This window comes from Lathyrus oleraceus, chromosome 3 (genome assembly GCF_024323335.1).
Source record: "Lathyrus oleraceus cultivar Zhongwan6 chromosome 3, CAAS_Psat_ZW6_1.0, whole genome shotgun sequence".
NCBI classification, from domain to species: domain Eukaryota; kingdom Viridiplantae; phylum Streptophyta; class Magnoliopsida; order Fabales; family Fabaceae; genus Lathyrus; species Lathyrus oleraceus.
In genome coordinates this window covers 371,226,955-371,299,043 of record NC_066581.1, presented here as the reverse complement: position 1 = coordinate 371,299,043, position 72,089 = coordinate 371,226,955, and the positions used below count along the sequence as shown (strand labels likewise).

General features: G+C 35.3%; 3 protein-coding genes, 1 long non-coding RNA gene and 1 other non-coding gene across 11 annotated transcripts; 2 read left to right on the top strand and 3 right to left on the bottom strand.

Moving 5' to 3' along the window:
• Window positions 1–9,289: 9,289 nt before the first annotated feature.
• On the bottom strand, window positions 9,290–18,821 carry LOC127127776 (uncharacterized). 6 transcript variants are annotated; one of them, XR_007805454.1, is made up of 7 exons: window positions 18,669–18,821; window positions 18,514–18,588; window positions 11,594–11,869; window positions 11,054–11,182; window positions 10,168–10,288; window positions 9,878–10,078; window positions 9,290–9,666 (listed from the first exon to the last, which is right to left on the bottom strand). XR_007805454.1 is itself a non-coding variant. In XM_051057052.1 (6 exons), exons 1-5 carry the CDS (start codon window positions 18,806–18,808, stop codon window positions 9,763–9,765), a joined length of 573 nt encoding a protein of 190 aa, XP_050913009.1. In that variant the 5' UTR covers window positions 18,809–18,821; the 3' UTR covers window positions 9,290–9,666; window positions 9,751–9,762. The 6 variants fall into 6 exon arrangements, 2 of the variants coding, with proteins under 2 accessions (XP_050913009.1, XP_050913008.1); XR_007805455.1 differs by having other exon boundaries at window positions 11,594–11,782; XR_007805456.1 differs by lacking the exons at window positions 18,514–18,588; window positions 18,669–18,821 and adding an exon at window positions 11,963–13,186.
• Window positions 13,313–17,769, top strand: LOC127127777 (uncharacterized). The gene is made up of 2 exons (XM_051057053.1): window positions 13,313–13,953; window positions 17,176–17,769. Exons 1-2 carry the CDS (start codon window positions 13,668–13,670, stop codon window positions 17,544–17,546), a joined length of 657 nt encoding a protein of 218 aa, XP_050913010.1. The 5' UTR covers window positions 13,313–13,667; the 3' UTR covers window positions 17,547–17,769.
• A 42,710-nt stretch (window positions 18,822–61,531) lies between the features above and the next one.
• Window positions 61,532–61,604, bottom strand: TRNAK-UUU (transfer RNA lysine (anticodon UUU)). Its single transcript has one exon. It is a non-coding gene; the product is annotated as a tRNA-Lys (tRNA).
• Window positions 61,605–61,656: 52 nt separating this feature from the next.
• Window positions 61,657–68,433, top strand: LOC127127773 (uncharacterized). Of its 2 annotated transcripts, none has more exons than XM_051057050.1 (12): window positions 61,657–62,535; window positions 63,145–63,229; window positions 63,314–63,403; window positions 63,788–63,861; window positions 64,819–64,903; window positions 65,009–65,098; window positions 65,417–65,547; window positions 66,312–66,393; window positions 66,483–66,530; window positions 67,354–67,426; window positions 67,536–67,639; window positions 67,753–67,989. In XM_051057050.1, the coding sequence occupies exons 1-12, from the start codon at window positions 61,739–61,741 to the stop codon at window positions 67,837–67,839; spliced, it is 1,746 nt and encodes a 581-aa protein (XP_050913007.1). In that variant the 5' UTR covers window positions 61,657–61,738; the 3' UTR covers window positions 67,840–67,989. The 2 variants fall into 2 exon arrangements, with proteins under 2 accessions (XP_050913007.1, XP_050913006.1); XM_051057049.1 differs by lacking the exon at window positions 67,753–67,989 and adding an exon at window positions 68,033–68,433 and having other exon boundaries at window positions 61,658–62,535.
• A 424-nt stretch (window positions 68,434–68,857) lies between these two features.
• LOC127127774 (uncharacterized) lies at window positions 68,858–71,003 on the bottom strand. The gene is made up of 2 exons (XR_007805453.1): window positions 70,493–71,003; window positions 68,858–69,193 (listed from the first exon to the last, which is right to left on the bottom strand). It is a non-coding gene; the product is annotated as an uncharacterized LOC127127774 (long non-coding RNA).
• Window positions 71,004–72,089: the final 1,086 nt, after the last annotated feature.

The following is a 72,089-nucleotide window of genomic DNA, read 5'->3' as shown; positions in this document are numbered from 1 at the left end:
TATGCTGAAAATGATCACAATGAATTTGAAAACAGGTTATCACAGAAGAGCGCGGCATAACTTACAGACACAAGACCAGACTCCACATTGGACAATTGGTGAAGGATACGTCGGATAAACTTAAACAAGCTAGTGAAATTGATCATCATGTTGATGTTAATGTGAGTTTGAAGTTCTATTATCTATTTCGATTGCATGCGCAAACAAATCAGTTTATTGGTATTTTATGATCTATTTTTAAAAACCATGAGTTTCTTTAAATGAATCTTATGATCGAGTTTTTTATTTACTGTTACAGTAATAGTCTTATTTACTGTTACAGTTGTGGTTTCTTGATACACAGGTTTTAACCATGATAACTTCATTGCTCAAAATGTTTTCTTCATTTTCTTATTTGTATATTCATTTGATTCCTTGTATTTGTAGCCTGTATTCAGTGCTTCTGTTTTAGTTGAGATGATGGAACCTGATGGGTCTTCAACAATTTCGGTGATGAGTGGAGAAGGAGAATCTTTGTCAGCTCAATTGGCTCATGAGGTTATGGCTATTCAGGTAAACAGTGACTCCCAAACAGAGAATACTTTTCAATAAAAATATAATTCTGGGTATAAACTTCCTATCATGATCACAATTGTCCTATTTTTAACTTATTCCCGACCGATGTGTTCGATCAATTTGGGATGCTAAAAAGAATCTTTCTAGCTTGCTGTTTTTCTAGCATCCACATGTCATATTCTGCTGGTGGTGTCGGAGGGAGTCCATGATGACAAGTTGTGGCATTTGATGTCAACGGTATGTACATTGCTCTAAGTTTGCTTGTGATTCTTGCAAATGCTTCAATGTTGTGTTTAATGCCTGTGTGATGATTTCATGTTATGCTGAAGTATGCAGTCATCTGAAAAACTGTTGTGCCTATTGGTTTCATCTTTTATTATTTAATGCATTTGATGGGTATCTTCTTCTGAGCTCAATTTTGGCTTAAGGAATTGGGCTAATAGATCAAGGCCTTCTCTTACTTTCTTGCCTATATGAAATCAAGTGGTTTAAGATCCATTCATTATTCACAATGATCATTTCGGTGAATAGTTGCAAACTTTATTGGATGTGTTGTGTCTTGGAAGTCATTGCATTTGTCAGTCTTAAACATCATATTTTTCTGTCAACTCGGCAATTTGATCTTGTTATTCTGTCAACTAATTTTTAAGTGCAAAAAACATCAAGTGATTCAAGAGTGATTCAGTAAAACATCAAGTGATTCAGTAAATATATTCGGGCCATTATCAAGAGTGGAAGTGTTTCTTGAATTTGTATCTGAGAGAGAACAAATATAACTGTGGCATGAAATGTGGCGCGGGTCGTTATAATTTATTACTAATGCTGCATAATTTCTTGGCCATTGATCGAGACGGTTCGAGAGAAAAATTGAAAAAAGAAAAACTTATTATGAATAAGCAATTGATTGAATGAAACAGTGTATAATACTGATATTAATTTATAGAGTAGAAGTTAAAACTATAATTAGTGTAACTAACTCTATCATACTGGTAATTGTCATAACAGAATTACCAACTAACTGCCAACTGATACTAACCCATTAACAGAATATCTTGAATACTGCAAAATGCACTTTTTCTCAGTGACATATTGTTGTAACATTTCCTTCTCCTAGGATATATGTTTTTAATAGAATATAGTGAAATAATATAGTATTCTATTGTTTGAATAATTTTAAAACGGATGGAATAGAATGGAAAATGATGACATCAATTTCATTGTGTATTTTCATATATATCTAAATTATGTTCTATTCCTTCATAAAATATTAAAACTATAGAATAGGGCCCATGTGTTATTCCACTACTAATACAAACATACTTTTAGTATACCTACAACTAACATGCATAGCTCCTTTAGTTTCATTTCATAAATTCAATGTCTTTTTTCTTTGTTAGCTTGTTTGGATGTGTTCTTTTTCTGTATCATCATTTGCAGTTGGTGAGGGATCTTGTGACACCATGGGAACTTTTTATTTTATAGCTGTAAGCTGCAAAGTCTAAGTCTATTGACCAAATTCAATATTAAATTTGAGTGAGAAAGCACTAAGAAGTAGACAGTTCAACCGGTTAAACCGTGACTCCGTGATCTGAGTGTCATCACTCAATTGTAGGTGGCAAACAAACATGTCCATTCCGTCAAAGTCCGTTAAAAAATAGGACCGGGCGGGTAAAGTAAAGGAGAAGGATTAAAAACTTCTAAGACAGGAGGTAATATCCTAAGGCTACTTTTTCAAATTTAGCCATTTGCATCTTTTTTGTTGCTTAGCTCTTAAATTGTTCATGCTGCAGACAGGAGGTAATATCCTTAGCTAATGAGATTTCCTTCAATGAGGCTATCATCGAGGAAAGAGAACAAGGTATTCAAGAAGTCCAGCAGCAGATTGGGGAAGTAAATAAGATCTTCAAAGATCTTGCCGTGCTTGTTCATGAGCAAGGAGCAATGATTGGTAACTAGTTCCCCCCAACCCCCACCCTTCATTTACTTTTGTTATTTATGCATCCTCTATCAAGTCGTTTTATATGTCTAGACTGGTTTATAGTAGTTGATGTTGAGAATTTCCATTTTGCAGATGATATTGGATCCAACATTGAGCATTCCCATGAAGCCACTGCCCAAGCAAAATCAGAACTTGTGAAAGCTTCTAAGACACAACGATCAAGTTCATCTTTGGCTATCAAAACTCTCCGGCGGTGTTGCTGTTTTCAAAGTTTGTCATTCATTCTTAAAAACCGGCGGTATTGCTGTTTACAATAGCTGCAAATGCTGGTTTTGATGGTTCTTTAATTTACAGCAAATTGTTGGAACAAGATAATCTTAATTTGGGTTTCGATGCTGCTAAAGGTTAGTAACAGTGAAGGTTGTGATGCTGTATTGTTTATGATACCTTAACATTAAAAATGATTCTGTAGTAAAAAGAAGGTTGTTTAACTATGGTGCTTATTCTGCTAAAACAGGAACTTATGTTGATATGGTGAAGGCTGGGATTATAGATCCTGTTAAAGTTGTTAGAACAGCTTTGGTAGATGCTGCCAGGTAAAATCATATATCTTACAATGCAATTTTTTCTCTGCTTATATTTCACACATTACTATATGTTAAACTAGTTTTTGCTCTATTGCAGTGTATCGTTGTTACTGACGACAACCGAGGCATCTATTGTAGAAAATATGAGTGATAAAAACAAACCTCCTCAAAGGGTGGCAGATATGGATGATTTGGACTACTAACTTTTCTTAAATATGTTGAGAATATTTTGGCTTATAATGAACTTGTATATCAGGTTATTACTTGAATGATAATGTAATTGTAATATAATGCTAATACTTTATCACTTAGATGATGATGAAAATGTAATATAATGAAAATAGTTTATGGTTTATTAATTCTTTTAATTATATAGAATGAAGTTTAATAAGTATTCATGTGATTAGTGTTATAGGAATGATAAAATTCAGGTTAGAATTTATTGGTCCAAACCGATTCAACCCAACCGAATGAACCGTATAAACTGATAATCCATCAACCGATAAAACCGAACTTAGTTTTGGGTGAAACTGGATTTAACTTTTTCAACCGTGGATTAGCTCGGGTTAGCTATTTCGGACCCGAACCCACCCATAACCGACCACCGTCCACCCCTACTTAGTATTGCTCTAATGCAGAAATAAAATGTGCTTTTATATTTTTCATTACATTTTGTTTCTTCTAAATAATGTAAGATACGATCATAAATGGTATTTTTCTTAAATCCAATGCAGTAACCATTGGAAAACTGAAATAACGTCAGGAATCCAATTGTGGTTACTAAGACATCCCTAACCCAAATACAAACTAAAATAACAACAAGAATCCAACGTACAAACTGAGACGGTTGCGTTTAACATGAGAAAGGGAAAGACTTTTCCAGCTTAGTGCAGGTAATGTTAAAATTACAGATATATTAACTTATTTATTCAACAATTTAAATGTTGAATTGATTAACTACGGATCATTTTTTTATAATATTTCAAATATTTTTGAATGTCTTAGAGTTTCTATTCATAAATATTTAGGATAATTTAATATATACTCGAATTTGTACAAGACGAATGCAAATTCGAATGTAAGAAAAAAATTTAAATTTTTCTGAAGAGGATATGTGTTTTGTGATGTGATTTATGAATTTTTGAATGTCTTAGAGTTTCTATTCATAAATATTTAGGATAATTCAGTATATACTCGGATTTGTACAAGACGAATGCAAATTCGAATGTAAGAAAAAAATCTAAATTTTTTCTGAAGAGGATATGTGTTTTGTGATGTGATTTATGAATTCGGAATGATTTATTTATAGGTCATATTTGTGTTGTTCTACAAGGTTGCGATCATTGATTAAACAACGTCATTTCAGCAACACTTTGTCCAAAAGATGTGTTATTTCGCCTACACCAATATTTTCCAAGAGTTGCATGTCTTCATTCAGCAAAACTTCACGAAGTGTTCCCTATTTCTGAATTCAAATTTCAAGCTTAAGCAACGATAAAAAAATAAGTCGTTGTATAACGTCGCGAGTTGCCTGATTGCTCCGATGCGTCATGCCTAAATGCTCAAGTGTCACCTATAAGTCGCCACTAGTGTCTCTACGCCCACGTCCTCGGACCCGATCCCGGAGTAGGTGGTAACATCCACAAGGAGGTGTATGGAGGAGACAAATGACATAATGTTTGGGATCACCATACTTGTCCATGTGACACTTTATCCTCTTTTGTCCTTTTGTTGAATTAATGAACATAACTCTTTATAAAGACTTTTAATGTGAGTGTCACTATCTATGTGAGACTATTTTCTAAGCATTTATTGACATTTACTCATTTCCTCTTTTTTTCTTGTCATACTGGAACATAGCCATGGAATTTATTGTTCATAAATTACAAAAATCCTCCATTTGTTCTAATAATGACAAGACCAATTACAAAAAAGAGAAACAAAGAATGTTAATACATTTAAGTATCTTTCGATTTGAACTTAATCTTAGTAAAGATAATGCAAAGTCTAATCGAAATATTAGGTAGCAATGCTTTGAATCGTTATCCCTTGTGATTATATCGGTATTACCTTACACACACTCTCGCCTAACATTATTTATGGTCATGTGCTTTTCTTGTTTTCATGAATTTTCCAGGAGAGAAATTCCAACTCTCACTTTGAGACTGCATCATCTTGAAATTCACATAGGTGAAGTTCATATTATATCTATTTTATTGATATACTTATCCTTGATAAAGAACTTCATTAATAGTTTTGAAAAACTCAATCATCAATATGTAATAGCCAACATTATCACATAATGTTGCACAAACATCCAAATCAACTACTTGTTGTTACCCATTGAATCTTAGGTTAAGGTTTGCCAACTTCATATTAGGTTCTGCTGTTGTCGGAACCCTTATTCAAGGAGTTTCAATAACATACCTCTCGAGGTAGTCTTTACTAAGTCTTTGGCCAGTGGATTAGTAAATTGATAAGCTAAATTATAGCTTGTTTGTATATATGTCGGCGAAATGATCTCATCCTTAATTAATTTTCTCACGAAAGAATGTCTAAGACCTATGTGCCTAGACTTTCTATTGTATACTTTACTGAATTCTCTTGCCAGGATGACTTGGCTATCACAATGTATCAACACTTTTGAAACACTGTCTTTAGCTAATGGAACTTCCAACAAAAGGTCCCTTAACCATCTAGCTTCTTAACCATCGGAATAAAGAGCCACAAACTTGGATTCCATGTCCGAAAGAGTAATGCATGTTTGTTTCTTACTCGTCCAAGAAATCGCACCTCCAGCCAATGTAAATATCCACCCTGTTGTAGATTTATGATCTCCGACACTCAATATCCAAATCGCATCGGTATATCCTTCTAGCATGGCGGGAAACCTACCATAATGAAGGCCAAGATTTGTAGTCTTTAAGAGGTATCCAAAAATCCTAGTTATGGCCTTCCAATGTTCGCCATTTGGATTGCTAGTAAATTTACTCATCTTACTAACTGGAAATGTTATGCTAGGTCTCTTACATTGCATTAAATACATTAGACATCTAACTGCACTTGTATATTCCAATTGGACCATAATTCTTCCATTGTTCTTTTAAAGTTTGACACTAGGATCAAATGGATTGTTTACTTCCTTAAAGTGCAGGTGTTTGAACTTATCCAATATTTTATCAATATAATATATTTGACTACGTTCATAACCCCCACTCTTTCGTTTTACTTTGATCCCTAAAATAATGTCAACAAACCCAAAATCTTTCATCTTGAATGTGGAAGTTACAAATCTTTTTGTTTATAAAATTCCATTCATCTCATTGGTATTGATCAACATATCATCAACATATAGACACAAAAGGTTGAGAGGTATTTGAATCATGCAAAGTTTGGTATTTTCCAAAATGAAGTTTTTATTGATTTTTCCTTAACCATGTTAGCCTTTGAGTCTCCATCATGGTAAATCCATCAACTAAGAATCGTTGAAAAAGTTTTTTTTTGAAGAAATCAATGTTTTTGCCTCAAACTTCCTTGTTTGTATTCGGAAACACAACCATTCCTTTATGGTAAGTTGGTTTCTACCATTAGGATTTTGATATTCGCACAATCTATGAGGAATTTTGGTTCGTTAACCTTTTTCGCCATATGAAAAAGTAATTCTTTGTAAAGCACCAGATTGAGTTTTGATGATAGTGTCTCTTTTTTCTGATGTGTATAAGTCTCTAACAATAAGTGATGCGAATTCTGAAATTGTAGGTTTGTTATAGATCCGACCATCAGTTTTCCTTTCTAAAATAATTTTGAGTTTAACATCACGGATTTCTTGATTCATTAACCTTGTACGTTACATCCTAAAAGCCTTAACATGTGTATTAAATTTATCAAGCATTGTTGTTAGCTTTGAAACTACGATAAAATCAATCTTTTTGGTATTTTTAAAAAACAAAATTCAATATAATGGTGTTGTATCGTTTGTATAAATTTAAATAATTTGAATATGCATAATGCATGGTTTGAAATTAATTTACCTGAATACTTACATACGGTTAGCCATTTCATATTCAGTATCATAAATGTACAATTGAGCAAATTTGAGAGGTTGGCCTGACATTTGAAGCATGCTACCAATACGATGACACACCTGACCATGTATTCTGATAGTGGGGGGGGGGGGGGGCTTCCTTCTCCAAAGTTAGTTTCAATTTTCATTCCAGATGATGCGAAAGCAAACATTGTGTTATATACCCTGATATTGTCTTGGTAATTTTTTGAATCCATAAATTGATTATTATTCAGAAGATGATTAAGCAAATGTGGAGGCTTTTCTAAGAAAGGTATAAGGATTTTTTCATTTCCACAACACATTGAATTTGGTACTGATATATGTCTTGACTTTGAAGTTCTTTCTTGGTACCACATATTAGCTCCACAATACTCACAGAGATGTACATGATCACTTATGTCTGCATAAACTGTTTAAAAGTAGTATGTCATAAGTTATTATTACATGTTATTAATAGTTGACATTAAAATATGGATAGACCTGGTTGATTATCTAAGGCACTCTCATAGTCATTGCATTCCATGTCAGAATTTGAATAATCACTTTCAGGTTCAATGCTATCGATGTCTGAAGCGGAATTCTCATAAAAAATTAAGTCATCATCATCAAATGTTTATGAGTAACTCCTTTTATTTAATGAATTATTATTTTTTAGAGGAAAAGAGGAGGAGTTACATTGTGGCGGTAAACTTGTCATATTAGTTAACGATGGGTCTGTGAGTTTGTCTTGTGTTGGTTGGTTCCGTTTGTCACAGTATAAAAGATGATGGTTGGGTATAAAAGTTTTAATTATTCAGCAAGTTTTGACGTGTAAAGTGTTGAACGAAGTTTATGCCATTAGGTGTTGGTATGTTTGTTATATCTGTTAAAGGTGTACTTGGTTGTGAAGAAGTTGTTGGTTGGGAAGGTGTAGTATTTTTCGAGTCAAGAGGTATATTATTTGACTCATTTGAAGACATTGACTTTGATTTGAGAATTTCATGTCTCCTTAACCTTGCTTGTCGTGAACTTTGATATCCACCACCTTTCATTGTTATTGTTCATGAAATGAGATAAAGTTCCAAAGAGAAAACAATATCAAAAGTGTCGATTAATTGAGATAAAGGGTGAAAGACAAAATAGTGATGAAGTAAAAATTTTAGTTGTAGTGAATCATTTTGAAACTTGTAACGTGGATGGTTGACATCCAAATATATTTTTAAAACATTGACAACATAGTGTGATAGCATAACAATGATAATACGTGATATGTTAAAGTTGGTATTTTTGTAAAGTGGCCGTAAAATGACAAATCATGATAGTTGGTTGTTTCATAATGTTCAATACTTATAAAATAACATATACTCCCTTCGTTCCTTTTTAAGTGTTATTTTTTGACTTTTTACACATACCAATAAAACTAATCATTATTGTTACTTTCCGAACAATAATTCTCATATTGCCTATAATACCCTTAATTATTTATTACATTCATGTTACTTTTTTTCTCTCTATAATAATTACTTAGGGGTAAATTTGACAAAAGTGCAATTATGCTACATTGAAGTTTGCAAGTGACAATTAAAAAGGAACAACTTTTTTTCAAAAAAATGACACTTAAAAAGGAACAGAGGGAGTATTGATGGATGGATGTAGATTGAGTTTGAAAAATGTTTTGTATATCTGAACCATTATTATATAAGTATAGGGATGGATGTATGTGTTTACATTTTACATCGATAACTCCACCAGTACAGTGCACATAATGTGAGTCGTACGACGAAGTTAATAAATGCAACGCTCTGATCACGTGGCGATAACACATAATTTTATCATAATAGACTTCTATTTTTAGTTAGAACTTAAACAAAGTGACTATGGTAAAGTAAAGTAAGATTAAAGCTTAATGGTTTAGATGATAAGGTGAACAAAATATGCATTGATTTAATAGTGTAATGTGTTGTACTGATATATTATGGCATGACTTATGCATGCTTATATAAAATATATTAATTCCTTTGGTATGCTAAAAAATATAGTGTAAATTGTTGTTGAATAATGAAATTATTTGATGATACAATATGATGTGTGAAGATTTCTCGAAAATTATATTTGAACATATGATTTAAAGATAAAATTGATAACCAATGATAGCCATGGAAATACAAAGGAAATTCAATATTTTTATATATAGATTAGAGGTTGTTGTCAAACAAAAGATTAACAACAACCATATTGTGCATTGATATTTAATTTACAACAGGTGGCAGTCATTACATACAAAAGGTTCCAAATTAAACAAAAAGTTGTCATTATTTCCAAAAAATGTCACTCACATTGTTTGAATTTGAAAATAGAAATAGGATTTAAATATTGAGGTTTGTTGGAATAATCTTTTCCCTCTTGATATTTTTGATAAGTTTCTTGGTTTTTTTATTAGATGAAACATGACCTTCAACAAAGGGTTCAGTAACAGGCCATTTGACAGGGGTATTTGTTTTAGTGAGGTTAGGATCAAAGTCTGAAATACGTGAAAGTTCCTACAAAAAAAAAAAGAAAAACGTTGTTAGTCGATGGACTGAAAAGCACTCAGTTATAACATAATTTTTTTATAAGGGATGTACTTATTGTAATGCTTAAGATGTCATCAGTTGATGGCATGATGCATCTACCTGTGAGATAAAACTAAGTTATGAACAACAAAAGAAGATGAAACCTATAAAATATAATTAATAGTATATGAAGTCATACTGATTGAGAAATCATTGGTACAAGGGAATTGGTTGAACATGCAAAACAATCTTTCAAATGCTCAATGATCTTTGGGTCTGTCTTATAATTGAGTACAAATCCCTGCTTAAATCTTGGTTGTGCTTTGACCTTAAAGGATGTCTCTTTCCCCATCATTAAGTCAAGAAGAACAATGTACTCATGGGGATCAAACTCTTTTTCCTGAGGGAAATTTAAAAGGAAGATGAATTAAAAGTAATTCGAATCGAAGAAAATGCAAAGGCATCGAGTTTTTACGTTTCCAAACTTACCTTAATCATTATAGAACAGAGTTCCTTAACTATTTTTCCTATTAACTTTGTGCAGTCCTTATCCCAGAAAATAAACTTGAACTTATGATTATCACAACACACTTCAACTTCAACTCTATACCTAAACATGAAGAAAGAGTAACTCATATTTTATAAAATAAGAAGATACATGAAATTAAGGAAACAATGTAAATAGATCAGGTTTACTTAATCAATGGTGAATAACTAGTATGATATGATTTACACTTGTATGATGGGGTATTAATAATGATACTCATAGGGCAATGGGTGCAACACAAGTAGTACCATCCATGCTTTAATGCTATTACATGGTGTGGGGGTGGAGAGAGTAGTAAAGATAAAATTTTGCAACAATATGGTTGATATTAAGAGTTATATCATTGTAGAAAGCTACAACACAATTGGTAATCTTTAGGAAAATGTATGGTAAAATTCTAGCACAATTGGTACGAGAAAGCTTATATCAGGTTGGGTAACCATATCAGAGAGAGGTTTTAGAGGCACCATGTATGTGTAGCGTGAACCCGAAGTTTATTGAGAAGGTTGAGAATATTATTAAGTCAGTGACATAGCAGTTCCTTCAGCTGACCAAGCTTGAGTCATTGTTTTGATGGTATCAGGTAGCATTATGTTAGAAGAAAAATAGTTATTTACTTGATTATAAGTTGGAGTAAGAAAACTTGCAAAGATTTTTTGATTTAACATATCAATAAAAGTTGTTATTTATGAGAGTTGTTGATTCAAAATCAACTTTGTTCCACTCAGAGCATTTAAAATAGTTAAACCATATTAAGCTGAAAGATAAACAATGTAAGAGATATATAGTTGTTGTTAAACCTTATAAAGAGATATAATATGTGACTACCTTGAGGCTCCTTAATTTTTGGCATGTTTCAAAATAACAATGAAAGGAAACGATGGATCACGGATGTTGAGTCCAGCTAAAAACTTTTCGGCATATACTCCCAAAAGAGTACAGGTAATGTTGTTGATGCTGTAACAAAAGATATAAACCAGTAATGTTGAATGACGGAAAAACATATAAGAAAGGTGTATGTGATAGAAAGTGAATGAATATACTACTCTTCATCAGACAAGGTAAAAGTGATAGGTAGTTTCTTAGCATCATAATGAGTTTTGACAGGAGAAACTCCATGAACAACTCCTATGATGTCTGAATACAATACAAAAGTTAAAATATTATAAAGCAAGGATAAATAATAAAGGTAAACAAAATTGTGAAAAAACATTGTATGATTGTAAGGGCTAAAATTAGATATGAAATGGCCAAGTCCATGAACAACTCCAATGATGTTTGGAAATAATACACAAGTCAAACCCATAGTAACAAATGAAAACAAACCAAAATAAAATATGATTATCAAAAGTAATTTAAAGATCTTACCAAGTAATAGATCAGGACGACATTTGCCATTGTTGATTTCAAAAAACTTTTGAAGTTAAACTTATAGAAAGGGATATCAGGAAAGTCCTTAGGAGTGACTTTATAACCTCCATCACCGCCTATGAAGAAGAGTTTAAAACGATGATCACATGACTTTAGTGTAAAATCATTTTCTTGAATCTTAAAGCTCTGCATAAGATATGAAGATCCTTATGTCAAAATAGATTTTCAAAGCGAGCAAAATTCCGATGGGACAACAACCTGTATCTTGTCTCCCTATGCACAAATAAGAAAAATAATGTTATTTTTACAATCTTTAAGAAAGAAAATGAAAGAACCATATGATATGATTTTTTTTAGTTATGATACCTTATAAACTTCACGCGTTTAAGTTTTGAGGATTGCGTAACATGCCAAAGATCTTATATACGAACAAGTTTTCACAAATCTTTCGAATCGCCAATGTTCTTGATTGAATCAAATGGTCTTTTCATTGTACAATCACTTTTTTCAAAGATATGAACTTGTTTTAAAGTAAAAGATAAAAAAAATAAAAAAATATGTTAGCAAGGTCAGGGTGAAAAACAATAGAAGAAAAAGTAAAATGAAAGGAGTAAGATGAAAGTTTAAAGATATATTAAACTACGAAATAGACATGCAAATGAAATACACTTGACAACCCTCACAATCATAAAATTGTTGGCAAAAAAACATGAAAAATATCTTACTTACCGAAAAGACCTCAAAAATTCATAAAAGTATCCGTCAAGGCGGATTAAAGTGATTTTTCCATCTCAAATACAGTTCATAAACCATAAAAATAAAAGATTGTTGGTGAAAAATAAATTGGAAAAATGTGTTTTCACTAAAACGACCTGAAACTCTTACTAAACGAAAGGTTCGAAGGTTGATTCAAGTGTAAAACACTCATACATTATGAATATAGTTCATAATATGCAAAAGAAAAAAACATGACATTGTTGTAAAAAAAATGAAAAAGGTAATTCTATTCAGAATCAATTAACTGGAGCAAAATTAAACTTAAAAATACACATGCACAGGAAACAAAAGTTGAAAAACCATAAAAATAAAAAGAAATCTAGGTGAAAACCGATGGAAAATATGATAGTTCAAATAAGAACATGTTTTCGTTCATAAATGCTTGATTAGAGTTGTAAACATATTTGCAATAAAAAATAAACTTCAAAGATCTTAAAAAAGAAAACTTTGTCGGTTAATAATTTGAAGTGAAATCTATCCATTAAATGTCATGAAAAATCAAGGAAAATAATAATTTAAAAAGAAGTTGATTTTATTGATAAATGATTCGGGAACAATAAAATATAAAATGAAAGAGTTAAGGGTAAAATAAAGACGATTAATTCAACCTTAAGAGAAAACTGAGAAGTGAGATTATCAGTGAAAGTAATGTATGAGAGACATTGTTCCAATGTATTAATATTAAAAGTAAGGGGTTTGGTGCAAAATGACTAAAAGATCAATTTTTTTATAGGTATTGATATTTACCATTGGCTACATTGATATTAAATAATACTATCTTTTTTATATATATAAAGACTAATTTTAAAAAATGTAATAATATGATATAGTGTTGCTCTTTGCTTTTCTCAAAGAATCCACATCCTTTTTCAGACATATAAGCAATGTTATTGACTAACTTGACCTATAGACTTTAGTACCTCTTCTGTTCTCATTAGTTTTCAATTTTCACTCTCACATAACTCACTAAAAAGGGTTTAAAGCCTTTTTCTTTCCCAAACCCTCTCTCTTGCCTTTTTCATCCAAATTAGAATTTTGAGTCTCCCCTTCAAGTTAATGCATATAAAAATTTGTAAAGACTCAAGCTTTCAAGTTACACATCGTTTTCTCGTTTCATAATTCATCTGGGTCATTGTCTACTTGTCCCAGTTTCAGTGAAATCATAAAAGGGTCCGTGTGAGTGTGTTGTGAAGAGGGTTCTTCTTTATGTACTTTATTTTTTGATTTAGTTACAAAACCCCATTTGGAAAAAGTTAAGATTTTTGGGAATTTGAGTGAAGTAAGGAAGAAAAGGATGATTCAGTTGTTGTTTTTAGTGATTTTTGCGGAGGGGGTTATGGCTTTTCTTATGTTGGTAAAGATAGGTCCATTGAGGGATCTTGTGATGAAGAGCTTGGATCAGCTCAAGATGGGGAAGGCTCCAGCTACGGTTAAAACTATTGCAGGCACAATGTTTGTGATTTTGCTTTCAAGCCTTATGAGTATTGTTAAGATCCAGAACAAAGGTGCTAAGCTTGGTACTATGTCGCCTATGGATCAAGTTCTTTGGAGAACTCACTTGCTTGAGGCTTCACTCCTTGGTAAGTTCATGCTCTTTCATCTTTCTCATTTGCATTTTTTTTATAGCTCTTATGATGCTAAGCTTAGTTAATTTTGAAGTGTGAGAAGTGTTGATGTGTATTTTTTGTTTTGTTTTGCTTGACCCTTCTTTGGTTTGAGCCTTAGTAGAAGCTTAGTTAGTTTGATTAGTTTTTGGTTCACTTTTCTGCTGACCATTTCTGTCGGTTATTAAACTAAACTAAGGAAATATCGTCAATCACAATGGTTGTTCTTGAATAGGGCCGTCGTTGAGGGCGTGCAAGATGGACTACAACAACGGACTCAAATTTTTCGGAATAAAATTGTAGGTAAATAGGGTCTCATAATAGTCCGTCATGGTTATATCATAACTAAATAGAATCTCTATTTGTTGTCACGGTTGAACCATGAGTAACCAACACATAGAGCCTTTAAAAACTTAAGTCGGCCATGTTCTTCAATGAAAGCAACTTTTAAAAGATGCATTTAGGCTAATGTAAGATGCAATTGGGGTGATTTTGTTGCCACATCTAGAGATTTGGTTTCGTAATTTAAACCATTTCACAAAAGATAAATAAAGAAACAATTCTCGAGGGTGTCTTGTTGATCGGCGGTTTTTGTCATGCTTTGGCCATGGCAGTGAGCTAAAAAACCGCCATGCCCGATATTTGACAACACTGAATGTACCCGTCATTATTAAATGGCTATTAGAAATGTACATATTAAAAAGTTCCTTTTTTGACCGACTAATATGTGGACTCACTCGCAAGCCTATTTTGATTTCCAAAAATGTGACAATAAGGATTTTGGTATAGGCATATAGTATTTGACTTACCTTTCTTTGTTATCACTTAGAAATCAATTAATTTTCCCTATTGATTATTGAATAAGCTGATATGGGTATGATTGTAAAACTTTGGAGTTAATTTAGAATTGTATGAGGTAAAACCTATATCTAATGTGTCCATCGATTTTGAACTTGTAACGCTCCATTACACCCTGCACAATGAAAGTGCTGGAGGCTACAATGAAGACCATCCATTTTTATTTTCAATTAAGGCAGCTAGGGATGGACCACGATTAAGGAGGAATTTCCATAATTGAGTTTATCTATCCTTTTGGATTTGTGATGCTATGTTTGTGTATTCTGGTCTGGTGGTTGTTTATAGAATATTTTGATTTTGTTATTGTGGTTTTCTCATCACTAAATTGTATTACATCCACCCACTTTTTTATTATAATTTTCCATAACAGTTTATCATAGAAATATTGTGGAGATAAGTAAGCCTTAAACTGGAAAGTTAGTTTTGCAAAGAATTAACCAATATAGATATGGGCTGAAGTTTAAGGTATTTGAATAAATAAAGATATGATACATTATAGAGTGATGTTCAACGGCAGAGTTTCCCGTCAAAAGCAGTTATATAAGTGTGGTCAAGTCCCACATCTTAAGTAGCTCTCTTGACATAAGAAAGGGTATAAAATCACCTTCAATACTACTAACATTGAAGGCCCATGACCTAGACGAGTGACCTCCATTGAACTTCGGAGGGGCATTGGCCTAGGGTCTACCATTTTTTATACAATGTAATTGAATATGTGTTCTATTCATTTGTCAGATTTTTTCATATTGGCTTCTTAAGATGACTTTTTTGTTAGTACCAATGTCACATCCTCGGCTTCTAAGAAATTGAGTTAACTTGTTTACAATATCACTCAATGTAAACTCAGGTCTTGGATTTGAGGATGATTGAACAGCCTTTTATATTCCTCAAACATGCCTAACATGTTAGGCAATGGTCGTGTTTACTTACCTGAATGATGAGGCTGCGTGATGCAAAAGCATTGACCTCACAATGGTAGCACAAGGTTGTCAAGATCTCGATCTAGATCTTAAAATCTTACGATTTTGCAATCGCACTCATCCTCAACGATCCCAATCTTAAGTAGAATCATGTGTTGTAGTCAAATTGTGAAAATTTTTTTTGCAAAACCATTGATTATGTGCAATCTTAGCCAGTTCTGGCCACCATCATTACAAGCCCAGAAGGATGATTAGATGCTGAGGCGCAACAATTACGGTTGGCAGAGGCCATTTTCCTTATAATACACTTACCTACCAAAATATCATGTAAAAAACTTCAAATATGTAGTATTATTTTTTGTTTTAGTAATATCTTACGATTTTGTTACAATATTATGTTTTACGATCTTGCTACCTCCTCTCGATCTTACAAAAATAATTGGGTAGGATCTTCCAATCTTAGTAACGATCTTACTATCCCCTTCTGATCTTATGCAAGATCCCGATCTTGACAACCTTAGCACTAGACTCCACAACCTCCTAACATAAGCCTATCCCCATAGTAGGTGAATATATAAGCAAACTCATTGTTGCAACTTTCAAGTCATCCAAGAATCCAACAGGCCATTGAAGTGAATGAACTTGACTCCGATGGGCTAAAACGTAGCTCTAACAATCTGAATCTAATTCCAATGAGGGTAGCATAATACCACACCATCATCCATTACTCTATAAAGATTTGGAATCATGTGCTTTTCTAATTTATCCACCTATTTTGAACTTGTTACTCTCTTTTTTGTCCGCAGAGTTGTGAACCTATACTGTGATTTGCGAATCTGTCCATCAATTTTGAATTTTTTTCTATGTATGTGTATTCTGGCGTGGTTGTCCATCACGTCAAAGAGGTAAATGAACCCTACTATGATAAGCTAAAACCCAGCTCTATCGAGTTGAATCTAACTTCTACAAGGGGAGCCCAAATCCAATACCACCACCCTTTGCTCTTACACGTTACAAGCACTACAAATGCCATATCTTTCGGCAATGTCGGACTAAACCACCCTATTGCACCCAGCTGAATGAAAGAGATGGATGCTGCAATGAAGGCATTCCAAAATTTCCGCCAATAAGTTGGCTAGGGGCGAACTGCAATTGAGATGAAATTTCCAACTGTGGATTTTTCTATCGTTTTTTAATTGTGACGCAATGTTTGTGTATTCTGGTCGGGTGGTTGCTTATAGAATATTTTGATTGTGTTATTGTGTTTTTTTTCTATCACTATAACATTCAAAATGCAGCAAGTTGTGAACAATCTTACTTGGTTTTGTCTGCTTGCTCTCATTATATTTGAGTGTTCGATTAGATTACATCTTAAGCTAAAGATTATCGTTGTTTTAACTGAATTAATTTAATCTTACAGGTTTTACATTATTCCTCGGCTTCCTAATTGACCGAATGCACCATTATCTCCAAAAACTTATTAATTTAAGGAGTAACATGGGAGCTTCAAAAGAAGAAGTGGATAATCTTAAAAAAGAAACCGTCGAGCTCAAAGAAAAGGAAGAGAAAGCTTCAAAGGAGATAAAGCAGCTGAAGAAAGAACTTTCAACTCTATCAGAAGGTATGAAGAAGGTAAAGATGGAATCTGAAGAGAAAGACAAGAGAGTTGAGACGGCCGAAGCTCACGTTGCTTCCCTCCAAAAACAAGCTGCAGATTTACTACTTGAATATGACAGACTCTTGGAAGACAACCAAAATCTTCAAGCTCAAGCAATAGGACGAAAGAGTTGAGGAAAACTTGAAATAGTTTGAAAAAACAATGTTTTGAGTAGAGCGATCCAATGAGAATCATCCCTAGTTTTGTTGCAAAGTCTTCTTTATTGAACGAATGAAAGAAGGGTACTTTTTTGGTTCTCCCTGTGAAAGATAACAGATTTTGTAGTCCTCTCAGTTTGTTCCACATTTTGTTATGAAATTGGTTCTTAACAATTGGCGCAATAGTTGTTCTGCCATACTTAACATGAGTTAACCTTCCTTCATGCCACAAAATATTTCTTCAAAATTCAATAACATGGGTGTGATACATGACTATATCAGATAGTACGTAAAATCAATTGAGATAAGAGAAACATAGTAATGAAGTAGAGAGTTCAATTTTTTAAGGACACATGATTCATGCATGATATGTGAATTAGTAATGTAGTGTGTGCATGCAAGTACCACATTGCAAACTGGTGAATGGTGTAACTAACCGGAAACAAAGAAACATAAGGTTCCCTAAGGAGTAAGGACTACCCAAGTGGTGGATTCTATATACATATGGAAACAAAGAAACATAAGGCTCCCTAAGGAGTAAGGACTACCCAAGTGGTGGATTCTATATACATATTTTATTGCTTTACGGGTTTGCGTTTGTGGCCACCACTAAGGAATTGTCAAAATATTGAAGAAGTGTATCTCAACATAGTTTTGACTTAGTTTTATTTATTTGTTTTAACTGAATTAATTAGGTTAGTTGAAGATTGTTTGGTGTGGAAGCTATCTCAACCTATAAATAGGGAGTAACCCTATTATTATAATAAGTGAATATTATTGCAGATTGCAAAATAAAGAGCAAAAGTTTTTGGGCTAAGAAAGAATCTGAAATATAAAGAAAGAAAAATGGTAAGCTTGTGCATTCCCTTTTAATTTATATTATTATTTCGAACTAAAAAAGGAAATAATTAAGGTCAAGAGAATAAAGGAAAGAATAAATTACCTGGATAGTTTTTGGGCTAATAAACCGTTCTTGTTCAAAGGAAGCACAGTAAACAGTAGGATCAAAGCGAAAACTCTGACATGCAAATTGCAATTCCAATTTAACACCATGAATAAATATAATTGAAGTAAAATAAAAGAAGAAAGAAAACATACAAAGGTGATTTTGAGAGAGGAAGGAAGAAAAGAGTGAAGAGTATGAACACAAGATTCAAATGAATTCCTCCAACACACAAAGCTAATGCTACAACAGATTTGAAAAAGTTACATGACTTGGCTCGCAACACTTTTTCCATGTTTTGGTATATGAAATAGTGACTTGGTTGGTATTAGCCCATTGTCATGGTACTTCCTTATATATTTCTGATGTGACAACTAATATTAATTTTTTTTATAGTTTAATTTAAACCTGAATAAATTTAAATTTAAATTTAATTACTAATGAATGCATGTGGTGTAATATATAGACTAGGTTAATTTCTTATAAAAAAAATTTTTTTATTTATTTTAATTATAAGTTGAAAAGAGGGAATAATCTAAAATTTATAGTGAATCAATGTAACCTACTTTTCTTTATCATCACAGAAAAATCTTCTACACCACCATCACCTGTATAGTATTTATGAGTAGATTAGTATCTATAAGACATCTGTCAATATTCCGTCCTCAACACCATCTGTATTAGTATTTCTGAGTAGATTAGTATCTATAAGATTAGGGGTGGACATAAACCGCAAACCCGACCCAACCCTTTAATAACCGGAAAAAAAGAAGGTAATGGGCGGGTTCAAACGGCTTAACGGGTCCAACAGGTGATAATAGCGGGTTCAGTTGGTTTTAAATGGGCGGGCCGGGTATCAAATTCTGAACCGCGGGTACCCTAACCCGCCCAAATAGAGAAGCTAAGAGATGTCATTTTGTTACTTTTTTACACTCAGTAGTGATATACTTCACACTCACATCCTCACAAATGATAAAAACCCTAATTCAACTGCCGCCTCCCCTTCTCCTCCTCCACTTTCACCTTCACCTCCTTCATCTTACGCCTTCCTTCTACCTTCATAGTGTTGATGCTATATCTTTAGTTGAAGCTATATCCTTCCTTCTTCTTCTGTTTTGCAAGGTTAAAATTTTAATTTTAAATTTTACAATTCTGATTTTGAGTTTAGAGTTCTAACAATTTTTTGTTTTGATTCTTTATTTCACGTTCTCTAATCTTCCATTTCCAGATCAAAGGTAAGGATTAACACTAACTTTTGAGTTTTTGTTGTGTAGAATGTTTCTTATGGTTAAAAGTTTATAATAGTTAATCATTTGTTTAACCCAATCTATTAGAATAAATAAAATGGTAAGATTGAAGCGATCAAAAATCATAATTTTGCTGTACTATTTGCCTCTCTACATTCTTTTTCACATTAAAATAGTCAGAGAAATATGTTGGTTGCTGTTGTTTTTTAATATTGTTTTTTATACAATGGTTTATTTTTCTATCTGATTTGTTATTGTATTGTGTTGGTATTGGAATGTTTTTATTTTGTAGAATAAAATTTAGATTTTATCCCAGGGGTTGATTTTTCAACTGCATTTTGTCCTTATTGGATAAGGTCTCTGGTGTAATTTGTTATTGAATTATTTTGTTGTTATTGGATAAGATCTCTGATATTGGTGCACTGAATTATCAGAAACCATATGTGAGAGTGAAAATTGAAAACTAATGAGAACAGAAGAGGTACTAAAGTCTATATAGGTCAAGTTAGTCAATAACATCGCTTATATGTCTGAAAAAGGATGTGGATTCTTTGAGAAAAGCAAAGAGCAACACTATATCATATTATTACATTTTTTAATTAGTCTATATATATATATATATATATATATATATATATATATATATATATATATATATATATATATATATATATATATATATATATATATATTATTTAATATCAATGTACCCAATGGTAAATATCAATACCTATAAAAAAAATTGATCTTTTAGTCATTTTGCACCAAACCCCTTACTTTTAATATTAATACATTGGAACAATGTCTCTCATACATTACTTTCACTAATAATCTCACTTCTCAGTTTTCTCTTAAGGTTGAATTAATCGTCCTTATTTTACCCTTAACTGTTTCATTTTGTATCTTATTGTCACTGAATCGTTATTAAGCAAGTTATAATCTTTCGTTGATAAACAGTTTTAGGTTTATTAGCCAACAACCTCATGTTTATCAACAAAATCAATTTTTTTTTAACTATTATTTTCTTTGATTTTTCATGACATTGAATGGATAGATTTCACTTCAAATTATTAACCAATAAAGTTTTCTTTTTTAAGATCTTTGAAGTTTATTTTCTATTGCATGTCTGTTTACAACTTTAATCAAACATTTATGAACGAAAACATGTTCTTATTTGAACTATCATATTTTCCATCAGTTTTCACCCTTTTTTTTTGTTTTGTTTTTTATGGTTTCTCAACTTTTGTTTCCTTTGCATGTATATTTTCAAGTTTAATTGTGCTCTAGTTAATTGATTCTGAACGGAATCACCTTTTTTATTTTTTTAGTACAACAATGTCATTTTTTTTTGCATATTATATTATGAACTATATTTATAATGCATGTGTGTTTTACATTTGAATCAACCTTCGAACCTTTCGTTTAGTAAGAGTTTCAGGTCGTTTTAGTGAAAACACATTTTTCTGATTTATTTTTCACCAACAATCTTTTGTTTTTATGGTTTACAAAATGTATTTGAGTTGGAAAAATCACTTTAATCCGCCTTGACGGATACTTTTATGAATTTTTGAGATCTTTTTGGTAAATAAGATATTTTTCATGTTTTTTCGCCAATAGTCTTATGATTGTTGAGGGTTGTCAATTGTATTTCATTTGCATGTCTATTTCGCAGTTTAATATATCTTTAAACTTTCATCTTACTCCTTTCGTTTTACTTTTTCTTCTATTGTTTTTCACCCTGACCTTGCTAACACGTTTTTTTATTGTTTTTATCTTTTACTTTAAAACAATTTCATATCTTTGAAAAAGGTGATTGTACAATGGCAAAGCCAATTGATTCAATCAAGAACATTGATAACTCGAAAGATTTGTGAAAACTTGTTCGTATATAAGATCTTTGGCATATTACGCAATCCTCAAAACTTGAACGCGTGGAGCTTATAAGGCATCATAACTAAAAAAATCATATCATATGGTTCTTTCATTTTCTTTATTGAAGATTGTAAAACTAACATTATTTTTCTTATTTGTACATAGGGAGACAAGATACAAGTTGTTGTCCCATCGAAATCTTGCCCACTTTGAAAATCTATTTTGACATAAGGATTTTCATATCTTATGTAGAGCTTCAAGATTCAAGACAATAATTTTACACTAAAGTCATGTGATCATCGTTTTAAACTCTTCTTCGTAGGCGGTGATGGAGGTTATAAAGTCACTCCTAAGGACTTTCCTGATATCCCCCTCTATAAGTTTAACTTCAAAAGTTTTTTGAAATCAACAATGACAAATATTGTCCTGATCTATTATCTGGTAAGATCTTTAAATTACTTTTGGTAATCATATTTTATTTTAGTTTGTTTTCCTGTGTTACTATGGGTTTGACTTGTGTATTATTTCTAAACATCATTGGAGTTGTTCATGGACTTAGTCATTTCATATCTAATTTTAGCCCTTACAATCATACAATGATTTTTCAAAATTTTGTGTACCTTTATTAGTTATCCTTACTTTATAATGTTTTAACTTTTGTATTGTATTCAGACATCATAGAAGTTGTTCATGGAGTTTCTCCTGTCAAAACTCATTATGGTGCTAAGAAACTACCTACCACTTTTACCCTGACTAATGAAGAGTAGTACATTCATTCACTTTCTATCACATACACCTTTCTTATATGCTTTTTCGTCATTTAACATTACTGGTTTATATCTTTTGTTACAACATCAACAACATTACCTATACTCTTTTGGGAGTATATGTCGAAGAGTTTTTAGCTGGATTCAGCACCCGTGATCCATCGTTGCCTTACATTGTTATTTTGAAACATGCCAAAAATTAAGGAGCCTCAAAGTAGTCGCACATTATATCTCTTTATAAGGTTTAACAACAATTATCTATCCCTTACGTTGTTTATCTTTCAGATTAATATGGTTTAACTATTTTAAATGCTTTGAGTGGAGCAAAGTTGATTTTGAATCAACAACTCTCATAAATAACAACTTTTATTGACATGTTAAATCAAAAAATCTTTGCAATTTTTCTTACTCCAACTTATAATCAAGTAAATAATTATTTTTCTTCTAACATAATGCTACCTGATACCATCAAAACAATGACTCAAGCTTGGTCAGTTGAAGGAACTGCTATGTCACTGACTTAATGTTATTTTCAACCTTCTCAATAAACTTCGGGTTCACGCTACACATACATGGTGTCTCTAAAACCTCTCTCTGATATGGTTACCCAATCTGATATAAGCTTTCTCGTACCAATTGTGCTAGAATTTTACCATACATTTTCCTAAAGATTACCAATTATGTTGTAGCTTCTACAATGATATAACTCTTAATATCAACCATATTGTTGGAAGATTTTATTTTTACTACTCTCCCCACCCCCACACCATGTAATAGCATTAAAGCATGGATGGTACTACTTGTGTTGCACTCATTGCCCTATGAGTATCATTATTAATACCCCATCATACAAGTGTAAATCATATCATACCAGTTATTCACCATTGATTAAGTAAACCTGATCTATTTACATTGTTTCCTTAATTTCATGTATCTTCTTATTTTATAAAATATGAGTTACTCTTTCTTCATGTTTAGGTATAGAGTTGAAGTTGAAGTGTGTTGTGATAATCATAGTTCAAGTTTATTTTCTGGGATAAGGACTGCACAAAGTTAATAGGAAAAATAGTTAAGGAACTCCGTTCTATAATGATTAAGGTAAATTTGGAAACGTAAAAACTCGATGCCTTTGCATTTTCTTCAATTCGAATTACTTTTAACTCATCTTCCTTTTAAATTTCCCTCAGGAAAAAGAGTTTGATCCCCATGGGTACATTGTTCTTCTTGACTTAATGATGGGGAAAGAGACATCCTTTAAGGTCAAAGCACAACCAAGATTTAAGCAGGGATTTATACTCAATTATAAGACAGACCCAAAGATCATTGAGCATTTGAAAGATTGTTTTGCATGTTCAACCAATTCCCTTGTACCAATGATTTCTCAATCAGTATGACTTCATATACTATTAATTATATTTTATAGGTTTCATCTTCTTTTGTTGTTTATAACTTAGTTTTATCTCACAGGTAGATAGCATCATGCCATCAACTGATGACATCTTAAGCATTACAATAAGTACATCCCTTATATAAAAAATTATGTTATAACTGAGTGCTTTTCAGTCCATCGACTAACAGCGTTTTTCTTTTTTTTCTGTAGGAACTTTCACGTACTTCAGACTTTGATCCTAACCTCACTAAAACAAATACCCCTGTCAAATGACCTGTTACTGAACCCTTTGTTGATGGTCATGTTTCATCTAATAAAAAAACCAAGAAACTTATCAAAAATATCAAGAGGGAAAAGATTATTCCAACAAACCTCAATATTTAAATCCTATTTCTATTTTCAAATTCAAACAATGTGAGTGACATTTTTTGGAAATAATGACAACTTTTTGTTTAATTTGGAACCTTTTGTATGTAATGACTGCCATCTGTTGTAAATTAAATATCAATGCACAATATGGTTGTTGTTAATCTTTTGTTTGACAACAACCTCTAATCTATATATAAAAATATTGAATTTCCTTTGTATTTCCATGGCTATCATTGGTTATCAATTTTAACTTTAAATCATATGTTCAAATATAATTTTCGAGAAATCTTCACACATCATATTGTATCATCAAATAATTTCATTATTCAACAACAATTTACACTATATTTTTTAGCATACCAAAGGAATTAATATATTTTATATAAGCATGCATAAGTCATGCCATAATATATCAGTACAACACATTACACTATTAAATCAATGCATATTTTGTTCACCTTATCATCCAAACCATTAAGCTTTAATCTTACTTTATGGTAAATCTTACTTTACTTTACCATAGTCAACTTTGTTTAAGTTCTAACTAAAAATAGAAGTCTATTATGATAAAATTATGTGTTATCGCCACATGATCAGAGTGCTGCATTTATTAACTTCGTCGTACGACTCACATTATGTGCACTGTACTGGTGAAGTTATCGATGTAAAATGTAAACACATACATCCATCCCTATACTTATATAATAATGGTTCAGATATACAAAACATTTTTCAAACTCAGTCTACATCCATCCATCAATATTGTTATTTTATAAGTATTGAACATTATGAAACAACCAACTATCATGATTTGTCATTTTACGACTACTTTACAAAAATACAAACTTTAACATATCACGTATTATCATTGTTATGCCATCACACTATGTTGTCAATGTTTTAAAAATATATTTGGATGTCAACCATCCACGTTACAAGTTTCAAAATGATTCACTACAACTAAAAATTTTACTTCATCACTATTTTGTCTTTCACCCTTTATCTCAATTAATCAACACTTTTGATATTGTTTTCTCTTTGGAACTTTATCTCATTTCATGAACAATAACAATGAAAGGTGGTGGATATCAAAGTTCACGACAAGCAAGGTTAAGGAGACATGAAATTCTCAAATCAAAGTCAATGTCTTCAAATGAGTCAAATAATATACCTCTTGACTCGAAAAATACTACACCTTCCCAACCAACAACTTCTTCACAACCAAGTACACCTTTAACAGATATAACAAACATACCAACACCTAATGGCATAAACTTCGTTCAATACTTAACACGTCAAAAATTGCTGAATAATTAAAATTTCATACCCAACCATCATCTTTTATACTGTGATAAACGGAACCAACCAACACAAGACAAACTCACAGACCCATCGTTAACTAATATGACAAGTTTACCGCCACAATGTAACTCCTCCTCTTTTCCTCTAAAAAATAATAATTCATTAAATAAAAGGAGTTACTCATAAACATTCGATGATGATGACTCAATTTTTTATGAGAATTCCGCTTTAGACATCGATAGCATTGAACCTGAAAGTGATTATTCAAATTCTGATATGGAATGCAATAACTATGAGAGTACCTTAGATAATCAATCAGGTTTATCCATATTTTAATGTCAACTATTAATAACATGTAATAATAACTTATGCCATACTACTTTTAAACAGTTTATGCAGACATAAGTGATCATGTACATCTCTGTGAGTATTGTGGAGCTAATATGTGGTACCAAGAAAGAACTTCAAAGTCAAGACATATATCAGTACCAAATTCAATGTGTTGTGGAAATGAAAAAATCCTTATACCTTTCTTAGAAAAGCCTCCACATTTGCTTAATCATCTTCTGAATAATAATCAATTTATGGATTCAAAAAATTACCAAGACAATATCAGGGTATATAACACAATGTTTGCTTTCGCATCATCTGGAATGAAAATTAAAACTAAATTTGGAGAAGGAAGCCCCCCCCCCCCCCCCCCCCCCCACTATCAGAATACATGGTCAGGTGTGTCATCGTATTGGTAGCATGCTTCAAATGTCAGGCCAACCTCTCAAATTTGCTCAATTGTACATTTATGTCTTGATAACAGAATATGATCTCCACCTTCTTACACCAATTATCATAATTCTTACCATTCAGAATTGAAAGAGTTGTTGGAAAATGCTCGTTCGGATGATTCATCGCGCTATGCTTCCCAAGAATCACACAGTCAGTGCTCTAGATACCAGATGTTGGAATTGCGACAAATTCCTGATGTGGAGTTTCACAAGATCTTGGAGAATTTTAAATCAATCTTGATGAACAAGAATCAATATTTTTTATTGATTACTCCTCTTATTTTTCACTCAATCAATCAACTTTGGTTGCAAGATAATTCTGCTACACAATTGATAATAAAAGAAGAAAGAAAAAGATGAATTGAGAAAGAAAAGGAAATTAGGGTTTCAACGAAGAAAAAAAGGGAAGAAGAAGAGTTGTAGATCCTGCAGAGAAACTTTTGCTTTACGAGTTTGCGTTTGTGGCCACCACTACAACAAATTAGTCTAGTGATTTATTACGTTGAGGTAATTAGCTCATATTTATAAAAAACCATTGCAATCTCATACAGTTGCGTGTCAGATCGGTAATCTTTTATATAGTCACCTCCGCCCGTCGAAGAACCATCATAGCCGCATCACTAGATCACTCATCCTCTTGTTGAGAATGTAATTAATGTTGAAGAAGTATATTTCAAGATAGTTTTGACTTAGTTTTATTTGTTTGTTTTAGTTGAGTTAGTTAGGTTAGTTGAAGATTGTTTGATGTGCAAGTTATCTCAGCCTATAAATCGGGAGTAACCCCATTATTGTAATGGGTGAATAATATTGCAGATTGCAAAGTAAAGAGCAGAAGTTTCTCTGCAGAATCTACAACTCTTCTTCTTCCCTTTTTTTCTTCATTGAAACCCTAATTTCCTTTTCTTCCTCAATTCATCTTTTTCTTTCTTCTTTTATTATCAATTGTGTAGCAGAATTATCTTGCAACCAAAGTTGGTTGATTCACTTGAGTGAAGAGTGGAGAATAAGAGGAGTAATCAATAAAAAATATTGATTCTTGTTCATCAAGATTGATTCAAAATTCTTCAAGATCTTGTGAAATTCCACATTAGGAATTTATCGTAATTCCAACATCTGGTATCTAGAGCACTGACTGTGTGATTCTTGGGAAGCATAGCGCGATGAATCATCTGAGCGAGCATTTTCCAACAACTCTTTCAATTCTGAATTGTAAGAATTATGATAATTAGTGTAAGAAGGTGGAGATCATATTCTGTTATCAAGACATGTGAGATCTTTGTGAAGGAATGGGTAACACCACTTGCAAAAAACGTGACGGATATAGAAAAGGCTGTGCACAAAAAATTGAAGAAAAGAGATTATAAAACTCTCTTTATAATTCACTAATGTGTTGATCCATACAATTCTGAAAAGATTAGTGATGTTGAATTGACGAAAGAAGTAAGAGAAATTTTGCAGAAATCGTTTGGAGGCGCTGAGAAGGTGGAAGAGGTGAAGTTACAAACTCACAAAAGAACGTATGAATTACTTCAGATGGAAGAAAGATAAAGCATAACTGTTTTTTTCACTAGAATGACAAAACTGATGAATCAAATCAAGACATGTGGAAAAGTGTTGACATCAAAATTAGTTGTCGCAAATATCTTTTGAGGCCATTGACCCCAAAATTTGATCATGTGGTAGTAGCCATAGAAGAATCGAAATACTTGTCATAATTGATGAAGGAAAAACTTCAAGGGACACTTGAATTTCATGAACAAAGAACGACTAAAAGAACTAGAAGCAAGAAAGGCACTGGGTTGTCAGCTAAGAATATCTCCATTGCCAAATGGTCTACGAAACTGTCAATATTTGGTAATAACACAATTCCATGGATCAATAATGCCAAGATCGCACTACGAAATTCCCCATTTTCCTCTTTAATCATCTTCCAAGCATGGTCTTTTAAAAATTTCCTTATGAGACCTTTGACAGTACCCTTGGGTGCCCAATTGGCTACCAACTCATTCGCACTGAGACCTAACACTAAGGCTAGCTCGGACAAAGTGAAACCTTCTTCCATCTTGGGGAAAGGATTATAGTCTTTGATAGGTCGATTGAGAATCTCTCAAATTCCTCCAAGGTTGGAGCTACTTGAAAATCAGGGAAAGTAAAGCATCATAGAGGGATGTCATATTATTGAGCCAAGGTGGTAAGTGCTCCAAAGTCAACTTTCTCTGCTAAGAGGTCAAAAATGTTCCCATATGTTTCTCGGAACTTATTACCCTTGATGAATGTAATCCTAGAACTTAAGAACTCCAAGCTTCTAGTCTGAGGTTCCTTGTATCGGAAAGAGAATGTGATTTTCCTTGGCGGAGGATTCATGACTGCTTTGAAAAAAATATTATATTCCTGCGATGAATATAAGATACTAAGAGATTTGTTTTCGGTGATTATGATTATGTTGTATGAATGCATGAATGAATAGATGAATGAGTGAGCAGATTAGTGGATTAACGGATAACGATACCCAAGCATGAATTCATAATCTGAGATCTCTGAGATGAGGAATGAAGTATAATACTGATTGCTTTCAAACCAAGGTTCTCACAATGCAAGATCCAGGGATTTTGAGAAACAAATACCCCAGAGTCATGGATTCATCTGACTATTTGCCACTTATGGAAAAAGCATGCCAGTTGAAAGCTCCATTAAATGAGTCTATTTTGGGTTAGGTCCTCGTACCAACCCTCGCAAGAAAAGATTATCGGGGACCCGCACTACGTGACCATTGACATTGGGGTTCTAGATACGGTTCTCAAAGTCATGGACTTCTTTGACTGTCTGCCGCTTATGTACATTTACTAGTACCAGGTACCAAATCAATCGAGAACTCAACTTCACGTTCTGGCGGTAATTCATTCACTTCTTCAGGAAACACATCAGGAAAATCACACACCACGGCTAGATCGCAAATCGCCAGTTTATCTTTAGCCTCCAAAGTCGCTAACAGCATAAACAACTCTGCTCCATCTACTACTGCCTCATTCACCTGCCTTGCTGATAGAAACAAACTCTTTTCTTCCTCAATCTCAGGAAAGATCACAGTCTTATCAAAACAGTTGATATAAACTCGGTTAAACACCAACCAGTTCATACCCAGGATAACATCAATCTGCACTAGTGGAAGACACACTAAGTCCATCCCAAAGTCTCTACCAAAAATACTCAAAGGGCAATTTAAACAAACTGAAGTAGTAGTCACTGAACCCTTCGCAGGAGTATCAATCACCATACTTCCATGCATCTCCGATATCTCTAAATTAAGTTTCACAGCACAATCCAAAGATATAAAGGAATGAGTAGCACCGGTGTCAATAATAGCTACAAGAGGAAAGCCATTAATATAACACGTACCTCGGATCAAACGATCATCTGCAAAAGTCTCAGAACCCGATAAAGCGAAGACCTTGCCTCCCGACTGGTTCTCTCTCTTCGGCTTAGGACATTGTGGACTGATATGACCCACCTCTCCACAGTTGAAACAAGTCACAGTCTTCAACCGACACTCTGCAGCCAAGTGACCACCTTTGCCACACTTAAAACACTTCTTCTCATTACTGGTACACTCATGGATACGATGTCCAGCCTGACCACATCTGAAGCACTTAGCAGGGGCACTGGAGTCTCCCCCACTAGGCCGCTTCATCCCACTCTGTCTCTGGAAACCTTTGCCAGCTGCATACGGTTTCCCACGATCATTCTGATTCTTGCCTTTTCTATCAACCCTCTGCTGATAGCTCTCCGCTCTGGCCTTGGTATCCTGTTCAAAAATCCTGCAACAGTCAACCAAATCAGAAAACACTCTGATCCGCTGATATCCAATAGCCTGCTTGATCTCGGGACGTAACCCGTTCTCAAACTTCACACACTTTGAAAATTCCCCAATAGCCTCATTATAGGGAGTGTAATACTTCGACAGCTCTGTGAACTTAGCAGCATACTCAGTAACAGACCTGTTACCCTGCTTCAATTCTAAGAACTCTATCTTTTTCTTTCCTCTGACATCTTCTGGAAAGTACTTCCTCAGGAATCTCTCTCTGAACACAGCCCAAGTGATCTCAGCATTCCCAGCAGATTCCAACTCAGTGCGGGTAGCAACCCACCAATCATCTGCTTCTTCTGACAGCATATGCGTACCGAACCTGACCTTCTGGTTATCGGCACACTCAGTCACTCGGAAGATCCTCTCGATCTCCTTCAACCACTTCTGAGCACCATCTGGATCGTATGCTCCCTTAAACATTGGAGGATTGTTCTTCTGGAACTCACTCAGTTGACGAGCAGCTCCCATTCCCACAACATTCGGATTCCCTCCAAGTACTCCAGCTAGCATACCCAGAGCCTCAGCAATCGCAGCATCGTCTCTACCTCTTCCAGCCATCTCTATTCTGAAAACCCAACAAGCTAAACAATAAGTACTGATAGGGTTACACAACACCTATCCCGTACAGGGGAACAGAATAATTACGACTCGACTCGACCGACTATGCTCTGATACCACTAATGTAACACCCTTCTAAGATACCCCAAAATATTTAATTAAAATAGCAATATATCAATCAGAGTAATTATGCAATTAAGGGTGTCACACAATCACTTCACACCGTTTTCCAAAATATCCTGTCATGCTCATTTATTTCATCAAAATAAAACATGTGCATAATACGCAGCGGATACAACTAGCAACATTCAAACCATGTAATACATTACATGTAAAGTTGTTCAACAACCAAAAGAAAGCATAGTAAAACATTCCATCCCGATGTTACATCTACCAGAGCATGACCCACTAAGGAGACTACACTAGACTCCAAGCACTAGCTTCTACTCAATCACTGCTCGTTACCTGAAAAATAGTTGTAAGGGTGAGTTCCTCAATCAACATAATGAGCATTATGAAATATCATGTCATGTTAAGTATATTAACACATTAATCACCCTAATCACATCACACATTTGGTAACGGCATATCAATTCAAATATCATACTCAATACCAATACAATTCATGCTCATACTCAATATCAACACAAACACACGTATAATATTGGAATACATCCATTCATATTATACGCCATACACATATTATGCAATGAGACTCCATGCATGCGGTACCGACTATTTGTGAACATATAGTTCACCTCACCGTCCAAATCCAGGCACGGCTACCAAGCCCACTAGTCCCACTCATTTGAGACCTAGTGACTCACTCACTAATTCCTCACCATGGGAATTAGCTACCACCCTAAGGGCCATGCTATGCACGCTACTTCACCTAGCATGCAAACATCAACAACAGTCCAAAATGACTAACTCACTAATTCCTCACCATGGGAATTAGCTACCACCATAAAGGCCACAATATGCATGCTAATCACCTAGCAATGCTAAATCATCAACCACAATTCAAGAATAGACATATGCTCACACTCTAAGCCATAAAACAGTCTATTCACAAATGTACACATAACTGATACATTCACAAGATCATGCATACCATCACACATCATCAGTATTTTATCACATAAGCATATCAGATCATGCCAAAGAACAACCACAGTATTAGTACACTCTACTAATACCTATACTACTCAAAACAACGGGAAATGATCCCTAATATATCGTACATCAGCTAAATCACATTACTCAGCTGAACAACCAAAAACTGCACAACAACAGCACAGAAAGATCACAATCCTGCCCATATGCGTACTGCCTAGTCCCATACGCGTATGGTCCATTTCTCAGCCAAAATCCCATACGCGTAACACCATCTCATACGCGTATGCTACGCGTATCACTTCCCCATACGCGTACCAACAGAGACCAAACTACGTTCAAAACATCATCTTCCTCATCCATACGCGTATTGCCTAGTGCCATACGCGTACCAGACCATCTCATACGCGTATTGCCTAGTGCCATACGCGTATGACCAGAAACCAGACTTCCAGATCTGCTATGGCTTTCTCTGCTACGAGATCTATCCAATTCAACCTTCCACAGTCCAATTTTACACATTATTCGTTCATATCCTCTAACACAAATCATACCCTATTCGATTTCACAAATCTAACATTATTACATCTAATTCCTACGAATTTCCTTCATTTATAATCCAAATTTCGTTCATCCAATATTTCACAATTTTCATCATACATCATTCCAATCAGAGGTAAATCAATGGTTTATCACTACCCAGTACATATTATCCCATAATACCCATTAATCGACGATAAACCCCCCTTACCTGAGTTAATCCGGCGAATCTTTAAGCTTCAAGCTCTTCCTCTCTCCAACCCTTGTTCTCTAGTTCTCTTTGCCCTTTTTCCACTTTTCTGCCCCTTTTTCCTTTTCACGTGAAAATAACCCTTTTACCAAATGAGACCTTTTCTAATTCCAACTTTTATTCCAATAATTATTATTCCAATAATAATAATAATAAAATAATCCAATTAATTAATTAAATTAATAAATATTATATTAATTTAAATTAAATAATTATCCTCATTTCATCGGGGTGTTACAACTCTCCCCCACTAAAAAAAAGTTTTCGTCCTCGAAAACATACCTCAAGCGAATAACTCAGGATAAGACTCCTTCATCTGACTCTCAAGTTCCCAAGTTACATTGCCACCTGCTGGTCCTCCCCAAGCTACCTTTACCAAAGCAATCTCTTTACCCCGCAACTGCTTCAACTCTCGATCCTCAATCCTCATAGGTGATGTTTCAACAGTCAGGTTATCTCTCACCTGGACATCATCTACTTGGACTACATGCGACGGATCAGGAATGTACCTCCTCAACTGAGACACATGAAAAACCTCATGCAAATTCGCAAGTGACGGCGGTAAAGCGATACGATAGGCTACCTCCCCTATCCTCTCTAAAATCTGATAAGGACCAATAAATCGAGGTGTCAACTTCTTCGACTTCAAAGCTCTACCAACCCCAGTTATCGGAGTAACACGAAGAAACACATGTTCTCCCTCTTGAAACTCAAGTGACTTCCTCCTCTTGTCGTGATAACTCTTCTGACGACTCTGAGCAATCCTCATCTTCTCCTGAATCATCTTAATCTTTTCCGTAGTTTGTTGAACAATCTCTGGTCCAACCACATCGCTCTCACCGGACTCGTACCAACATAAAGGTGTCCGACATCTCCTACCATACAAAGCTTCAAACGGTGCCATACCAATGCTCGAATGAAAACTATTGTTGTAGGTAAACTCAATCAAAGGTAAATAACAATCCCAAGCACCTCCTTTTTCCAAAACACAAGCCCTCAAAAGATCCTCCAGTGACTGAATTGTCCTCTCAGTTTGACCATCAGTTTGCGGATGATATGCAGAACTCAATCTCAGCTTAGTTCCCAAAGCCCTCTGCAAACCTTCCCAGAACTTAGATGTAAATCTAGGATCTCTGTCCAAAACAATACTCGACGGAATACCATGCAAACTTACAATCTTCTCAATATACAACTCGGCTAATCTCTCTAACGGATAATCCATTCTGATCGGAATGAAATGAGCCGATTTTGTCAATCTGTCAACAATCACCCAAATAGCTTCAAAATTCTTAATTGTCCTCGGTAAACCAGAAACAAAATCCATACTGATACTATCCCACTTCCACTCTGGAATAGCCAACAGTTGCATTAGCCCAGACGGCTTCTGATGCTCAATCTTCGACTTCTGACAAGTCAAACAAGAATAAACAAAACTTGCAATTTCTCTTTTCATTCCCGGCCACCAAAATAACTTTTTCAAATCGTGATACATCTTCGTAGCTCCAGGATGAATACTCAGGCCATTACGATGTCCTTCCTCAAGAATACTCTTCTTAATCTCTGTAACATCCGGAATACACACCCGATTACCAAATTTCAAAACACCATTCTCATCAACTCTGAATTCACCACCTTGACCTTGATTCACTAGAGTCAACTTATCAACCAAAAGCAAATCGGATTTCTGACCCTCTCTAATCTCATCCAGAATACAACTCGTTAACTTCAACATTCCCAATTTAACACTATTGTGAGTACACTCACACACTAAACTCAAGTCTCTAAACTGCTCAATTAAATCCAATTCCTTAACCATTAACATAGACATATGCAATGATTTCCGACTCAATGCATCAGCCACTACGTTTGCTTTACCCGGATGGTAATTCAAACCAAAGTCATAATCCTTCAGAAACTCTAACCATCTCCTCTGTCTCATATTCAGCTCTTTCTGATCAAACAAATACTTTAAACTTTTATGGTCACTGAAAACCTCAAATCTTGACTCGTACAAGTAATGCCTCCATAACTTCAGAACAAATACCACAGCTGCCAATTCTAAATCGTGTGTCGGATAGTTCCTCTCATGAACCCTCAGCTGTCTCGAAGCATAAGCTATAACCTGCTTATTATGCATTAACACACCACCCAAACCCAACAATGAAGCATCACAGTAAACCTCAAATGGTCCCGACGGACTCGGTAATATCAGAATAGGAGCAGTAGTCAACCTTCTCTTTAACTCTTGGAAACCTTCTTCACATTTTGAGTCCCAAACAAACGCTTGCCCCTTTCTAGTCAACATCGTCAACGGTAACACCAACTTAGAAAATCCCTCAATGAACTTCCTATAATATCCTGCAAGTCCAAGAAAACTCCTTATCTCAGAAACTGACTTCGGAGCTTCCCACTTAGATACCGCTTCTATCTTAGATGGATCAACCGCAACACCACCTCTTGAAATCACATGACCAAGAAAACTAACCTCTTCTAACCAAAATTCACACTTGGACAGTTTAGCAAATAACTTCTTTTCTCGTAGAACTCCTAAAACCAATCTCAAATGCTCAGCATGCTCTTCTTCAGATTTCGAATACACCAAAATATCATCAATAAACACCACAACAAACTGATCTAGGTACGGATGGAAAATCCTATTCATATACTCCATAAACACTCCAGGCGCATTAGTCACACCAAAAGGCATTACAGAATACTCATAATGTCCATACCTCGTTCTGAAAGCAGTCTTCTGAATATCCTCAGTTTTCACACGTATCTGATGATACCCAGATCTCAAATCTATTTTACTGAACACACTCGCACCAACCAACTGATCCATCAAATCATCAATCCTCGGCAAAGGATACCGATTCTTGATCGTCACTTTATTCAGTTGCCTGTAGTCCACACACAACCTCATAGTACCTTCTTTCTTCTTAACCAATAACACTGGTGCACCCCACGGTGACACACTCGGACGAATAAATTTCTTATCCAACAGATCTTCCAGCTGACTCTTCAATTCAGTTAACTCAACAGCAGACATACGGTACGGAGCCATCGATATCGGCCTAGTACCAGGTACCAAATCAATCGAGAACTCAACTTCACGTTCTGGCGGTAATTCATTCACTTCTTCAGGAAACACATCAGGAAAATCACACACCACGGCTAGATCGCAAATCGCCAGTTTATCTTTAGCCTCCAAAGTCGCTAACAGCATAAACAACTCTGCTCCATCTACTACTGCCTCATTCACCTGCCTTGCTGATAGAAACAAACTCTTTTCTTCCTCAATCTCAGGAAAGATCACAGTCTTATCAAAACAGTTGATATAAACTCGGTTAAACACCAACCAGTTCATACCCAGGATAACATCAATCTGCACTAGTGGAAGACACACTAAGTCCATCCCAAAGTCTCTACCAAAAATACTCAAAGGGCAATTTAAACAAACTGAAGTAGTAGTCACTGAACCCTTCGCAGGAGTATCAATCACCATACTTCCATGCATCTCCGATATCTCTAAATTAAGTTTCACAGCACAATCCAAAGATATAAAGGAATGAGTAGCACCGGTGTCAATAATAGCTACAAGAGGAAAGCCATTAATATAACACGTACCTCGGATCAAACGATCATCTGCAAAAGTCTCAGAACCCGATAAAGCGAAGACCTTGCCTCCCGACTGGTTCTCTCTCTTCGGCTTAGGACATTGTGGACTGATATGACCCACCTCTCCACAGTTGAAACAAGTCACAGTCTTCAACCGACACTCTGCAGCCAAGTGACCACCTTTGCCACACTTAAAACACTTCTTCTCATTACTGGTACACTCATGGATACGATGTCCAGCCTGACCACATCTGAAGCACTTAGCAGGGGCACTGGAGTCTCCCCCACTAGGCCGCTTCATCCCACTCTGTCTCTGGAAACCTTTGCCAGCTGCATACGGTTTCCCACGATCATTCTGATTCTTGCCTTTTCTATCAACCCTCTGCTGATAGCTCTCCGCTCTGGCCTTGGTATCCTGTTCAAAAATCCTGCAACAGTCAACCAAATCAGAAAACACTCTGATCCGCTGATATCCAATAGCCTGCTTGATCTCGGGACGTAACCCGTTCTCAAACTTCACACACTTTGAAAATTCCCCAATAGCCTCATTATAGGGAGTGTAATACTTCGACAGCTCTGTGAACTTAGCAGCATACTCAGTAACAGACCTGTTACCCTGCTTCAATTCTAAGAACTCTATCTTTTTCTTTCCTCTGACATCTTCTGGAAAGTTGTAACACCTCAAAATTTGCCCTCCTCTCTTGGGACTAGCATTAACAGATTACATACATTTTTAGGTCATTAGGCATTGCATATTGCATATCATGTGGTTACATTGTGCAAGCTATCTTCCCAAGTCTTGATCAGAAGATGAAGAAGTCAAAGTGCAAGCCTAGGGTTTATTGACTGATCATGGGCCATCTGAGGATTGGGCTGTGAATTAGGGTTTCATGATTCTCAATGGATATTGGTCTTCATCTTGATTGAAGTGATGCATCATCATCATCATGGTTGGATGTCATCAGAAGATTGAAGAAGATTCTTGAGATTAGGGTTTTGACCACTGGTCAACCCTAATCAGTTGCATTGGGCCAATCAGGGCATGGTCAGGAGATGGGGTTTATGATGGTTGTGGGGTTCATAATGTGATTATATTGTGATTATGGAAGCTAGGGTTTCACCCTTGAGCCATTTCAGTTAAAGATCGGGGCTCAATTTGATCTATGCATTGCCAATTTCATCTATCAGTTGAAAAGTCAACTGTGGTCAACTGTACATGATCTGATGGATTTGGAGGTGGAAATGAGTTGGATACACTTCATTCATGTTGGAACAAGTGTTATATGACATCTCAAAGCTTAAGAATGAAGAAAATCAAGTCAGGACAAAAACTGCCAAAAATAGAAAGTGGCTTGTAATTGAAGTTTCCAAAAATGGAAAGTTTTGGACCTCAAAGCCACGTGTCCAAGGAAGCTTCAAATGAAAATTTGTTCAACATGAAAGTTGTAGATCTTGTTCTCACCTTTCCAAAAAGTCCAAGAACTTGAGAATCCCATGTATGGTTGGAAAGTTATGGCTCAGTGAAATTCAAAAATGACCTGTAATCAGGAGGCCATAACTTCCACATACTTTGTCCAAATTGCAAGTTCTTTATATGCACAAACTCCATTTGACATGTACTTTCATGGTGCATCATTGGATTTGTCCAAAAATGGCCAAGGCAAAAAGTCACTTTTCAACTGGACAGTTGAATTGGACCAGGGGCAAAATTGTCCAACTCTCGAAATAATTGGAATTTTGAGATGGGACTTTTTTCTACACCTCATAAATGGAATTTGGAGTGTGTTGGAATCATCATTTCTTGCATAGGCCTTGTAAATTGAGATTTGGCTTGAAAAGTGGAATGGTTAAAAATGGACAAATGCATCCACATGGTGATTTTGAGATTTACACAACCAATGAGCATGAGGAAAGTTTCTACAGCTCACATATGATAATTGGAAGGTGTATGTGCTGTCAAAACAGGTGGCATTGGCTGTTATGTGGAAATACCATTTTTACCCCTCACTTGAAATTACCATTTTTCACTTACAATGTTGATTTGGTTAATCACACACTTAAGCATGGTTTAAGGATCATATATAAACTTAATCATCTTCATAATCATAACAGAAAATTACATTTACCAAGATTGGATCTAAAACTCATCAAATTCTCTCAAAAACTCAAGAACTCATCAAGAGCAAATTGGATCGAAACTCTCTCATTTCTTCACCAAATCGTGTGATTTTTGTTGCTTCAATCCCTATTCCCCTTCCTCTAGATCTGTTTTGATAGTTTGGAAAGAAAGGAATACGAAATCGTGGCTGTCCAAAAGTGCCTCATCAATGGCGAAACTCGAATTCAAGCACTAGAAGCGATCCGGACTTGAAGCAAGCGCATCAAACATCTTCCTCATCATCCTTCTTTGACTGTTTGGAAGAAAAGCGAGCAAAGGATGTCGAATTCAGCACTGCCATAGCCGGTAACTCGAAAATTCGAATCTCATGTTTTGATCGATTGATATATGCTTTGTGTAGAGTGTTTCATGTAGAGCATGGTGATACCTTTGATTTTGTGAATGGATGACTAGGTAGGAAGAAATCTGGATTTTAAGATATGAACATAAACCCTAACTTCTTCGATTTGCACGATTTAGGAACTTTTAGCCAAAAATAAGTTAATATTCGTGTTGTGTGTACTCAGACGGTTCTAACGGTTATTTGTTTGCTTGTTTTGGTGATGATTTGAGAAATCCATGTACTTGCGTGTTCTTGAGTTGGCTGGGTTGAAGACGATGAAGAAACGATGTTTGATCTGAAATTCGTTTTGAATTTTCAAATAATGTGTTTCCCTCCCCCGCGTTTCTGTATTTACAGGAATGCCACTGTAGCTTTAAGTTAATTATAATTAATTCTAAAAAATGTTAAAAAAATCATTAACACATGAAATAATTCATAAAAAATTGTAGAAAAATCAGAAAAATGTGGAAATTGTTGTGTTGACTTTGTTGTTGAGTGTAGAATTTTTTTGACCTATTGGTCAAAGTTGTGCATGGCAAAAATATTGTTTGACCTAGGCTTGTTTCACATGTATCCATTTTTGCTACATTCTACCAATTTGCTCATGAAATGCTCATAATATAGAATAAATTCTTGAAAATTTTTGTGATGATTGTTGACTCATTGATGCTCATTTCCATATAAATTTCATGAATTTTTGATACCTGGTCATTGAGCAGCAAATTATGGAACTTAGGTGTGACAATTTGTGTCACACCTCTTGATGTCAAAGTGCTGGAATTATTTGAGTGACCTATACATGTTGAAATTGATTGAAATTTTGCATGATGCTTAGTTAACATGTTAGGAAGCTTTGTGAATTTTTGTAGAATTTTACATTGCATTTTCAATTTGATTGTGATTTTTCATTTCTGTTGACCAATTGTGCAAGCTCATGTGACCTAGGTTGGTAGATTGATTGAGAAATGCTCACATTGTATTGTATAGACATGAAATTTGATATGCTTGTAGTAGACACATGTTAGGACCTCCCTGTTTTGGTCTCATCCATTTCTTTATTGTTTTCATTGAGATATGAATTTTTGAAGTGGAAGCATGTATTGATGTTGTGATTTGGAGCCTATAATTGTGTCTGTTTTTGTTGATTTTCATTGACATGGTTCCATTTGCCCAATTAAGCTCAAATTTGGTGTGCCATACCTAGATTAGGCCCTGTTTAGGTGTAATTTATTTGAGAATTTTTGGAAGTTTTTTGGTGTGGATTTGAATGCAATAGTTCTGTTTGCATGTTTGATGCTTCATTTGGACCAATATGGATTGTTTTGTGCATAACATGAGCATGATGAATGATATAAACATGAGACCAAGTGTGTTTGCTCTTGTTTGACATTAATTTGAGTTTGGTTGGTGAATACCTTGCTGTTTAGGAATTTTTTCTTGCTTTGGACCCTAGGCTTGGCCTAGTGGTCTAGTTGCTAATGTTTGCTTGATTTTTCAGGATCAAAAAGGCAATGCACATGGAGAATGATTCAAATCAACTTTAATTGATGTTGTTGATGTTTGTACACTAACATAATTGTGTTTTGTAGGTTGTGAAGCATAGGCTTGAGCTTTGGCTTGCTTTGTTTGTGCATAGCTTGTATAGTTTGTCTGATTGAACTTGCTGTTTGGTTTTGTCTGTCTGAGTACTAACTGTGTTTGATTGTTTCCAGGTACTTTAGTTGCTCAGTTCCTTGTGAACTTTTGCTTTGCTTTGCTTAAGCAACTTGCATTGAGGTAACTTCCTAACTTCATGTAGTCTGGAGACCCGGCTGTTACCGGGCCGGGCAAATTGTCTGAAGTCCTCCTTAAGAGGCAATGATTGTGGTTGTTTATTTTTAAGCCCAAGCAGGTGAAAGTCCTTTAAATAAGGCAATTGGTGGAAGGTAGGGGTATGCAGTCTACCCCCCACTATTCAGTTGAGTCTTCTCCTTGCTCCCATTACATGGTTGTAGCATTGAGATCAAAAGCCCAAGATCTTGTGCAGTGCACATTGTGTCAGAGTCGAGTATAGAAGGGTTCCCCTATTCTGGACCCATGCTCATTTGTCAGAAGCTCTCCCTGGTTAGGGATATGAGCTGTGAGGTCTGATCCTCACTTCACCTTTTCATCTGCTTCACCTTAGCCTCGTAATGGCAAGGTTAAGAGCAAGTCAAAACCATGTACAGACGACTCGCTTCGGCGGTAAAACCCCTTTGATTGAGCCTCTTGTTTGGTTATAGCGGGTGCTCTGTGAATCTCTGATTGACATGCTTGTTTGAGATGCCTGTTCTCATTTGATATACGATGTATGCTTGTATGCTTTCTTCTTTCCTGGTTAGGATTAGATCGCACTGATGCAAGTAGGTAGAAACCTGAACTTAGGGTGACTTTGCATGACAACATTAGGCTCGAGTCTCAGCTCCCTAGTGTCGTGTTTTCCCCGGTTTCTGGTTAGCAATTTAGTCCCTTTCAGGGGAACTACATCGCCCTGATCCTTGTTCCAGACGAGGTATGTAGGCAGGGGGTCGTGCGAGACCACTCCGGGCAACCTTTTTCTTTTTGCGTGCGTTTACTTGCTATCTGATTGTATGTTTGGGTTCGGATGCCGACATAAGCCCAGTGATTGGCTGTCGGGCTCCACGTTTGCCCTTTTGAGTGTGTTTTGGTTCGGATGCTGACATAATTCCATCCAGTGGTTGTCGGGCTCCATGTTTGCCACCCTTGTTTGTTTGTGTTATTTTGTGTTGTTTGGCGTGCGTAAGCCGAACTACAGTGGCTCTGATTCTTGTTCCAGACAAGATATGTAGGCATAAGGTGCGATACCTTATCGAGCCCGTTTCTCCTAACCCCACCTGCGTTCCTAGTGTGTGTGTGTGATGTTTAGCAACCTATTCTTTATTCTAGGACGTGGATCCCGTCGAGTACGACGGACGTGAGGGGTGCTAATACCTTCCCCTCGCGTAACCGACTCCCGAACCTTTTCTCTCTGGTCGCGAGACCATGTCTTTCCAGGTTTCTCTGAGCGTTTCCTTTCCCTATCTTGGGATAAATAACGTTTAGTGGCGGCTCTGTGTGTTTTGTTTTCGAGTCTCGCCGGTTGATTTTTCGCAGGATGCGACAAAAGTACTTCCTCAGGAATCTCTCTCTGAACACAGCCCAAGTGATCTCAGCATTCCCAGCAGATTCCAACTCAGTGCGGGTAGCAACCCACCAATCATCTGCTTCTTCTGACAGCATATGCGTACCGAACCTGACCTTCTGGTTATCGGCACACTCAGTCACTCGGAAGATCCTCTCGATCTCCTTCAACCACTTCTGAGCACCATCTGGATCGTATGCTCCCTTAAACATTGGAGGATTGTTCTTCTGGAACTCACTCAGTTGACGAGCAGCTCCCATTCCCACAACATTCGGATTCCCTCCAAGTACTCCAGCTAGCATACCCAGAGCCTCAGCAATCGCAGCATCGTCTCTACCTCTTCCAGCCATCTCTATTCTGAAAACCCAACAAGCTAAACAATAAGTACTGATAGGGTTACACAACACCTATCCCGTACAGGGGAACAGAATAATTACGACTCGACTCGACCGACTATGCTCTGATACCACTAATGTAACACCCTTCTAAGATACCCCAAAATATTTAATTAAAATAGCAATATATCAATCAGAGTAATTATGCAATTAAGGGTGTCACACAATCACTTCACACCGTTTTCCAAAATATCCTGTCATGCTCATTTATTTCATCAAAATAAAACATGTGCATAATACGCAGCGGATACAACTAGCAACATTCAAACCATGTAATACATTACATGTAAAGTTGTTCAACAACCAAAAGAAAGCATAGTAAAACATTCCATCCCGATGTTACATCTACCAGAGCATGACCCACTAAGGAGACTACACTAGACTCCAAGCACTAGCTTCTACTCAATCACTGCTCGTTACCTGAAAAATAGTTGTAAGGGTGAGTTCCTCAATCAACATAATGAGCATTATGAAATATCATGTCATGTTAAGTATATTAACACATTAATCACCCTAATCACATCACACATTTGGTAACGGCACATCAATTCAAATATCATACTCAATACCAATACAATTCATGCTCATACTCAATATCAACACAAACACACGTATAATATTGGAATACATCCATTCATATTATACGCCATACACATATTATGCAATGAGACTCCATGCATGCGGTACCGACTATTTGTGAACATATAGTTCACCTCACCGTCCAAATCCAGGCACGGCTACCAAGCCCACTAGTCCCACTCATTTGAGACCTAGTGACTCACTCACTAATTCCTCACCATGGGAATTAGCTACCACCCTAAGGGCCATGCTATGCACGCTACTTCACCTAGCATGCAAACATCAACAACAGTCCAAAATGACTAACTCACTAATTCCTCACCATGGGAATTAGCTACCACCATAAAGGCCACAATATGCATGCTAATCACCTAGCAATGCTAAATCATCAACCACAATTCAAGAATAGACATATGCTCACACTCTAAGCCATAAAACAGTCTATTCACAAATGTACACATAACTGATACATTCACAAGATCATGCATACCATCACACATCATCAGTATTTTATCACATAAGCATATCAGATCATGCCAAAGAACAACCACAGTATTAGTACACTCTACTAATACCTATACTACTCAAAACAACGGGAAATGATCCCTAATATATCGTACATCAGCTAAATCACATTACTCAGCTGAACAACCAAAAACTGCACAACAACAGCACAGAAAGATCACAATCCTGCCCATATGCGTACTGCCTAGTCCCATACGCGTATGGTCCATTTCTCAGCCAAAATCCCATACGCGTAACACCATCTCATACGCGTATGCTACGCGTATCACTTCCCCATACGCGTACCAACAGAGACCAAACTACGTTCAAAACATCATCTTCCTCATCCATACGCGTATTGCCTAGTGCCATACGCGTACCAGACCATCTCATACGCGTATTGCCTAGTGCCATACGCGTATGACCAGAAACCAGACTTCCATATCTGCTATGGCTTTCTCTGCTACGAGATCTATCCAATTCAACCTTCCACAGTCCAATTTTACACATTATTCGTTCATATCCTCTAACACAAATCATACCCTATTCGATTTCACAAATCTAACATTATTACATCTAATTCCTACGAATTTCCTTCATTTATAATCCAAATTTCGTTCATCCAATATTTCACAATTTTCATCATACATCATTCCAATCAGAGGTAAATCAATGGTTTATCACTACCCAGTACATATTATCCCATAATACCCATTAATCGACGATAAACCCCCCTTACCTGAGTTAATCCGGCGAATCTTTAAGCTTCAAGCTCTTCCTCTCTCCAACCCTTGTTCTCTGGTTCTCTTTGCCCTTTTTCCACTTTTCTGCCCCTTTTTCCTTTTCACGTGAAAATAACCCTTTTACCAAATGGGACCTTTTCTAATTCCAACTTTTATTCCAATAATTATTATTCCAATAATAATAATAATAAAATAATCCAATTAATTAATTAAATTAATAAATATTATATTAATTTAAATTAAATAATTATCCTCATTTCATCGGGGTGTTACACTTGCATTTATAGGCCTTTCACAAAAATTTACATTTGTTCCATACTGCTTATATTGTGATTAGGACACCGTCATAATAATAGTTTAAACCTCTCCAAGCCTCGTAGAGAGATTCTGTGTCTTGTTGTTCAAACTGTGTGATTTCAACTTTTCTTTCTGTGAATTATGTTGTAGTGAAAAATCTTTCTAAAAATGTGTCTTCCAATTCTCCCCAAGTTCTTATCACTTAGTTCAAAAGACATAATAATCAATCATTCGCTCTTCCAATCAACGAGAAACTGAATAACTTTAGTCTAGCCTGATCCTCTGTAATACCTTCCGGTTGACACATCGATGTTGTCTCATAGAATCTGGCTAGATGTTCCCATGGGTCATTATTTGTGTTCCCGTAGAACTTCTTATCCCTCAAACCTAATAACATAGAGTATTTGATGTTGAAACTAACAAGGGTTAGATGAATGAAACCCAAGGAGACCTGTGAGGCGTCAGTAGGTCGACAATAGTCCCACATGGTTTATGTTATTGGTTCGTCCATGGTGCGTGTTTCTACCTGAGTTCCGTACACACAAATAAGAAGTACCTCAACAGTACTATGATAAACAAGAAAATAAAACAAAAATAAACAATGAAAAATAAGAAAAATAAAATATGTTGCACAAAGCGTTGCCCTATTACAATCAACAGTCCCCAACAACGGTGGCAAAAACTTGATGACTTCTCGGCAAGCATCACAATAGTAAAAAGATCGAACCCACAAGGATTGTGTTCGAACAAGTCAACAATTATGCAATGCAAAGGAAAAACAGTAAAAGGGCGGGGGTCAGGTTTTTAGACGAAAAACAAATTACGAGTTTAAATAAAAGTAATAAATATGGTTAGGTTGTGAATTAGAATACCCTTATCCTATCTTATTGATGTATGATTCCTTGTATGAATGGTCTTATCCTTATAATCTCACAGCGAATTAACAAAACCGTTATAGCTAGTCCCCCACAGAATAATTCACTAAACATTACTCGAAGGTTTCTATCCCTAGTTCTCCAGCGTAAATAAGGTTATGCGATGTATAGAACATTAATTCCCCATGCCACTACTCGGGGTCTCTTATCCATATTCAACCAGCGCAGGTAGAACAACTGCCACAGGTTCAACACATAGGCTAAGGGCCAGTAATCCTTATGTGTCCAATATCAGATTAATAGAGAATCTCAAATAAAAAGAATTAAGAATTAGAAACAACTGAATAAAATTATAATTCAAAGGATTCATACAAAGTCAAACCAACATATAGTGCCAACAAGATTGAATAAGGTTCATCATCACACAACCTAACCTAGATGATCTTTAGCTACTCACAATGAAAATTAAAATACCGATTGAATAAAGAAGAATGCCATATGAGTTTCCTTGAAGGTTTGGCCTCCAATGGCTTCTAATGCTCTTAAAATCACCCTTTGATGCTGTAAAATCGTGCTTCCAGGGCAAGAATTTGTAACCCTTACCAAACTGCTGAAAATCCCCTTAAAAAGCACTCAGAACACGTCAGAAAAAGCCCCTAAAAATATTCATCATGCGTATTATATAAGCATCATGCACGCGATGTAACCTTTTCATCTCTACCGCAAACTATTATAACAAGATTTTGATTCTACAGTGTATCTCTAAGTTTTGATGATAACAAGAATGAAACAATTTGGTATCCTAACAATTTTCTTAAGTGAGCGGGATTCTAAGTTGAAAATACTCTGACAAGTCATCTTTTGATTCTTAAGAAACTAGTATTTGGCATCTGAAGTAGTCCAGAAGCATTGACCCAACACAAAGAGAAATCATATCCGACTCTAAACAAAATGCATTTGAAGAGCAATCACCTGAAGAATCTAACTCTGAAGTTCAAGCTCTAATGATCTGATTCTGAGAACTCTATATGAAGACTATGCAAAGAGATATTCGAAGACTCTAACTCTGAAGACTCTGATCATGCTCACCTCACTCTGACACATGCTTAGAAACACGTCATCAGATGTCACTTGGTCAGAAACTTAAGTTGGAAGCATTCAAATTGTAGTACAATCCTTTTAAGGAAACATTTGATTATGCTCCTAGACTGCTATGGAAAGGACAATGAATTTACTACATTTGTCTCCCACAGCTGGCACGAAATCCTTATTGATTTCCCCCAACGATATCATCTCAAGTGCTATATAAGGGTCTCTTCACAACTTGCCAAAATAACAACTTTGATACAATAACATTATCATATAACTTTTTCACCATTCTTACGAAGAACAACTCATGCTACATACTCTGATTATGCTCTGATTATTTCTTCACCACTGTTGATGTAAGGACAAGTTTTCATACAAGAGTTGATGCTCAATATTGTATGGTTATCTTTCAATGTTCTTAAATTGTGTCTATACTGCTTATCTTGAAGCATCTAGCGAAAAACTTTTTAATTCTTGCAATTGTTTTTTATTCCTCAAGTGACTTATTTAGGTCTGTAGACTTGAGAGGGATAAGAGGTTGTTGAACCCTTAGACGAACTTTGTAATTTGTTGATATTAGTGGATTAAGTCCTTGTTGAAGGCGAAATCACCTTGACCGGGTGGACTGGAGTAGCTTTGATTTTCAAGCGAACCAGGATAAATAGTTTGTGTTGTTATTATTTCTTTTTTATGTGTGTTGTTGCGAAAATCTTTTAATTCCTGTGAAAACAATTCAAATATCCCTTCTTGTGTTTTATCTACCTTCAATTGGTATCAGAGCTCCGACTATGTTATTGATATTTGAATCAAACACTTAACCGAGTAGAGAGACCCGGGGTGAGAAAAACTTCATGGCCAACACAAATGAAAAAGATAGCTACAATGCAAAACCTCCAGTTTTGTATGGAATAAAATTTGACTACTGGAAGGACAGAATTGAGAGTTTCTTCCTAGGCTACGATGCTGGTCTCTGGGATATGGTTACAAATGGTTATGAGCTGCCCATCTCTATAATTGGTATTCCTATTCCAAGAATCAGAATGAACGATGATCAGAAGCGTGATTTCAAGAATCACCATAAAGCCAGAATCATTCTGTTAAATGTTATTTCCTACAACGAGTATGAGAAGATAACCAACAAGGAAACAACCAAAGATATTTTTGACTCCTTAAAAATGACGCACGGAGACAACAACCAAGTTAAAGAGACTAAGGTTCCGGCCTTAATCCAAAAGTATGATGCCTTCAAAATGAAAGATGATGAAGTTGTTGAAGTGATGTTCTCAAGGTTCCAAACCTTGGTGGTAGGAATCAAGGTTTTGGACAAAGGATATACTACAACAGATCACATCAAGAAGATAATAAGAAGTCTTCCCAAGAAATGGAGACCTATGGTTACTGCTCTGAAGCTGTCCAAGGATCTGAACAACATAAGTCTTGAAGAACTTATCATCTCTCTCAGAAGTTATGAAATAAATCTATAAGAAGATGTACCTCAGAAAGAGAACAAATTTATTGCTCTAAAGTAAAGCCCAGAAAGAAGAAAGTCGGAAAGTAACAAAGCCTTTCAAGCTGAAGAGGAAGAAGTTAATGACTCTTAGAATGAAGATTCTAATGATGAATAAGAATTATCTCTTCTTTCCAGAAGAATCAAACAGCTCTGGAGAAAGAGACAGAACAACTTCAGAAGGCCCATATAGAAGGGAGACTGTCCAGATTCAACCTCTAGAGGCAGACCCAACAAGGAAGTAATGTTTTGTGAATGCAAAGAGCCTAGACACTACAGAAATGATTGTCCAAAGTTAAAGAAGGATAACTCCAGAAAACAAAGCTTCAAGAAAAACTCATTCAAAGCAAAGAAGAAAGGACTCATGGAAACATGGGACGACCCTAAATATGAAGCTCCAAAATCTGATTCTGAAGAGGAGCAAGCAAATGTAGCATTCATGGACACTACCTCTCGAAATTCATTTGAAACAGAGTCTGGCTCTGAAGAGGTATTCTATGAATTTTCTCGTTTTGATCTTGAGTCTTATTTGTCAGAATCTCTGAGCTTATATCAGAAGCTTCGACAGAAATTCAAGAACCTGAAAAAGGTTCATGAAGAGACTGTTAAAGAGTGTAACAAGCTTGAGAAAGAAGTTTCTGAACTCAAAGAAAATAATTTTATTCTTGAAAGAGAAAAAGATTTTTCAGCTAAAAAATGTTCAAAACTTTAGGAAACTCTTTCTAAAGCTCCACCTACTTCTAACACTATCATATACAAATATGATAAAGCCTTTCAGAAATTTCTGAACAACATCCTAGATAGAAGTATAATGGCTTCTATGATTTATGGTGTAAGTCATAATAGAAAAAGAGGAATTCGTTATGACTCTGATGACGATGATCAAAAAGCTTCTATAGAAAACAAACAAAAATCTCATTTTTCTTACCATTATACACCGACACAGACACAGAAGTTCAGTAACACTAGAAAACCCAAAGTTTTCATAAACTATGGGAAAACTAATCCTAAAGGACCCAAAAAATTATGGGTACCAAAAGATAAAATAGTGTATGTTGCATATATCCTATGTAGCAAAGTTAAAACACCAGTCATGGTACTTGGACTCTGGATGCTCGCGACACATGACGGGAAGAAAGCTTATGTTCCAAGACCTGGAACTTAAAGATGATGGTTTCATAGGCTTTGGAGGAAATCAAAAAGGAAGAATAAGAGGATCTAGAACAGTTGGTAACAAATCTCTTCCCTCTATTTTTGATGTTCTTTATGTTAAGAGATTAATGCATAATTTTTTATCCATAAGTAAATTAAGTGATACGGGTTATGATATTATCTTTAATCAAAAATTGTGCAAGGTTGTCTATCAAAGAAATGACACAGTCCTTTTCACTAGAAAGAGGAAGAACAAAATTTATAAAATAAAACTTTCAGATTTGAAAAACCAAAACGTAAAATGCTTGATGTCTGTTAATGAAGAGCAATGGGTGTGACATAGACGCTTAGGTCAGATTAGCTTGAGGAGGATTTCTCATCTAAATAAACTTGAGTTAGTCAGAGGCCTGTCTAAACTGAGGTTTTCTTTAGATTCTCTTTGTGAAGAATGTCAGAAAGGAAAATTTTCTAAAACTACTTTAAAAACCAAAAATGTTGTTTCCACCTCAAGACCTCTGGAACTTCTACACATTGATCTCTTTGGACTTGTTAAGACAATGTCAGTAAATAGTAAGAAGTATGGACTTGTCATTATTGATGACTACAGTCGTTGAACATGGGTGAAATTCTTAAGGCACAAGAATGATTCACATTCTGTATTCACAAGTTTTTGTTCAAAAGTGCAAAATGAATATGACTCTAAAATTATCAGAGTCAGAAGTGATCATGGTGGCGAATTTGAAAACAATTTTTTTGAAGAACTTTTTGACTCTAATGGAATATCCCATGATTTCTCCTGTCCTCGAAATCCACAACAAAATGGAGTTGTAGAAAGGAAGAATATGACTCTCCAAGAAGTGGCCAGAACCATGATCAATGAGACTAATGTGGCTAAGTACTTCTGGGCAGAAGCTGTGAATACAACATGTTGCATTCAGAATAGAATATCTATAAGACCTAATCTAGATAAGACTCCTTATGAACTACGCAAGATAATAAAACCCAACATTGCTTATTTTCATCCTTTTTGATGCTCTTGTTTTATTTTGAATGCTAAAGACAATCTGAACAAGTTTGACTCTAAGGCACAAAAGTTTATTATGTTGGGATACTCAGAATGTTCTAAAGGATACCGAGTATACAATACAGAAACACAAATTGTGGAGGAATCAATTCATGTCAGATTTGATGACAAGTTTGATTCTGAAAAGTCAAAGCTAGTTGAGAAATTTGCAGATCTAGAGATCACACTTGCAGGCTCTAGCAAAAAGACCAAAGGTTCTGGAGAAGCAGAACGAGGAACTTCAAAAGCACCTGAACACATAATCAATCAGAAAAGAAAAAGAAATAGGCATAATGTTTCTGAAGAACTGATTCTGGGAAACAAGGATGACCCTGTCGGAACAAGATCAACATTCAAAGATTTTAAAGAAACACTTCTGGGACTAGTATCTCTGATAGAGTCAACATCCTGTGAATAAGCTCTTCAACATAAAGAATGGATTCTGGCAATAAAAGAATAACTTGACCAGTTTTCCATAAATGACATTTGGGATCTTATACCAAGACCCAAGGGAACCCATGTGATTGGAACTAAATGGGTTTACAGAAACAATCTAAATGAAAAAGGTGAAGTCGCCAGGAACAAAGCACGGTTGGTGGCACGAGGCTATAGTTAACAAGAAGGAATTGACTACAATGAAACTTTTGCTTCAGTCGTAAGTTTAGGATCTATTCATCTCCTTATATCTTTTGCTATTAATAATTCTATTACATTATATCAAATGGACGTCAAAAGTGCGTTTCTGAATGGTTACATTTTTGAAGAAGTGTATGTCCATCAACCTCCTGGCTTTGAAAATTCAAAACTTCCAGAACATGTTTTCAAACTTAAGAAATCTCTTTTCAGTCTGAAACAAGCTCCCAGAGCTTGATATGAAAGACTCAGTTCATTTCTTCTAGAAAATGATTTTATCAGAGGAAAAATGGACTCCACTCTCTTTTGCAAAAACATCAGAAACGATCTTATGATTTGTCAGATTTATGTTGATAATATAATATTTGGTTCTGCTAACCCCTCTGTTTACCAAGAATTTTTTGAGTTAATGCAGGCAGAATTTGAAATGAGTTTAATGCATGAACTAAATTTCTTTATGGGTATTCAAATCAATCAAACATCAGAAGCCATGTATGTCTATCAAAGAAAATACATAAAAGATCTTCTGAAGGAATTTACATGTCAGAAAGCAAGCCAACCAAGACTCCCATGCATCCTACTTGTATTCTGGAGAAGGAAAAGGTAAGTCAAAAGGTTTGACAGAAACTCTATCGTGGTATGATAGGATCTCTCTTTTATCTGACCGCTTCTCGTCCTGATATATTATTCAATGTATGTCTATATGCTAGATTTCAGTCATATCCAAGGGAATCTCACTTAACTGCTGTTAAGAGAATCCTTAGGCATCTGAAAGGAACACCTAATCTTTGCTTGATGTATAAGAAAAAATCAGAGTACAAGCTTTTTGGGTATTGTGATGCAGATTATGCTGGAGATAGGTTATAACACAAAAGCACATACGGGAACTGTCAGTTTCTAGAAGGAAACCTCATCTCATGGGCAGGCAAAAGACAATCAACTATTGCACTGTCAACTGCAGAAGCAGAATGCATCTCAACTTCACTTTGCAGCATTCAGATGCTCTGGATGAAGAACCGGCTTGAGGACTTTCATATCTACGAGAGTAACTTTCCTATATTTTATGATAATATTGTTGCTATTTGCTTAAGTAAGAATCCTATTTTACATTCTAGAGCGAAACACATAGAAATTAAACACCACTTTATTAGAGATTATGTTCAGAAATGGACAATTGTTTTAAAATTTATAGATACATACCATCAATGGGTTGATATCTTTACAAAACCCTTAGCTGAAGATAGATTTCTCTTCATTCTGAAAATTTTGAATATGGCAGATTGCCCAGAATGACTTTGAACTTGTGCTTCTCATCTCTAATGTAAAACTAGACTCTGAATCAAACATATGATGTTTATCTGATTCTGATACTTCTACAAGTTAGAAGATATCTTTATCAGAAACATCTCAAGTCAGAAACCTTTTGGTATTCTTGACTTTGAGTACATAAACATGTGGCCTCTCAAACGTGTGGCTCTGGTTTTTCTAGACGCCTGTCTAGCTCAAAACTCAATGGCCAAACTATTGAGATCCCCTCAAGCAGTGTGCAAATCTTGAGATTATAATTTCATCATTAGTTACATTTAATTTTCACCATAATTGTCTAAACTCGTTTTTAGCAAAAATTAATTTTGTTTTCCTTCTCAAGTTACCGTTTTGTTTATATAGACTCCCATGACTCCCACTATTCACACTTTCACTCTTCACTACTGACACAAACCTAAACCTCCAACTTTTCTCTACAACCTTTCTTCATCTTTTTTCTCTGAAACTTCATCATGAATGCTCAAGAACAATAAATTTTCGAGTTCTCTCAAGAGATGAATGCCCAAGAACAACAAGGTGAAACCCCACAACAAGTCGCCTCCATTACTGCTCTTCAAACAACAACCTATTATCAAGAACCTCATGTTCTTGATCGTGCAACCCATATCAACTTGTCAACACCATTTGAACAACTGGAAGTTCTTTGTGGATTGTTGGTGGATTTTGAAAACCTCAAAGACAATTGCATGGATCTTACACCATAATTGAAGAATTATGGTTGGTTTATGTACTTCAATAGTCTCTATGGTCCCATCTACACAAATCTGGTAAAAGAATTATGGAGATTTGCTGATTCTGATGACCATTACATAGTTTCTCATGTTCTGGGTGTCAAGGTAGTGATAACTGAAAAGTCTATTGCTACGCTTATGAACATGGAAAAGACTAGAGGCAAAAGTATTTACAACATCAATCCTAGGGCTGCGTACATGTCCAAAGGAATCATCCCCGCCATGTTTTCCCAGAACCCTGAAAGACGAACATCATCTAAAAATCAAGTACTCCACAAGAATCTGAGGGTGTGGCTCAAGATAATTGTGGGATGCATCCACCACCGTCCATCATCCAACTGATCTGACTATGTCAACACATATCAAAAGTGCATCCTCTACTGCTTGCACAAGGGTCTGAAGCTTAATCTACCATTTATTCTCTTCAAATATTTAAGAGATTTTATTAGAGATACCAGAAACTACATGAAGCCAAGAAACTATATACCTTTGGCTAGGTTGATTTCAAATGTTCTGATTGAGAATGGTCTAGTAGATCATCTCATTCATATGAATTTGATAGAAGACATCACAGTGGACGTTGGGATGCCTCTCAATGGGAGAAATCAGAAGAGTATGGGACTGATTGACAAGATCCTTGTCAAACCTATAAGAAACACCTCATGGAAGGAACTGAAGGATAAAATAGAGAAAGTGGATGAAATGTACCTCTTCACCAAGATTGATCCTCCAGAAGTCATATAATTTTATCTAAAAGATCTAGAATCTCAAGGCTACAACATATCCAACTTCAGCATGGATTGGCTTCCAGATCATCCTCCAAACTTCCTGAAAAGAAATAGGGAACTCTCTTAGAAGACAACTGCTCAGATAAAGAAGATTTTCAATCTGGGAGAGTCTCTAGCAACCAATAAGAAGCCAGTGCCTCTAACCTCTTCTTCAACACCATCTGGTAAGATCTCCATCTTAGAAGCCTTTAACTCCTCTATCTCTGGTTCTAGGAAGCTTGCCTCATCAATTCCTCTACCACCTCCCATAATCTCAACCATAGTTACAACTTCCTCCACTTCACCTACCATAAATGTAAATGTTCCCGCTGAAAAATCCAAATCTCAACACTCAGAACCTACTCCTTCTCAATCCTTTCCATCAGAACCTACAAACTATGAATCCACCCATCTTAGAACCATTGGAACCACCACCTTTCCTCAATTACCTCTCTTCAACCTCCAAACAAGCCCCATCCCACATTCTAAAGCAAAGTTGTTCAATGAAACCTTCTTACCAACCTTCTCCACCACCCATATCACCCCTTCTTACTATGATCTCACCACAAGCTCTGAACATTCTGGTTTAGATTATCCCGACCCAACCTCCCTAAACCTTGAAGATACTCAAGGCACAACTGACTCAGAAAGAACTCTTTCTGTACTAGCAGACCAACTAATCTCTGAACCTTATGAACCAGAACTCGCCATACCAAACTTTGATAAGGCATTAACCAAGTTCTCAGAAAGTTCAACTTTTATGTTCAAGAAGCTCTTTGAAGAATCCAACACCGGTGAGAAACCTTCTGAAGTAAGGACTAATTAGAACAGATTCATCAGATGGATGACATCTGAGGTTTTAAAGATGAAGATACCTCTCTGAACAAGTTAGAAATTATTTCATCAGAAGTGTTAAGGAAATATTAGAAGCTAGGTTGGCAAAGGAAGCAGTAGAAAAGGCTGAACTGGAAGTAGTTGAGAAGCCTCCAAGGAGGTTGTTGAGAAAGCAGCTGCAGAAGCTGCTGCAAAAGAGAAAGCTGAGTTGAAATGACTCTGACAAGTCACCTTATGATTCTTAAGAAACTAATATTTGGCATCTAAAGTAGTCCAGAAGCGCTGACCCAACACAAAGAGAAATCACATCAGACTCTGAACAAAATGCATCTGAGAAGCAATCACCTGAAGAATCTGACTCTGAAGTAAAAGCTCTGATGATCTGATTCTGAGAACTCTATTTGAAGACTCTGCAAAGAGATATCTAAAGACTCTAACTCTGAAGACTCTGATCATGCTCACCTCACTCTGACACATGCTCAGAAACACGCCATCAGATGTCACCTGGTCAGAAACTTAAGCTGAAAGCATTCAATTTATAGTACAATCCTTTTAAGAAACATTTGATTATGCTCAAGGAATTTACTACATTTGTCTGCCACAGCTGGCACACAATCCTTATTGATTTCCCTTAACGATATTATCTCAAATGCTATATAAGGGCCTCTTCACAACTTGCCAAAATAACAACTTTAATACAACAACATTATCATACATATTTTTCACCACTCTAACGAAGAACAATTCATGCTGCATACTCTAATTATGTCTTCACCACTGTTGTTGTAAGAAAAAGTTTCCATACAAGATATGCTGCTCAATATTGTATGGTTATCTTTCACTGTTCTTAAATTGTGTTTATACTGCTTATCTAGAAGCATCTAGCAAACAACTTTGTAATTCTTGCAATTGTTTTTTATTCCTCAAGTGACTTGTTTAGGTCTGTAGAATTAAGAGGGCTAAGAGGTTGTTGGACCCTTAGACGAACTTTGTAATCTATTGAGATTAGTGGATTAAGTCGTTGTTGAAGGCGAAATCACCTTGATCGGGTGGACTGGAGTAACTTTGATTTTCAAGCGAACTAGGATAAAACGTTTGTGTTGTTATTATTTCTTCTTTGCGTGTGTTGTTGCGAAAATATTTTAATTCTTATGAAAACAATTCAAACCCCTTTTCCTGTTTTTCTCTACCTTCATACAAGTGATGACACACGTGATTATTTCAGTAGCTGCGTCAAAATTCACCTTTTTCACCCGAATTTCCACTAAGTCCCATTCTTCTATACTTGGTTATTTTTCACTCATTCTTAGGTCTTTCTTATTTGTTTTGGCTCATCTTTCGCTCATTTTCACCAATTCGTTGCCTAATTATATGCAATGACGAATTGTCATCATCCAACAACCTCTCCTCAAGAGAAGGGGGCATCAACATCCATTCATACCAAAACAGTTACAACGAGTGTTCCACCTGTGGGGAAGGATGTCACAAACAAAGTAGCAAAATCTACATCCTCCAAAGGGAAAAAGTAGTGGATCTAGAAGCCCAGACAGAAAACCATAATAAGAATATCTCTTTAGAGGGAAGCTAAGAGTTCCCCAGATTAATCAGAAAGAGTGATTTCAAAATTGTGGATCAGTTGGGACAAACGCCATCAAAAATCTCAATCCTATCATTGTTTCTAAGCTCAGAAACTCACATTACATCTTTGATGAAAGTCCTTAACGCTGCTCACGTAATGCAAGACATCACGACCGACCAATTCGATGATGTAGTTGCTAATATTGTGGCCAACCAATACTTAGGATTTAATGATGTTGAATTACCAGTTGGGGGAACTGCCCAAAATAGAGCACTACAAATATCTGTCACTTGCATGGATACCCTATTATCAAGAGTCCTTGTGGACACCAATTCCTCTCTTAATGTGATTCCAAAAAACACATTAAGTCATTTACTAGTGGAAGGAGCAGAGATAAGGGCTAGTGCTTTAGTTGTGAGAGCTTTTGATGGCTCTAGGAGACAGGTAATTGGTAAGATTGATAAGCTTATTCGGGTCACACCTTACTTGTTCACCATCACATTCTAGGTGATGTATATTAACCCGATCTACAATTGTCTACTAGGAAGACCATGGATCCATGATGCTGGGGCAATGGCTTCCACGGTACACCATCAGCTAAAATTCATGGTGGAGGATAAGTTGGTTATAATTTATGGTGAAGAAGATCTGTTCATTGGTGAGTTGTCATCATTCTGATATATTGAAACCGAGGAGTGTGTAACATAAATACCTTTTCACAACTTGGACTTTGAAGATATCAACATTGCTACATACAATCTAGAAAAGGCCCCAGACATGGCCCTATCTTCCTTGAAGAGCACCAAAGAAACACTTGAAAAGGGTAATCCTCCTGGTTGGGGGAAAGCATTGGATGCTGCTGATAAGAAAATCTGTTTCGATATTGGTTATCATCTATCATCACGCCAGCTCAACCTTGAAAGTCAGAAGAAATCTTGTCACCTTAATGAGATGTTCAACAATGTTGGTTTTCAACACGATGACCCCATGGAAGTTATAGAAGATCCAAGTAAGGAGGTTGCTAGCTTTATATGTTGGTGCCCACCCGACTTCACATTAAACAACTGGACGACCTTCGTGATCCCTACAGTCTTTTATGTGATAAAGTAATGCATTTTGTATTTTCTCAATCCCTGTACCTCGCCCGAGACAAGAGGATAGATCGTAAGGGCTACCACGTGTTTTCAAAATATTATATAGTCAATCAATAAAATATATTTTTGCATTCAAAATCGTGTTCCTTTCCTTTCTTTTATTTTTACTTTCCACAAAATAAATGGCAAGAGCTCTTTTTTCTTTCACTTTTTTTCATAAAACCTATTCTAAAATAAATCTTCATAAACATGCAGAAAAAATGAATCAATTGGTAAAAACATGGATAATATCCCATGTAATTTTGGGCTTTCAATTAACCAAGCCTAAAACGACGGTGAGGAAGATTGTGAAATGCTAGCTGAAGTAGCAAAGCTCCTTGAGCAAGAGAAAAAAGAGATTCAACCTCATCAAGAGCTAGTAGAAGTTATCAATCTGGGTACCAAAAAAGCCAAAAAGGAAGTGAATATTGGGTCATCTATGGAAAAACATGTGCATATTGAGTTGGTTAAGTTATTGCATGAGTATGTATACATCTTCGTCCGATCATATTAAGATATGCCCGATTTAGATACTAATATCTTTGAACATCACCTATAACTCAAGCCTGAATGTTCTCATGTCAAGGAGAAGCTCAGAAGGATAGGACCAGACATGGCACTAAAAACCATATAAGAGGTTAAAAAACAGTTTGATATTGGCGTCTTAGCCATATATCAATATCCTTAATGAGTTGCAAATATTGTGCCGCTCCTGAAGAAGGGTGTCAAAGTTAGAATGTGTGTAGACTATCAAGATCTCAACAAAGAGAACCCAAATGATGACTTTCCTTTGCCTTATATTGATGTCTTGGTCGACAACACTACTTAATTCATCGTCTTCTCGTTCATGGATGAGTCCTCTGGGTATAATCAGATAAAAATGTCTCTAGACGATATGGAAAAGACTACTTTTATCACTCAGTGAGGGACTACAACTGCAAAGTCATGCCATTTGGTTATCATCCATAAAGAGATAAAGGTTTACTTGGACGACATGATTTAAAAATCCAAAACTAAAGACGAGCATCTAGATCATCCGAGGAAGCTATTTTCCAAACTCCATAAGTACAAGCTACAGTTGAATTCTGCAAAGTGCATATTTGGGGTCGGCTCTGGTAAACTTATGGGTTTCATTTTCAGTTAGAGAGGCACTGAAGTTGATCCCGACAAAGTTCTATCCATTCAAGATATGCCACCTCCTAAGACAAAAAGGAAGTTCAGGGCTTCCTAGGTAGACTACACTAAATCTTAAGATTCATCTCCCATCTGATGGCTACCTGTGAACCAATATTCAAATTATTGAGAAAAAATAAACGATCGAATAGATCAACGATTGCTAAGGGGAATTTGACAAAATAAAGAAATGCTTGAAAGAACCATCGATCTTAATACCACCGGTTCTGGGTAGGACACTAATGATGCATCTCACTGTATTTGATGAATTAATGGGTTGTGTACTTGGCCAACATGACGACATAAGAAGAAAAGAACATGTTTTCTACTACTTGAGCAAGAAGTTCACTGATTATGAGACCATATACTCACTCTTAGATAAAACTTGTTGTGCTCTAGCTTGGGCTGCTCGACACCTAAGACAATACATGGTTTGTAACACTACTTTATTGATATCCAAAATGAATCCAATAAAGTATATATTTGAAAAGCCTAATGTCATTGGAAGAATTTCTCGATGGCAAATACTGCTGACTGAATATGATATCCAGTATGTCAGCCAAAAATGTATCAAAGGGAGTGTGTTGTTAGATTATATAGCTCATCAACTTATGGAGGGTTATCAACCAATGAGGTTTGACTTTCCAGATGAAGATATTCTGTTTATCATAGATTATGAAATTCCAGGCCCTCATGAAGGACCTAAACCAAATTCGTGATGAATGCCCGTGTTCGACGGTGCTTCAAATGCTCAAGATCATGGGATTAGGGAAATCCTTACCTCTCCAAAAGGCTTTCACCTTCCTTTCATAACAGGATTATGTTTTGACTACACCAAAAATGTGGTAGGATATGAAGCATGTATCTTCAGAATTGAATCATCCATTTTTCTAAGGATCAAAATCCTCGAGGTATACCGAGATTCAACTTTGGTAATCAGTTAGATCAAAAGAGATTGAGTAACTCGTGATCACAAGTTGATTTCATCTAAGGTTGTTGAAGAAAAGAAAAAGACTTTGAAACTAGGTTTGAAGACACAAAAAGTTGGAAATGAGACGTTGAAACTAGGAATAATGTTTAAATAAACTGGAGAATAAGAAGTAAAACAATCAGAGAAGCTCAAACGCCTCCTTGAAAATCCAAAAGATACATTACATTTTTGAATATGGATGATCATTTCTATTCTAGTGATATGATTCCAATGCGCACCATGATTTATTTTTTTTAGAAATAGAAACCACATATTACCATGGTTTCTAACAAAATCGAGGGGACAATCAACTTATTATCTCGGTTATTCAAAAAATCAAAGGGGAAAAACAATTCAGGAACCTTTTTTTTTTGTAAACTAAATGATATATCCCGCCGGTTTTCTTAATAACCGAGGGATAAGATAATCAGATTTACTATAAAAGCACTTGTTAAACAAATTTTACCCTAATTCTAACTTATATGTAACCGCTCCAAACTCGAACACGTTATTATTTTGGGATCCATCTCACAAAATGGTGTTGATGTTGTTGTTGTTGTTGTATTTAGAAGCTTGAAAAAATTCTCTATGATGGATTGCAAGTGCAGGAAAACATTTTTTAAATGTTGAAATGAATAATTCCTTTAGAAGTTGAATCCATTCAATGATTGGAAAAAATAACTCCTAGAAATTGAATGATGCAATATTTGGAACACATAACTTCTTACACCAAAATTCTTCTTTTGATGTATTGTTTGTTTTTCAATATTATGTGTAAACAATATAATTTTAAAAAAATATGTTCACCTCGGTTGATAACTTAGCGTGATAATTTTAGATATTGATCACCGTCCTTAAACAAATCTTTGTCGTCCATTTCATGATTATCAACGCTCAAGACACTACCATTAGTGATCCGCGTGAAATCTAAAAAATTTCCATTATAAAGACCTTCTGATATCTTTAATTGATAAAGAAACGTCATGAATCACTTGAAACTATCTACATCCACCACTTTAACTTTTGCCATTAAGAGTTCTTTATGATGGATTGCAAGTGCAGAAAATCATCTGGATTTAAGGTTTGCGTTTTTAAATATTCATTTGAGCATAAAATCATTTATTTTTCTAACCATTTTTTTTTGTTTTATATCAGAAATAAATAACTGCATGGTGAAACATTTGATCTTGCCCAAATATCAAGGAGTCGAAGATCCAACATATGATCTTCACGGATAAATTATTTTTTATTTTAATATTTTGTGTAAACAATGTAATATTTTGGGTAACCATTATAGTTTGTAAACAAATTATTTTTATTTATTTTCTGTATAAACAATGTAACAAATTTCAATTAAAAAAAACCTATCTTACCCATCAGTTTTATTGTAAACCGAGATGTATGAGACACTAGTTTTATAAATAATAAAAATGCAGATGTTGGGGTTCAAATCCATGTGCAAATTAATTTACCCCTCAATGTTTAAAAATCAAGGTGATAAGCTGTTACTTTTCATGACGCCCTTCGTTACCTCGGTATTGCAGCAGAGGTCAAGTGCATTTCACGTCCGACGTTGAAAGCGTTTTTTGTAATAGTGTACATATACGAGAGTAATATCAATGAGCCATTTGATTGAGTATGACTATAAAATGAATGACCATTCTCAAATAAGTCAATAGAAGATATTGAGCTTATTTGTTGTTATCAAGTATACTTATGTATCAAGGAATATAATATTGAACTATACGAGAGTGATATATTTTATACCTTGTGTTCAATATAGATATAAAGGCAAAAGAGAAATTGTACATATGATCATTATGATAAAAATGTTATGTCAGATGACATGACATATGCATGGCCCTTCTTTAGGGTATCCATCTCTTTAGAGACTTTCATAGAGTCAAATAACTCACTATGGTCACTTGCCATAAAATAATTGATGAATCAAAGCCTAAGAAAGTGGTGAAAAGATCATGCAACTAGTTCCTGACAAATAGAGTCGCCCATCTAAAACACAAGGTCGAAGTTACATCAGTGAAATTTTAAAAGAGTTAGGACCAAATTAAGCACTCGAAGTTGGTGTGGTACAAGGTCTAAAAAAATTAAATATATTTTATGTTATTTTATTAATTATTTGTAAATAATTTAAAAAAAAATTGTTTGAGAATTTTAATTTTACTAAAAAAAATTAATTAGATTAAATGTTTATCCTTTTTCATTTGTAAAATAATATTAAGTCATTAATTATGGAGTGATAGACCATTCTTTTTTGGACTATGGAGAAGGGAAAGAAAAATAAATTGAAAAAATGTTAAACTTACTTGTTTTCGCCGTCTGTGGGAATCGAACCCACGACCACGTGGTTAAAAGCCACGCGCTCTACCAGCTGAGCTAAGACGGCTGTGTGTTTATGTTCAGCATTAGTTAATACATAGGATTCTACCTTTTCATTTGAACTGAACTTGAGGCATCACTCAAAGTCTCGTCAAGCTAAAACCGCACCGAATTTGCAGAACCCGACCTATCTACGGTGCTATGGCGGAAATCTCAGATTCTCCACCGGAATCAAGACCCGTTGAAGAAAACACTCAAACTCAGATAACAGATTCCATTTCAGAATTGGATTCCAAAACCATGCGAAAGACCAAACCCGGCGTTAAACGTCTCATCATGACGCTCACAGTCCTCGTCTCTTTCATCCTACTTAGTCCACTTCTCTTGAAATCCATCGAAATCTACCGAGCGCCGCTCCCATTCGATGAAATCGACTCATTCTCCTCCAAAATTGAATCGAATCGATTGTTATTCCCGTGTGGATTTCGAGCTATCTTCGTCGGTTTCAATTTTAGGGTTTCGAATTACGAAGTTGGAGAGGTTATTCGGAGTAAAATGTCCGAACTCAGCCTCGGTGGCTCCCGTTGTGGTTGCTCCAATGATTACTCTGTCTCGGCTGTACTTGATTTGGCCGATGCTGAAGTCAATGCTGTTGATTTTGGCGGGAAATTGAGGGAAAATGACGAAGAGGCGGATGAAATGGTGAAGAGGTTGGTGAATGTGTATGGAGAAGAGAAGGTGTACAGTGTTGTGGTAGTGAATGGTGAGGAGGAGGTGAAGGCTGTGGTTGGGAAGTATAGGCATGCGTGGATTCTTGGAAAGGTTTCGGAGGAGGACGCGGTTGTGCGTGTGGCTGAGATTTTTTCTAAGGTGTTTGTTAATGGTGGGAGCAAAGATGGTTTGATTCACAACGAGTTTATGCCGGTTGGTGCTGATGGGAGGATTGTTCTTTCTTTCAGTTTGCTTAACACAGACCCACAGGATTGGGTTTATGATTGGTATGCATGAATTATGAAATGTGATTTTGTTAAACAGTTTGTTTTGTTTCTATTTTTGTGTTGTAGAAAGGGTTGTTTTTGGAATTCATCTGCAATGTGTAACTATAGTTTGTAAATTGGTGCAGACAAAGGATGAACATGTTTTTAAACTAGGGCTGAAGTTTGCCAAATTAATAGTTGGATGATAGTATAGTAGAGATTAATCTCACCGTACTTATCCCTTATTTGGATAAATAACTTAGTTAAGCGCTTATCATACAAGTGCTTATGCAGAAACTATTTCTATAACAATAGATATACTAAACTAAATTGTGTTTTCACATAAGAATATAAGTAGTTATAAATGCTATCTTGGAGAGCTTATGGAAATAAGTTAAAAAAAATTTATGGACATGCCAATAAGCTCTCTCAAACAGTTTCATATGTGCTAACGGTACATAAGCAGAATTAAACGAATCCAAATAGTCCTTTCATAATAATATGTTAAAGATTGTTTACAGTTTAAACTCCACTGGCTGTGTTTTTTTTGTCATGTCTGGTTTATTAGCTAGCTTAGTTATCGCTCTGAATATTGTAATTTCAAAGTCTTTGTGCTGATCTTATTTGTAGGGATTTCAGTGAAATAGATGAAGCTTTGTTGCAACCTGTCATTCAGGCTCTGCAACCTATAGCCGATGTCACTGTTGAAAGCCAGGTGAAGTCTCATAAATGTGAAAGTTGCAATACTCATTTTATGCTTTTGTATTCAAGTGATTTAATTGTTCCTCCTAATTGCCAGGTTTTGTACCACACACCAAAGGCTTCGTTTTCTTATTGGGATGATGAACATGGCAGCCACATATTTACTGCTCAGGATCTTCCTTTCTTTGTATGCTCTATGGTTTTATGTTATCATTTATAATTTTTAAGTACAGTTATTTTGAATAGAATTGTCGTGTATTTAGTTCTATCTTATCTTGTGATTTTACAAACTTATATCAATTGGGTGGATGCTACAATTTTCCACTAAGATCACTGGACATATTAGCCTGATGTCTAGCTTAGAAATTATGTTTTGATCGTTTAGATGTTTCTTTATCTCGAGTTATGTATGTGGCTCTCTTTCATTTGGTACAATCTGTGTTAAGTTATTTTTTTGTTGTTTATGTGAAATCTGCTGCACCATCTTTTTCTGTCATATTTCATTTTGTGTCTCTTGTAACTGAGGTACTATTTTAATTTTTATTGACTTGAATGTTTCTATCTTAAACAGGTAAACTCCAATGAGTGGCACTTAGATACTTCAGTTGCAGCTGGTGGGAGGTCAAAAGTATTGCAACTTGTGGTGTATATTACTTCAGCTCTCCTAAATTAATTTACTCGTTGACATCTAAAAGCTTAGATTAAATTTATATATTTTTGCACTGGCTTTGTGACATTCAAGTTATGTAGTATTGATCTTCAGCTCTCCTAAATTAATTTACTCGTTGGCATCTAAAAGCTTATATTCAATTTTTATATTTTTGCACTGGCTTTATGACATAAAGTTATGCATTATTGACAATCGGTGTGATCTCTAAATAAGTCTATAAACTGCAACACCACTGGTCCTGTGTATTTCACAGCATGACTAATCCAACGTACTTTACAGGTTCCATGTCCCTTCTACAAAATCATGTCCAACATCACCATGGTTGTTTGGTGCATGTCCTAGGCTAACTGATTTGGGTCCATCTAAATCTATTATTCTGCAGGCATGCATCAGGTACCCATGATGATGTTGGACCCAATTCTGTAGGAGTTACATGTAGCTTATGTGGTGCACCAGTAATGCCATACCATGACATACCCTGAGCAGTGGTACTGCCAATTATATATCTATGGTCGTGATTGATGCACCACTTATAGTTGTGTCTGTCTGCCGCCAGGCCTGCCACCATCCCCATATTAGGAAGATGACTGCTTAAAGATTCGGTTTAGGAGTCTGTTTTGTTTGTGAGATAATAGTAGTAGTAGTTGTAATTGTTGCAGCATGAGTTTTTTCTAAAGTTCATTTTGGCCTTGCAATGCCTTAATCCAGCTGCTGATGTATGGTATGAGTGAGTACTGAGTAGGACTGTATTATACCGTGTTTCTGCTACTGTTCTATCAAACTGACTATGCAATTATATAAGAGATGATGCATGGTTTTGATGTATGTTATTTTACTTATGTCATTTATTTTTTGTGATTTCATGCTTGATAAAGAAAATAACGAAGAGTTAGATTTCTACCTTTTAGTTATGTTTTGTGATGTTTTGTCAGATATATTCCATCTGCAAAGGAGTGTCCTCTACAACTGGAGCTTCCGAATGGAGATCTCTCTAAGACTAATGGCTTTATATCTCCAGTTATTTCTCTGTTTCACCTTCAACACTTCCATGTTTATTTATTTGGGGTTATAAAATTACCTAATTGGTTAACATTATGAAGAGCCTATTCTGGACTATTGCAGATGTGGGGAGGTGTTGTGGTATGGAACCCTCAAAGCTGTATAAAGGACGTGGAAAGTAAGGATCTAGTCAGACATAAGATTTCTCCTCAGGTTTTTCTCTCACATATTAATAGGCACTGTTTGTTAGTATGCTTATTGTTGACAATAGTTGCTTCTCAGTTTTAAACCTGTACCGTGGAACTTTCTTTTCCATGTATGAATATGATTCACCTGGACTTAGGTTTACTTTAAACCAAAAATTGATGGAATTTTGTTCAGAGGGCATTTCATTTCAGTAGCTTTTAAAAGCTATTTTTTTGTTTAAATAAATAATTCAATGCCATTTATTTATGCAGTTATACATACTGTCCCACTGTTGATTTCGTTAATTATCTCGCTGAGCGTTGTCGCATGCATATACTGAAACAGGATCTCCAGAAGCTCTTTGAAGTTCTAATGGGGCAGATTCGGCAACTTCTTGGTCTGAAGTCAGATGACCTTTATGTTGGTGAGTCAGGTACATCCACTCTCCTAGGGAGTGAAAGAGGCTTCACAGAATGGTAAGAATAGTAGTCCTTTTAAGATAATTTGAAAGCATGATACTGACAGCATATGTTTACACAAATAATGAGAGTGCTAACTGAGCATTATTTTCCCGCTCACACTATATCACAGGTTCTGTGCTAAATATATGTCCTGAAGGGGAGCATAAATTTTGAATTAAATGCTTTTATCAATGATTGCATAATTTTAAAATTCACATTGGACGAGTCCTAAATAATAATAAAAAGCGAATAAGACTTACTTTGGAAATACTTGGGGAAGAGTTATGGTCTTATGGAATACAAAGCTTGAGTGGGATACTACTACTTTAGTTTCTCATAAGTGCCATTTAGCACGGGGATCGCACCGGTGCGGCGCAGAGCAGTAGCTGTCCTCTGATGTATTTTGGGCTGTTTTGTAGTATGTAATATATATGTTGAAAATCATTTGATCCCAAAATCATTTTTAAAATATATATATTTTTTCCTGTATTAGTTATAACAATCAAAGTGAAGTGTCATCTTTAAACTTAATGCATTTCACCGTCTTTAATTTGATGCATCATTTTACTTGAAATTATTTTTTGTTGACTGTTGCAGCAAAATGTAAGATTATTTTTCTGGATTTTTTTGCAACAAATGCATAAAACTGTCAGAACAAATGGCATTGAATTATTTATTTAAACAAAAAAATGTAGGGAATTATTTTTTGAAATAAAGATTATTTTGTCTTGCTGAAGAACAAATCACTTAAATAATTCTTGTATGCTGATTGTGTGTAGGGAATTGGATTTTTTGTCACGGAAGCATTTTTGCTTTAATCTCCTTTCATGTGCCACAACGCTTAAAAGTCTTTCTAAATTGGTATGTTTATCTATTAGGTAGCGTCAGTTGATTATGTTTTAAATATTTATTGTTTAGGGAAAGCCTTGTTAGATTCCTATTTCTTGTAGGTACAATCATTACCAAGGATGATTATCATGGATGAAATTGGAAAACAGGTGATTTTTTTTTCCGACTAGATGTTTCTTTTTGTCCTCGAACTTATTGTTAAGATTGTTAGTTTAGAGTGTGTTAGTAGGAACCAGTTAGTTCGTTACTTGCATATGATCAGTGATCAATAAGCTCTATAAATAGAGTAATTGTATTTCTTTTTCTAGATCTTTTCAACCCCTATGAGATTTTCTCTCAAGCTTCAGCTCTCAAGCTTCCTTTTTCCCTTCATCTCCACATCCTCTGATTTCCACTGCTTATACTCTGCTTTTATTAACATTGAATATAATGTTTATCATAATTTTTATTTTGGGTTACATGTTTTCCTCTTGCTTTAAGGTGTGAAATTTCAAGTGTATGATATATAGGGTCTGTTTTTTATAGATTAAAAAGAAAGTGATTTTAATATAAATAATTTCGAGATAATTTTTTAGGGGCTTTTAAGAAAAACAAAAACTATTTGTGTTTGTTTAAAATTATAATTTTTTTTGTATTTTTCTCTCTTCTATTTAAAATGGTTTTTGCCAAAAGTTAATCAAAAATAGCTTTTCTAACAATAATATTCGAAACAATCTTATACAAATATAGCAAAAATACAAAAAATGTATATTTTTTAATCTTAAACAAACACACCCTTATTTTCAGATTTGGGTCAGACTCATAAACACTCTACTTGTAGTTTCAGTTGTATGTACAATAATTCATTTTTCTGTATACAGTTGCATCTTCTAGATAAGTTGATATAAAGAATATTTCTTTCCTCATATTTTGTTTATAAAAGATGCTTTGATATCCTTCTCTTTTCATCAATCTTTTCTTGTCTTTGAGCAGGTGACGTTTTCTCTGGAGGCTGCAAAATCTGCTCAAATTAATGCATCTGTTGGAATGTATGATGCTTCAGCTGGTATGCTTTTTTCCAGACTTAGTCCTAATTTAAAAGCTTGTTATTAGCTCGATGAAGATTTACAGGTATTGTCTATTGCTAAAATATGCTGTTCATCTTTTCTTGTCAGTATCATCAAGGCAATCAAGAACTCTTGCAGAGGATGCCTTTTTTCATCCGTCAATTATGTCCATCAGCTATTATTCATTTGAGCATTGTTTTGCTATCTATTCGGTCCGTCCTTTAACTTTTGTCTTCTCTTCTATAAATAAAATAAATTTTTATTCTGGCTTGTATTTATGGATATGGATAACATGACCTTTTGACAATTCTATCATATTGACCAGATTATGTTTACCTTTTGGACATTCATAACTAGGGAACAGAGATTCTGCATATATCTTCTATGGAAACATAAATCCCGTTTATTTTGACAAATATTTTTTCATTCAAGAGAAATGAATATTAAGGTAGTGGAAGAGACTGCTCTGCCTATAGAGGATGTTATAGATGGAAACTTAGATGAATGTTTTCTCTAATCTTGTATTCATTTTGTTGTTCTTATGTAAATCTAAATTTTCTTATCCGATTTGTTTACTGATTCTCATGTCTCTTCTCCTCCTGCAGCCATTTTTTCTGCCAGTTATAATGCATATCCTTTTAGCTGCTTTAAGAGAATGGAAAAGATACAAGCAAGAAAATAGAAAGTACTTGGCTTGGAAGGCCAAAGCAAAAGCTGCATCTTAATTGTTGATCAATATTGAGAGGTTGAAGCTAGTTTCCAGGTAGTTGAGGTCTTATGAGTGTCTTCTCTCCTCTCCTCAATACCCGGTTCTTTTCTATGTTCTTTGAAAATGACAGTAGTGCTGACACGGTCCCTAGGGACAACTAACTAGGATACGAGGAACAGGACATTGATGCCGCTGCCATTGCTTGTAACATTTTTTTTATTGAAAGGTGGTTGTGTCATACTCTAAAATTTGTCCTTTTTCCCCCCACTTTTTATCTGACTTTTGGTCTATGATTCATCTGCATACTCATTGGCATCATAAAACATTCATCTACAATTGCATTGTTGAAGTAAACACCATTGCTTCAAAAGTCTTTTGATGTTTATGATTAACATGGAGCTAGAGTTTCCCTGAGGATCAAATCTATGGTATCTTGGTGCTACATTGACCAAGTGATGACTACTTCTCTTGGACTCAAAGTTGTGGAAGCCTAATTTTTTATCTTTGGCACTTGTGGGTTGCATCATGGCATTGTAATTGGCTGTGGATTGCAAGTTTCACTTGGTCGACCATTAAATCTCTTCATGGGCTTTTTCACTACACTAGTCTATTAGTTGTTTGGTTTGGATTCAAGGAAAGGCATTACAGTTTACAATTCATACAATATCAAGTTTCATTCAAAGAGTAAAATTCAATTCAAACTCAAATTTTCAAATGCCAATTTGGAGGGAAAAATGCTTTCTTGAAGAATAAGTTATTTGACATACAAGACATTTCATTTAAAGCCAATTTTCATGATCAAAACACCAATTACATCAAATTACATACAATTACACTTTTTAACTTACAATTGACTTTGGTCAAACTGTTGACTTTTTGCTTTAAACAGTTGACCAAAGTCAATTCTTTAATCCTAACCCCTATCCTATAGTTTTTACATCTCATCTTTGTGGTCTCCAATTTCTCCACAATTCCTTGGACTTGTTCAATCTCCTCCACATTTCATGCTAACCTTAAGGACTTGCCAAAACCTAGATCAAATGCATATAGGCTAACCCTGCAAAAACCATATCATGTAACATATAATTAGAACTCATGCACCATGGCTATAACCTAACATCCAAACACCTCCACTCGCATGCCAATGCAAACAATAACACAACATATCATAACACATTATCCCAAATTCAAGTCCTAACAACCATGCTAACATCAAACACATATCATTTCCATAATCATGTACTAGCCATGCCAACCGTTCTATCGTATTCCAAAGCAAATTTCTCAACTCAGTTCAAGTGCATATAGCTAGCATTCAAACACAATTCATACATAACAAATCTATAACTAACTGAATCTAATTGCCCTAGCTAATATCTCCCATTGCACTAACTTCAGAATTCAAGAAGACTATTCCAAAAAAATTAACTTGTTAAACTATCTCATTGCAGTAGATATTGACATCATTTCTTCAATATCACTAACAACAAAACCAGTCACAAACCAGTTCAAAAATGACCATAACAGTTCATTGATTCAACATGAATTACCTGCAAAACAATAGCAGAACCAATTTTCTTGACATAACTAAATCATTCCAACAACCTAATTGTCAATTGCTTCACTAACATTTCTCAAGCAGTTCACCAAATTAACATTCCAAAACTAACTGAATCTAAAAGGTAACATAGCTATTAAAAATTCACTTGATTCCCTAACTCCCCCTATTTGTTTTAATTGCATAACTAATTGTTTTCAACACTCTAATCCAAACTCACATTCTAATTTCAACTAACTTCTTCTTCACTAACTGTTTCCAACATCCACACTAACCAATTAACAAATTAACTAACTTTTACTAACTGATCAATTAACAACCTAACTAATTTACTCTAACATCTTCATTCATAAACTACAAAAATTCACAAACCAACTGAACTAACAACAAGGTTAACAGAGTGAAATTCCAACTAACTTTCTCTTTGAGCTCAACTAATTTTAACCCTGCCCTAACCTCTAACAAATTCTACCTTGATTGTCCGAGTTTGTTGCAATCTAATTCATCTATATAATCTTCAACCACTCTTAAATTCATCAACAACAATGACATTCATCTTCACTCACAATCACTCTCCCTGAAATCACTCTCCCTGAAATCACTCTCAATCCATTCCAAATTCTATGAGATTTCTCTCCCTCTCTACAAATTCAACACGCTTCCACTTTACTATGAATCCTCTCCACTCTCACGCAACACAGAGCAACAACCATAACACAACCTACAGACTACGCTCTGAAGAGAAATAAGTTGTTGCAAGATAAAGAGATAAAAAGTGTAAGAATTCGCAGCACATACTTGACCAATTCTCTGGTTTTCTCTTCTCAATCATCGTCTTCAATCTGTAGCAATCACTAGGGTGAGCCTCGACCCTGAAGGTTGGTGATTTTATGTTTCTCCTTATTTTTTCCGCAAACAAGTTATCGTAATGTATAATTAGATACGAGGAATCAAAGCCCTAACGTTTTAGGTTTTGATTCCTCCTCTGTGGCATTTAATTTTAACTTGAAATATTAGGGTTCATAGAAATTTATGATCGATTTGGAGCTTTGGCTAGGAATTGAGAAAAGTCAGGTTGAGATTGTGAAAGAGAGAGCAAAAACAAGTCAGACGATGTAGGTTTGAGGGTGTTCGGATCTCCTCCGCCAGAGGCGATTTCCGGCGCGACGAGATTGTAGTTCAGACGAGTTATACGGTGACCTAGCTCATGGACGTGGTTTGAGTGAAGAATGAAATGAATTCTGTTTTGAAACCTTCCCCCTCTCTTGGCTTCGTGGATTGGGCCTAAGGCCATTGCAGGCCCATCACATTTTCTATTCACACGCCCTTTGCAAGCCCCCCTAAAACAACTTTAATCCTTTGAGCCTCTGACTAAGCCCAACACCATTTTGTTGTACATACACCACTGTTTACACACTGCACCCATTACACACTTTAATTCCTTTTAAAATATTTTTTATGCTTTCACATTTTGTTTCGATATGACAAACAATTAGAAGATTCCATGATAATACTTAGAGTTTAGTTAGATTTTAATTGGATTTTATTCATTAATCCACCTTTTAATTGAAATTAAAAAACATAATACACATTAGATTCCAATTAGCAATAATCATTAGTTTAGAATTAGTTTTTTTTTCCAATTTAGATTGTAATATACATGTTAAGATTAGATTTTGATTAACATGCAATTAGAGTTTTAATTCTAGTATTCCTTTAGAAATTAATATGCATGATAACATTTTAGTTTCTATAGGATTCTAGTCTTTGATCCCAAATTCATTGTGCTTGTAATCCATTTCTTGATCATGTCCTTGAGTGACTGATTGATCAAAGTTAATTTTGATCAGTTAATCACTCCATATTTGTCTACTTCCCCTATCCAGTCAAGTGATCATAAGTCCATTGATCACTTGATATGATTAGATCACTGTACTTGCATCACACTGGATCCCAAGTTAAACACAAGTTCAAGATATCATCATGCAAGACTCTGAATACTCCGAACATTCAAGCACAACAAAAAGATTCATCTCTCAACACTTGTCAGTTATGATGCGAATTGTGCGCCACGAGCCTTAAGTAGTGGAGAAGGAATGACATAGAGTATTCCTATCATCATTCTGAATATCTTTGAATATAGGATGCCTGACCCAGTTGTTCAAAGTATTCACCTCTATTCATAGACTTTACTGCAATACAAATCAAATAACTATCAAATATTCTTCTCCATAGACAACACTGCAACAACCAACGTCAACAACCTACTTCCCTTTGGACCAAACACAATTCTCTTTGACATCCATACATTCTTTGGGTTAATCACCTCATGGTTAAGCACCTAACTTTGAATCAATATCCCTTTTTATGCATTGCCCTATGGAGCCCTGTGCTC

Coding starts and splice junctions, on each gene's coding strand:
- LOC127127776 (XM_051057051.1), bottom strand. CDS start 18,808: ATGGAAAAAGTGTTGCGAGCCAAGTCATGTAACTTTTTCAAATCTGTT. Junction 18,589..18,668: donor CCTCTCTCAAAATCACCTTT/GTATGTTTTCTT, acceptor TTTGCATGTCAG/AGTTTTCGCTTTGATCCTAC. Junction 9,667..9,877: donor TACCAATGATTTCTCAATCA/GTATGACTTCAT, acceptor TTTTTTTTGTAG/GAACTTTCACGTATTTCAGA.
- LOC127127777 (XM_051057053.1), top strand. CDS start 13,668: ATGATTCAGTTGTTGTTTTTAGTGATTTTTGCGGAGGGGGTTATGGCT. Junction 13,954..17,175: donor GCTTGAGGCTTCACTCCTTG/GTAAGTTCATGC, acceptor TTAATCTTACAG/GTTTTACATTATTCCTCGGC.
- LOC127127773 (XM_051057049.1), top strand. CDS start 61,739: ATGGCGGAAATCTCAGATTCTCCACCGGAATCAAGACCCGTTGAAGAA. Junction 63,404..63,787: donor CTCAGGATCTTCCTTTCTTT/GTATGCTCTATG, acceptor TATCTTAAACAG/GTAAACTCCAATGAGTGGCA. Junction 66,531..67,353: donor TGGATGAAATTGGAAAACAG/GTGATTTTTTTT, acceptor GTCTTTGAGCAG/GTGACGTTTTCTCTGGAGGC.